The 72,089-nt window shown below is 38.4% G+C and overlaps 1 protein-coding gene across 1 annotated transcript; it reads left to right on the top strand.

Annotated features, from left to right (window-relative positions):
* Positions 1-23,517: 23,517 nt before the first annotated feature.
* CMAS (cytidine monophosphate N-acetylneuraminic acid synthetase) lies at positions 23,518-39,729 on the top strand. The gene is made up of 8 exons (XM_057557194.1): positions 23,518-23,874; positions 30,590-30,732; positions 30,892-31,047; positions 32,796-32,929; positions 34,673-34,767; positions 35,149-35,320; positions 36,087-36,240; positions 39,120-39,729. Exons 1-8 carry the CDS (start codon positions 23,615-23,617, stop codon positions 39,308-39,310), a joined length of 1,305 nt encoding a protein of 434 aa, XP_057413177.1. The 5' UTR covers positions 23,518-23,614; the 3' UTR covers positions 39,311-39,729.
* Positions 39,730-72,089: the final 32,360 nt, after the last annotated feature.

Here is a 72,089-nt window from a genome sequence, read left to right as displayed (position 1 = left end):
CACAAGAATTTGGGATCTTTCCCTGGCAGGTAGAATAAACAACCATTTTGGGAGTGATGGAATTATGGAGAAGGGTCTTGTGAAATAGTTGGGGGTTGGGGAGGGACAGATGAGCAAAGGAATCAGCAAGCAGGACCCTAAGGAGGACGTCCAGTGATGACTTCCACATGGCAGCAGTGGCTGGGAAATTTTGTGCTGAGTGCTCTAACAACTCAGTACTGTGCCAAATAGTCAGTGAAACTCAGCAAATCTACAACAACCTTGTGTTATTGCTGCTTTGGGAAATAAAGGGAGAGAGTACCTAACAAGTAATACTATGTCGTAGAGAAAGTACAGGAACCAACCCAACAAGTTAAGAATTTTAAAATCTGCTGATAGCCTGATCACCAGTAGAAATATACCCTACCATGCACATTTTTCAAGAAACTTGAATGGTAGATCTAGGAGCTTAAAAAAATTATTGTGAAATGAAAGTAGGAGAAATACTAAAAGATATTACATTAGTACCTCAAAATATGTGTTTAAATATGTATACTATGTATTATATAATATTATTATAATATAATATTTATAAATAAAAAATAATGTGTAATATATTGTGTGTCATATAATATTTAATACATTATTTAACATTACTACCTAAGAGATGGGATGCCCTTTCCCAAACCCCTCCCAAAGGCTTTGCTCCCCTGCCCTGCTTCCCCTCCGCCACCATTGTCTTCTCAGCCATGGAAACATTTTCCTAAGCCAGCTGCCCCAGAAGCCACAGTCCACCCTTGTGGAAATGGGGATTTCTTAGAACTAAAACCAGTTTACTGGGGACTTGGGAATGGGCTGAAGGTGCAACATTTTCTCCCTGGATTTTTACCAGTTTCACATGATTCCAACCATCACCTTGGCCACCAAGCCTTGATTGGTGTTGTCAATTGTCCTCCTTTCAGAGAGGGACTTTGCAGCTCTTTGGCTCAGTGGAAGCCTGAATGGAAGCTGTTCGTGTGTGTGTGTGTGTGCATGTGAGTGTGTGTGTGTGTGTGTGTGTGTGTGTGTGTGACAGAGACAGAGACAGAGAAAGAGAGAGAGAAAGAGAGATCTCCATCCATTAGAATATACTACAAATGTCTATTAGCATACCTTATTTAAATTCAAATCAAGGAACAATGTCCACTATGCAAGGAGAGAAGCCAGGGATAAAGATGAAAATTTAATTGTAATTCATTCAGATGAAACTGTGAGCACAGATCAACTACAAAAAAAGAAGAATGTAAAGTGAAGAAGGGGGAAAAAAAAGGCAAGTATAAAAAAGTGTCCAAATTTAAGATAGAAATATCTTGTTTCCAAAGCTGGCACTTCTGCCTTTTCTTTCTGGAAATCATCCAAAAACAATGAGGAAAAAGAGAAACACAAACACTGAAGTTGTTTTTGGCAAAACTAGAAGACAGTTGAAACTCCAAACCAGAAAATAGGTGGAAGGGCTTTCAAAAGCAATGAGAATCAAGCAGGCAATTGCACCCCCCCCCAAAAAAAAACCCACAGAGGGGAAAAAAAAATGCTGCAGCTGTAGAGCCTCGAAAGATCCAGAAAAAAAGTACAAACAGAGGTGCACATCCTAAGGTACAAAATCTTATATCCCTGGTCTACAACAGTAGGAAGAAGGAGCATGCTTCAACTGTTGGAATTCAGTTTGGTTCCAAATATTGGTGCAGGCAAAGCCAAATAAGGAATCACACAAAGGCGCCATTTTTAATGAAGCGGTTTGTCTCTGTAATAGTGGAAGAGAGACTTTCCCTTGTTAAACAAACAAACTTTGTGTTTGTCTATCCAACTATTCTGCCCCAAAACCTTGGTCCTTCCTCACTCTCCCAAATTTCTGTAAATAGCTAGAGGAAATGACCTGTTTCACTGATAAATTTTCAAAAGGAAATCTGTTTAGGAACCACATAAAGATACTAGAAGGAGAGGGAGAGGAGGGAGAAGAAGAAAGAAATGAGAAAAAATCAACTGACAAGTGAGGGACACTCACTAGAATAATATTACCCAGGAATAAATGTAAATTATCACCAGATATTTAATATAAATAAGAAAATCTTAAGTAAGCAGTTGCCTCATGAAACAAGAATAAGGAGCAGAGATCTAGCAGCTCAACAAAGATTTTGTGAGGAAATGGAAAGAGAAAACAAGCAGGGAGAAATCGGAAGGGAAAACATAAAATCAGTCACAGAACAAAAGCGAGCTGGAGGAAGTGCAAGGGAAAATAGGTACTGATGAAAATACAGTAAGGAGCATAGAAGATAAAAGTAAGGTGAGCCCGCAAAATGAAATAAAATGAAGAGTTAAAATGATGGGAGAACAATCATGGAAATGGACAGTAGTCAGACAGGCAACATACATACCACTGAAATTCCCATCTAAAACAGAACTTTGAGAACATAATATATAACTGAAGCTATATTATTCAAGAAAAAGGTCCTGAAATAACAGACATGAATCTTTTCAGGGAAATTTGATCCACAGCAGTCAACGTCATGAAATAGCCAGATAAAGTTTGCAGATTTCAAATAATCTTTAGGAATGCAGATATATATAAAAGAAGAATGAATACCAGTCCTGCAAAAATATTTCAAAAAAGTAGTATAAGAGGGAACACTCCCCAACTCATTCCATGTAGCCAGTTTTACTCTGATACCAAAGCCAGATAAAGATATCACAAGAAAAGAAAACTAAAGACCGCTATACCTTATGAATATAGAGTCACAACAGTCTTCAACAAAATACTAGTATGTTGGTTTTCTCTGGCTACTATAACAAATTACCCAAATTTGGTGCCTTAAAACAATAGAAATTTATTCTTTCAGAGTTCTGAAAGCCAAGGAATGTGGTCATTGTCACTCCAATCTCTTTCTCCATGGTCACATTGCTTTCTTTTATTCTGTCTTTAATTTCCTTCTGCCACCCTCTTAAAGGACACTTGTGATTGCATGTAGGGCCCACTTAGATAACCCAAGATAATCTCCCCATTTCAAGATCCTTAACTTAATCTCATCTGCAAAGTCTTTGCCATATAAGGTAACAATCACAGGTTCCACCCAGGAATTATGACAAGCGTATCTTTTGGAAAGCCATTATTTAGCCTACCACAACTAGGACCACAAGTCTAGCAACATGTAAAAAGGATTATACACCACAACCTAGTGAGATTTATCTTAGAAATGCAAGGTTGGTTTGACATTCCCCCCCAAAATCAATCAACATAATATGCCATATTTATAGTATAAGGGACAGAAAACACATGATCATCTCTATAGATGCAGAAAAGGTATTTGAGGAAAATCCAGCACACTTTCATGATAAAAACACACAACAAACTAGGAACAGAAGGGGTCTTCCTTAACCTGATAATGGGCATCTATGAAAAAGACACAGCTAACATCATACTTAATAATGAGAGAGTGAAATCGGGCTTCCCTGGTGGTGCAGTGGTTAAGAATCCATCTGCCAATGCAGGGGATGTGGGTTCAAGCCCTGGTCTGTGAAGATCCCACATGTCGCAGAGCAACTAAGCCCATGCGTCACAACTACTGTGCCTGCACTCTAGAGCCCGTGAGCCACAACTACTCAGCCCGCATGCCTAGAGACTGTGCTCTGCAACAAGAGAAGCCACTGCAATGAGAAGCCTGCACACCACAATGAAGAGTAGCCCCCACTCGCCACAACTAGAGAAGGCCCGCATGCAGCAACGAAGACCCAACACAGCCAAAAACAAAATAAATAAAATAAATAAATAAATTTATAAAAAAAAAAAGAAAAGAGAGAAAGAGTGAAATCTTTCCCACTAAGGTCAGAGAAGAATATTCACTCTCACCACTTCTATTCACTCTGGAAGTTCTAGCCAGGACAATTAGTCAAGTAAAGAAAAGAAAAGTCACCAGATTGGAAAGGAAGTAATAAAACTATTAGCAGATGACAGAATCATGTATTTAGAAAATCCAAAGGAATCCACTAAAAAACTATTAGAGCTAATAAATAACTTCAATAAGTTTGCTTGAGGGTAAAAACTATGACTTTACTCTGAAGTTTCGATGTAATTCTTCTTTCAGGTGCTATAATCCTGTGCTGCTCTTCAAAAGGGAGAGCTCAGATGCAATTCAAGGACATTTTCTTCTACTTGTTCCATCACACATGTTTTCATCACTGCTCACCAACCATCTCCTGCAGCTACAAAGTATAAAGAAGAAAATCTCAGTCCATTGCATGGCCTACTCCACCCCTGTAGTAAATGTCAACATTCTGGAGTGCTTATGCAATGTCAAAAAATAAGAGTGAAACATCTGGTCTTGGCCATTATTGTCAGTCTATTTTAGCAGCTGCTGCCATGATCTGCATTTCAATCGGTCTTTGGTGGTGCATCTATGCAGGTCACCACTGTATTCTCTTTGTCATGACGATAAGAACAATGGGCTGGAAGCCTGTCTAAGTCTGATACATACAAACTCTCTCTTTGCTACTTCTGTTCTTCCTCTCTAGAGACACAAAAGACTTGGTGACGTCAAAGTCCTTCCTCTCCAGTTTACTGTCCAGTACACAGAAGATCACTTGGCTGTGCCCCCTATTATGCTGGGAGTAAAACTCTATGTTGGTCTCTCAGGGTCCTCTGCCTAAACATACATCCTGTAGATGTTGTCTGTCCCTCCTATACCATGCAATGGCAGGGGCCAGCTGAGGGGGTCTTACCTTTTTCCCAGTCTCTGCCTAGGAAGAGGGCACTGGTCCTTTCTGTTTTATTTTATTTATTTATTTTTAATTTATTTTTAATTGAGATGTAATGGACATAAAACATTATGTAAGCTTAAGGCATAAAACATGTTGAATTGATACATTTATATATCACAATATGATCACCACCATAGCTTAGCCAGCACCTCTATCATGTCACATGATTATAATTTCTTTTTTATGGTTAGAATATTTAAGATCCAGTCCCTTAGCAATTTAAGCATATAATAGAGTATTATTAATTATAGTCACTGTGCTGGGCATTAGATCTCCAGAACTTACTCATTTTCTAGTTGCAAGTTTGTACCGTTTCATAGCATCTCCCCAATTCCCCCACCCAATCCTATCTGCTTTTAGAGTCTTCAAGCTTAGCTGGTGTTTTTGCTTCCCTCTCTGTTCTGGTAGAGCCATTCTGGATGAAATTAAGTAGGTGAAAAAAAGAAGAAACTCTTGGATGCAACTAGAGATTATCATACTAAGTGAAGTAAGTCAGAAAGAGAAAGACAAATACTGTATGATATCACTTATATGTGGAATCTAAAATATGACACAAATGAAACAGAAACAGAAACAGAATCAGGGACATAGAGAATACGCTGGTGGTTGCCAAGGGATGGGGGGTAGGAGAGGGATGGATTGGGAGTTTGGGATTAGCAGATGCAAACTAGTATATATAGAATGGATAAAAAACAAGGTCCTACTGTATAGCACAGGGAACTATATTCAATATCCTGTGATACACCAAAATGGAAAAGAATATGAAAAAGAATGTATATATATGTATAGCTGAGTCACTTTGCTGTACAGCAGTGATTAACGCAACATTGTAATTCAACTATACATCAATAAAAAATAAATTTAATAAAAAGAAGAAACTCTTTCACATAGCACATTTAAAATACATACACACAGGGCGGAGTCAAATTGGCAGACTAGGAGGATGCAGAATTTGCATCTCCGCACAACTAGAGCACATACCAGGCACCGGTGGGGGACCACTGACACTGAAAGGGATGGGAGGAACCCCCAGTGACTGGATAGGATGTGGGGTGTTGGGGGTAGTGAAGGGGGAGGAGAAGTGGAGGCGGGATGGGACTGGCATCCCTGAGGGGTGGCTGGGGGAGGGGAAGGGATCCCACGCCTGAAGGGGGAAATTGGGGGACCATTGGGAAGGCTGAGGATTAAAAGGGAGCATGGCCAGGTTTCCTCTGCCCACTAGGGCCCCCAGGAGCCTGCTGAGATCCCTGGCCTGATCTTCTGCCCACTGAGACCCCGTCCAGTGACACAGGTCCTGAGGGAGTGGGAGGGAGGGAAGGTGGAGCAAAAGTAAAGGCCGGACCTACAGGACTGGCACCCCTGAGGGGTGGCTGAGGGAGGGGAGGAGTTCCTACACCCAGCAGGACCCACCCACGGTTAGGGGTCCAGCAGGGACCAGGGAGACCCTGGCGGAGACCAGGGGGGGGTGAGGAAGAACAGAAGGGATCGAAGCCAGTGCTTTCCCTGTCCACTTAGGCATCAGGGAGCCTGTTGGTCTCTGGGGCCTAATCCTCTGCCCTCAGAGCCTCCCTCCTGCCATGCAGAGCCCAAGCCCCACCCCTACACCCCCAGCCAGGGCTCTACCTCTACACTTGGAGGCCCCCTCTGAGATCCGCTCCAACCTTGCTGGGCCTAAACCCCACCCACACACCCTCACCCAGAGCCTTATCTCCAGACTCTGGAACTCCACACTCCAGAGGACCCCCTTTGGACGTGCTGCCTCTCCCCGTCTGTGCAAGTCCTAAGCAAAGGCCCCACCCCATGCTTGAACGTCACCCTGCCTAGGCTCTGCCCCCAGGCCTTTTCTGGCTGTGGGGGTCCTGAGCCTGGGCCCTGTCCCACACTCAAAGATCACCCCCCACCTGACAAGGTCCTGCCCCACCCTAAACCCCACCCCTGCCTAAGTTCCACCCCCACATAAACTCCACCCCCCCATAGCCAAAGCTTTTTCTTTTTTTCCTGTTTTAGATTGGCGCTCTGTTTTACCTTGTTGGTTCATTGTTGTTGATTCATTTATATTTTTCTTTTTTTCTAATAAATCTTTTATTTTTCTAGTTTTATTTTATTCTTTATACTTTGTTATTGTTCTGCTCCTTTTGGCTTGTTCCCCTTTTCTTTTTCCTGTTGTGGTTTTATTTTACCTTGTTGCAGTTGTTTCAATTATATTTTTATTTTTCCTAATATATTTTTTATCTTTCTAACTTTATTTTGTTTTTTATTCTTTGTTATTGTACTGCTCCTTTTATTCTTTTTTTTTTTTTTGCCATGCCACATGACTTGCAGGATCTTGGTTCTGAGGCCGGAGGTCGAGCCCAAGCTCCTGTGGTGGGAGCTCCAAGTCCAAACTGCTGGACTAACAGAGAACATCAGACCCCAGGGAATATTAATCAGAGTGAGGCCTCCTGGAGGTTCTCATCTTGGTACCAAGACTTGGCACTATCCAACTGCCTGAAAACTCCAGTGCTGGTTGCCTCAGGCCAAACAACCAGTAAGACAGGAATACAGCCCCATCTATCAAAAAAAAGAAATGAAACAACAAAAAAATATGTTGCAGACAAAGGAGCAAGGTAAAAACCTGCAACACCAAATAAATGAAGATGAAATAGGAAACCTACCTGAAAAAGAATTCAGAATAATGATAGTAAAAATGATCCAAAATCTCAGAAACAGAATGGAGAAAAGACAAAAAAACATTTAACAAGGATCTAGAAGAACTAAAGAGCAAACAAACAGTGATAAACAACATAATAACTGAAATTAAAAATACTCTAGAAGGAATCAATAGCAGAATAACTGAGGCAGAAAAACAGATAAGTGAGCTGGAAGATAAAAAGTTGGAAATAACTGCCAGGGAGCAGAATAAAGAAAAAAGAATGAAAAGAATTGAGGACAGTCTCAGAGACTACTGGGACAACATTAAACATACCAACATGCAAAATATAGGGGTCCCAGAAGAACAGAAAAAGAAAGAGGATGAGAAAATATTTGAAGAGATTATAGTAAAAAACTTCCCTAACATGGGAAAGGAAATAGTCAGTCAATACCAGAAGTGCAGATAGTACCATACAGGATAAACCCAAAGAGAAACAGGCTGAGACACATATTAATCAAACTGTCAAAAATTAAATACAAAGAAAAAATATTAAAAGTAGCAAGAGAAAAGCAAAAAATAGCATACAAGGGAATCCCCATATGGTTAACAGCTGATATTTCAGCAGAAACTTTGCAAGCCAGAAGGGAGTGGCAGGACATATTTAAAGTGATGAAAGGGAAAAACCTACAACTAAGATTACTCTACCCAGCAAGGATCTCCTTCAGATTCAATGGAGAAATCAAAAGCTTTACAGACAACCAAAAGCTACAAGAATTCAGCACCACCAAACCAGCTTTACAACAAATGCTAAAGGAACTTCTCTAAGCGGGAAGCACAAGAGAAGAAAAAGACCCACAAGAACAAACCCAAATCAATTAAGAAAATGGTAATAGAAACATACATATTGATAATCACCTTGAATGTAAATGGATTAAATGCTGCAACCAAAAGACACAGACTGGCTGAATGGATACAAAAATAAGGCCCTTATGTACGCTGTCTACAAGAAACCCACTTCAGACCTAGGGACACATACAGACTGAAAGTGAGGGGATGGAAAAAGATATTCCATGCAAATGGAAATCACAAGAAAGCTGGAGTAGCAATACTCATATCAGATAAAGTAGACTTTAAAATAAAGACTGTTACAAGAGATAAGGAAGGACACTATATAATGATCAAGGGATCAATCCAAGAAGAAAACATAACAATTATAATTATTTATGCACCCAACATAGGAGCACCTCAATACATAAGGCAAATGCTAACAGCCATAAAAGTAGAAATAGACAGTAACACATTAATAGTAGGGGACTTTAACACCCCACTTGCACAAATAGACAGATCATCCAGACAGAAAATAAATAAGGAAACACAAGATTTAAATGACACAATAGACCAGATAGACTTAATTGATATTTTTAGGACATTCCACCCGAAAGTGGAAGAATACACCTTCTTCTCAAGTGCACACAGAACGTTCTCCAGAATAGATCACATCTTGGGCCAAAAATCAAACCTTGCAAATTTAAGAAAATTGAAATCATCTCAAGCATCTTTTCCGACCACAATGCTATGAGATTAGAAATCAATTACAGGAAAAAAATTGTAAAAAACACAAATACATGGAGGCTAAACAGTGCACTGCTAAATAACCAAGGGATCAGTGAAGAAATCAAAGGTGAAATCAAAAACTACCTAGAAAAAAATGACAATGAAAACACAACGTTCCAAAACCTATGGGATGCAGCAAAAGCAGTTCTAAGAGGGAAGTCCATAACAATTCAAGCTCACCTCAAAAAACAAGAAAAATTTCAAATAAACCATCTAACCTTACAACTAAAGCAACTAGAAAAAGAACAGAGAAAACCCAAAATTAGTAGAAGGAAAAATATCATAAACACCAGAGCAGAAATAAATGAAATAGAAACAAATAAAACAATAGCAAAGATCAATAAAACTAAAAGATGGTTCTTTGAGAAGACAAACAAAATTGATAAACATTTAACCAGACTCATCAAGAAAAAGAGGGAGAGGACTCAATTCAATAAAATTAGAAATGAAAGAGGAGAAATTACAACTGACACCGCAGAAATACAAAAGATCATAAGAGACTACTACAAGCAACTCTATGCCAATAAAATGGACAACCTGGAAGAAATGGATAAATTATTAGAAAAGCACAACCTTACGAGAGTGAACCAGGAAGAAATAGAAAATATAAACAGACCAATCACAGGTAATGAAATTAAAACTGTAATTAAAAATCTGCCAACAAACAAAAGTCCAGGACCAGATGGCTTCACAGGTGAATTCTGTCAAACATTTAGAGAAGAGTTAAGACCTATCCTTCTCAAACTCTTCCAAAAAATTGCAGAGGGAGGAACACTCCCAAACTCGTTCTACAAGGCCACCATCACCCTGATACCAAAACCAGACAAAGATATCACAAAAAAGAAAATTATAGACCAATATCACTGATGAACATAGATGCAAAAATCCTCAACAAAATACTAGCAAACAGAATCCAACAACACATTGAAAGGATCATACACCATGATCAAGTGGCATTTATCCCAGGGATGCAAGGATTCTACAATATACACAAAACAATCAATGTGATACACCATATTAACAAATTGAAGAAGAAAAACCATATGATCATCTGAATAGATGTAGAAAAAGCTTTTAACAAAATTCAATACCCATTTATGGTAAAACTCTCCAGAAAGTGGGCATAGAGGGAACCTACCTCAACATAATAAAAGTCATATATGACAAACCCAGAGCAAACATCATTCTTAATGGTGAAAAACTGAAAGCATTTCCTCTAAGATCAGGAACAAGACAAGGATGTCCACTTTTGCCACTATTATTCAACATAGTAGTATTGGAAGTCCTAGCCATGGCAATCAGAGAAAAAAAAGAAATAAAAGGAATACAAATTGGAAAACAAGAAGTAAAACTGTCACTGTTTGCAGAAGACATGCTACTATACATAGAAAATCCTAAAGATGCCACCAGAAAACTACTAGAACTAATCAAAGAATTTGGTAAGGTTGCAGGTTACAAAATTAATGCACAGAAATCTCTTGCATTCCTATACACTAACCACGAAAGATCAGGAAGAGAAATTAAGGAAACAATCCCATTCACCACTGCAACAAAAAGAATAAAATACCTAGGAATAAACCTACCTGAGGAGACAAAAGACCTGTACTCAGAAAACTATAAAACACTGATTAAAGAAATCAAAGGTAACATAAACAGATGGAGAGATATACCATGCTCCTGGATTGGAAGAATCAATATTGTGAAAATGAGTATACTACCTAAAGCAATCTACAAGTTCAAAGCATCCCTATCAAACTACCAATGGCATTTTTCACAGAACTAGAGCAAAAATTTTCACAATTTGTATGGAAACACAAAAGACCCTGAATAGCCAAATAAATCTTGAGAAAGAAAAACAGAGCTGGAGGAATCAGATTCCCTGACTTCAGACTATACTACAAAGCTACAGTAATCAAGACAGTATGGTACAGGCACAAAAACAGAAATATAGATCAATGGAACAGGATAGAAAGCCCAGAGATAAACCCATGCACATATGGTCAACTTCTCTTTGACAAAGGAAGCAAGAGAATACAATGGAGAAAAGACAGCCTCTTCAATAAATGGTGCTAGGAAAACTGGACAGCTACATGTAAAAGAATGAAATTAGAACACTCCCTAACACCATACACAAAAATAAACTCAAAATGGATTAAAGACCTAAATGTAAGGCCAGATACTGTAAAACTCTTAGAGGAAAACATAGGCAGAACACTCTATGACACAAAACAACAAGATCCTTTTTGACCTACCTCCTAGAGTAATGGAAATAAAAACAAAAATAAACAAATGGGACCTAATGAAACTTAAAAGCTTTTGCGCAGCAAAGGAAACCATAAACAAGACAAAAAGACAACCCTCAGAATGGGAGAAAATATTTGCAAATGAAGCAACTGACAAAGGATTAATCTCCAAAATATACAAGTAGCTCATGCAGCTCAATATCAAAAATACAAACAACCTAATCCAAAAATGGGCAGAAGACCTAAATAGACATTTCTCCAAAGAAGACATACAGATGGCCAACAAGTGCATGAAAAGATGCTCAACATCACTAATCATTAGAGAAATGCAAATCAAAACCACAGTGAGGTATCACCTCCCACCAGTCAGAATGGCCATCATCAAAAAATCTACAAACAATAAATGCTGGCAAGGGCGTGGTGAAAAGGGAACCCTCTTGCACTGCTGGTGGGAATGTAAATTGATACAGCCACTATGGAGAACAGTATGGAGTTTCCTTAAAAAACTAAAAACAGAGCTACCATATGACCTAGCAATCCCACTACTGGTCATATACCCTGAGAAAACCATAATTCAAAAAGAGACATGTACCACAATGTTCACTGCAGCACTATTTACGATAGCCAGGACATGGAAGCAACCTAAACGTCCATCAACAGATGAATGGATAAAGAAGATGTGGCACATATATACAAAGGAATATTACTCAGCCATAAAAAGTGCCGAAATTGAGTTATTTGTAGTGAGGTGGGTGGACCTAGAGTCTGTCATACAGAGTGAAATAAGTCAGAAAGAGAAAAACAAATATCATATGCTAACGCATATATATGGAATTTTAAAAAGTGGTACTGATGAACCTAGTGACAGAGCAGGAATAAAGACACAGGTGTAGAGAACGGACTTGAGGGCCCGGAAGGGGAAGGGGAAGCTGGGATGAAGTGAGAGAGTAGCATTGACGTATATACACTGCCAAATGTAAAATGGATGTCTAGTGGGAAGCTGCTGCATAGCACAGGGAGATCAGCTCTGTGCTTTGTGACGACCTAGAGGGATGTTATAGGGAGTGCGGGAGGGAAGCTCAAGAGGGAAGGGATATGGGGATATATGTATACATTTAGCTGATTCACTTTGTTGTATAGCAGAAACTAACACAACATTGTAAAGCAATTATACTCCAATAAAGATGTGAAAAATAAAATAAAATACATACGCAAAGGAAAGCTACATTTACACTTGCATACATAGCCAAGGACACGTATGAAACATATTAGAATAAGTGTCTGTGAGAAGGAAGAAGAGAGTGAATGGGGAAAAAATGAGAGAGGGGCATCTCATAGACCAACCATAATAGAAAATAATGAATAGAAGACATCTCAAATATCAACACCTGAATTTAGGAAACAAAATATCCTCTGCCCAAACGTGGTAAGGACAATCAACTAAAACGTGTCAGTATTTTTCAAATATTTCCAGTATTTTCAAAATAGTATCTTGCTCCAGAAATTTTAATTTATTTCCACATATTTTTTGTTGGGCTTTAAGAGAACACTGTACAATTTTCTGTTTTCCCCATTTCCTGGACTTTCCAATGTATTTCAGATCAATCTTATAGATACTTGTCATTCCTCTTTATGTTTGAAAATATGAATGCTGAGTTTAAAATGGCTGTGTTTCAAGATTTCATTTCTCTTCAGCTGTTAGAACTCAAAACACATTTTCCTAGTATAATAATATTATAAATACTGGTGAAAGGAAGTGGCAAGGTATTACGTGTGAAAATAAATGCACGAACATGATGACTGAATGCGTGAAGATAGATGATACTTTATGTTATATACTTTATTCCCCATATGTGATATTTAATAATTTACCTCTCTGTTCTCCTCCATAAAATGTTAAGGTTTTCTACAATTGGAGCCCTGTGGGTTTTTTAAAGTTATATAACCCACTGTGATGCTTAGGAAATTGATTCTGCTCAGAATACGCCCTCAGCAAATGTTTGTTGGGTGCAGAGATGGATGGCTCATGAATGTTGTGCTGCCCACAACATATAAAGTGAATAACTGAGTTAAGTCCTTGTAGAGTCTGTCCTCCCATCAAAAGGAAAAAGAAGCTAAATCTTCAAAAAAAAATGAATTTCAGTGCCATTCCCCTTTTCTTGTCCACATCTCAAGTCTACTGGGTAACACAGAAGTATTTGACTTCATAGGTAAGGAGACCGTGTTCGTTGGTGCAGGTGACAGAACATTTGTAAGTAAAAAAGGAGAGTGAAAAAAGAAGCTTCTGTATTAATATAACTCTGTAAACCAAAAAAAATAAAAAATAGTACCCAGAGTCTGTAGTACCCAAGTTACTGAACAGGCAAATCATTTTAATGTGTTTCAAGCCCTTGGGGTCAGAGGTCACTAAACAAATTCTCCAGTCCATGGAAATGGGGCCACCTAGTGGTCAGCGACCTTTAATTTTGTGGTGTCTGAAAGCATTTCACCGCCTGAAGCACAAGCCTTGCTTTCATCCCTGGGAGCAGTATAGATAAATCCTGGAAAGCAACTGGGCTATATGTATTAGGATTCCTAAAACTGCTGTCGTCTAAGTTTCTCCGGGCCGTATAGGTGAAGTAACAGAAATGATAGTAATTCAAACTGTCTGGCTTTCCCTGCTGATGTAACAGATCATCCTTCCATCAGTGTTCCCTTAAGTCTTTTGACGAGTCATCAGGGATATCTAATATTTCTCCAAACAAGTCCTAACCCATCAGTGACACTGCTGGTTCTCCTGGCACCGTCTCACCCAGCCCCTACACCGCCTCCCATCATGGATTCTGAAGCTTCTCTCTTCTCTGCCCAGAATAGCCCCTAACAAATCCACTGGAAGCCTCTCCGCCTAAGAACGGTGCTAGCCCGCACTTTCCCTGCTCTGTGTCATACTGTCTCACCCAGAGCCCTAAGCATTGCTGCTTCTGCCCTCATCCCTCAAACTCTCCACGAGGACAGCTCCTTCATTTTCTACCTATAACTCTTCCTTTTGTAGGACCCAGATGCCAACCCAGAGGGCCTGGCAGAGGACAGACCACTACACTGTCCTCTACTTTTCCACTCTTGCCCAAATAGTCAAATCTCCTCCTCTATATTAGTTTCCTTTGGGTACTGCAATAAATTACTTCAAATTTAGTGCCTGAAAACAATTGAATGTATTATCTTACAGTTCTAGAGGTCAGAAGTCCAAAATCAGTTTCACTGGGATAAAGTCAAGGCATCTGGAAGTCTTCAGTCCTTCTGGAGGCTCTAGGGGAGAACTCTTGTCTTGCCTTTTCCAGGTTCAAGAGGCTGTCTGCTTTCCTTGGCTCACGGACCCTTGGTCTTCAAAGACGACAATGAAGCATCTTTTCTCCTCTCTGACGTCGGCTTCTGTTCTTACATCTTCTCACTCTGACTCTGACATGCCTGTCTTCCTCTTGTAAGGACTCTCCTGGTTGCATTGGCACCACCTGAATAATCCAAGAGAATCTCCTCATTTCAAAATTCTTCACTTAATTGCACCTGCAAGTCCCCTTTTACCATGTAGCATGTTCACAGGATCTGGGGATGAGGATTGGGACATCTTTGCAGAGCAGCCACCTTTACCCTCCTTCAAAAAACATAAAAGATAATTGAGCCCTTTAAGACCCATCACCATTTTTGCCAACCATTCACCTAGATGATTAAGTTTGGAATCAAACCAGTAATAATTGTAACACAACTATCACTTGTTGCTTCTTGGCCTTTTGGCTGAGATCAAGTGAAGTATCATTTGTTTACAAGTTTCAAATTCCTTGTACTTCAAGAGTTCAATAAAATTTGCTCATACTCCCATACTACATATAGCTGGATATCAATTATCCCTCTGTGTTTCTCTGCAGGCTCCTGGGAGTCTTCCATTTTTCCTTCTCATCTCTACTTCTTCTTTTTTTTTTTTTTTTTGAAGTATAGTTGATTTGCAATGTTATGTTAGTTTCAGGTGTACAGCACAGTGATTCAGATATATATATATATATATATATATATATATATATATATATATGTATTCTTTTTCAGATTCTTTTCTCTTATAGGTTATTACAAAATATTGAGTATAGTTCCCTGTGCTATACAGTAGGCCCTTGCTGGTTTTCTATTTTATATATAGTAGTGTGTATATGTTAATCCCAACCTCCTAATTTATCCCTCCTCCAGCCCTTTCCCTTTTGGTAACCATAAGTTTGTTTTCTATGTCTGTGGGTCTATTTCTCTTTTGTAAATAATTTCATTTGTATCTGCTCATCCTTACTTCTGATTTCTTGCTTTTGCTGCATTCTCAATCCCACTCTACATCTCATCTCTTGGGCATTCTCTCCTGCTTTAAGGACTGCACTCCCCTAACCTTTGCCCTGAGCCTTGACAGAGGCTGTGAGGGAAGCCAACTCCAGCTGAAGACAGGAAGGCACAAAATGTGTTTACAGCACAGCATAGCACAGACAACATCTTTAGAATGCTCTAAATCCAGCATATCCAGGCCATGCTCTCCACTCTTCCACCCCAAATTTTACCTTTTCTACCCAAAGAGCCTCTCAAGGCATTAAAAAATAAAAGGCTCAGTTATCTTCTGATAAAATATGAAACATTGTGCCCACTCATAAACTAACATTTCTTTCTCTAATATGTAAATATTTCAATAACTCCATTTATTGGACCCTTATACGATATGCTATTCACTGTGCTAAATCTGAATATGTTGTCATTATGAGACAGATGAGAAAATTTAGACTCATAGAGGCTAAGTTATTTTTCAAGGTAAATCAACTAAAATGTGTTAAAAGGAAAATCTGAACACATAGACAGTTGAGTACAAGGCATTAGTAGGAGACAAACTTTGTCTTCTTTCAACCCCATGCAAAGATCTTCTTTGCATCACATTGTGGCAGTTGGATAAATGGGCAGCATGTTAACTGGGGTACTCTGGTACTTCTGGCTTCCTGCCTGGGTCACAGACTCCCATATGCTTAAAAGGAGCAGTGCATGTGATCAGGACACTGGACAACTTTGTGACATCCTCTGTAGATTACTCACCTCCATCCACAGCCTCCTTTTCCCCATCACAGACTCCTTCAAGAATGGGGCTGGAGCTTCGCGCTGGGCCCTGTTTATTTGGCACTGTGTGACCTGGGTCTAGGAACTGTCTTCTGCTCAAGACAATATCTGGGGACAAAGATCTGATCAGATGATCCACCCTTCTTATCCTCTGATCAAGGTGACACCCTTGTGTCTCTACTTGCTAGGTGGCTCTTTTCTGGATACCTCCTTCCTACCCTTTAACAGCCTTAAGGCCTCTATACAAGTGAACAGTGGGATTCTCTATTTGCCCCCTTTTGGGGAAGTAGTTTATGAGGGCACCTGATGTTATCAGCACTGCTCGCTCCTAAGGTCTCACGGTTTCCGTAGCTCTTCCACCATCTTGGCCAAGAACTCCATTTGTACCAGAGGACTGAGCACACTACAGAAACATGTTACCAGATCCGATTTATTCTGAATCTGGGTGTTCTCTCTGTTCTTTCTTCTCCTCATCAGATCAAAATATAACTACTAAATCATTCAAGACGGGTTCTCATAGCCTAAGGGTTCAGAACCCAGATTCTAGAGTTGGAGACTTTGCATTTGAATCTCACCTTGATCACTTGCCAGCTGTGGGATTTTGAACAGGAGTTAAAGTTCCTTAAAGAGCCAGGTGGGGCTCAGTTTTCTTATCTACCATTGGGGATGGTGTTAAGGGTTAGGGTTGTCATGAAAATGAAATGAGATAAAACATGTGAAGACTCAGCAGTCTGCATGGTACCAAGTTCTCAGGAAAGGTTAGCTGCAATTGTGAATACATCTTCTAGAAAGTGATCATTCTCCATTAACATCAACATAGTGGTGGGCATTTTTCATTCACCACATTGCAGAGTATTGTTCCAGAAATATTCTCCTTTGAGGGCTAGGCAGAATCTTCTCTGATTTTGTTGGTCTTAAATCTTGTCTTTGAGGGGTTGCTTCCATAGTTTTATGGAACACGAAGTCTTGGTGTCTTCCTGACTCTTCCTTGGCATCCTCAGTAACAGAGGATGGCTCTCTGTTTTACCATTTACCTGCTTCCCTCCACCTTTCAGTCTCCCAAACCTGTCACAGAACAATGGTTGTGTTTGCCTTAAAGACCTGATATTTTGCCCAGAAGTTCTCTAATTGCAGACAGTCCTTATCAGATGTTTTTAATACCAGGAGCAACTCCCCCACCTTCAGGCCTGGCTCTTATCAACATCTCCCATGGAGTTCAAAGTCTGAAATAGCTGGAGGCCAGACTGGCTCTGAGCTCAGTGGTTCTAAGGCAGGTCTCTTTCCTTCTCCTTCTAAATAAGGATCCAGGGAGTCCTTCAAGTCTTCCAAATAATCTGAGCTTCCACAGTACCATTTCTCTGCAGGTTAACCCTTCCTTCACTTGCTCCATGCAAGTTTTCAAGTTTATTTTCTATAGATTCTTTCCAACGTGCTTTTTGGAATAATTTCCCTAGCATTAATATATCCATGTTTTAAAAAACTCATGTATCTTGATAGAGATTGAAAAATTCATCTGTTCATCTCAGGTATATTAAATGCCAATTCAAATCTTAATAAATATAAGGTCACAAACACCAAACCATTAGCAACTTTGTGGCAGTGGAAGTCCTCTTAATCAGGAATCTTTCACTCCATTTATTATTTCTGCTTGAGGGATGTGCATCTTGAGTTAACCCCAGTAATAGGGTCTGGCCACATTTGAAATTTCTCCTGCACAGGTGCTGTCATCACACCTTCTGGGAATACCTATGATTTGGCAGCCATGTGGGCTCTGTCGTGGGCTGTAAAAAAAAAAAAATTCTACCTATCTAATGCCCATTTGGGATTATTAATCTAGTCTCCTGGGGATACTTCCCAGGAATCTGGGGTCAGGGTAGACCTCCTCCTTCCTTCTAAAGCTGATAAAAAAAGAAAGGAAGGGAAGGGAGGAAAGAGGAGGCCCAACTGCTAGGTTAGGGTGATTTTAAAAATATGCCCATAAATTCTTTGACGCTCTCCCCTTCAAAAGTAGAGCCAATTTCCCTTCCCTTGAGAGTGGGCTGGACTTAGTGACTCACTTGAAACAAATAGAATGAAACAAAAGCGACAGTGTGTGACTTTGGAGACTGGGCCTTTATATTTTGTGTGTTTTGGGGATTTGGGGTTTTTTTAACTTATTTTTAATTTTTAAAAAATTTTAAATTAAAACATTTTTTTGGAGACTGGGTCTTTAAAATATACTGTGGCTTCCATCTTGGTTGCTCTGTCTTTCACTCTTTCTTGAATCACTTGCTCGGGGGATGCAGCTTGCTATACTGTGAGCTGCCTCGTGGAAAGGCCCATGTGGCAAGGAGCTGAGGGAAGCTTCTGGACACACAAACAGCCAGCAAGGAACTGAGAACTGCCAACAGCCAGGTGGATGAGCCACCTTAGAAGTGGATTCTCTAGCTCGGTCAGGCCCTGAGGTGACCATGGCCCCTACTTGAGAGCCTGACTGAAACCACATGAGAAACCCTGAGCTAGAATCACTCCTCTAAGTGCCTCTCTGCCCCTCAGAAACTGTGAGATGGAAATGTCTGTTGGTTTAAGTCGCTAAGTTTTAGGGTAATTTATTATGTGGCAAGAGATAACTTATACGTGACTAGTAACCGTTGCCAACATACCCAGATAGCACTGAATCTTAATTTGGATTCAAAGGAAGATAATCACTACATTTTAATCGGGTAATTTCATTTATAGAAATCTGTTTCAGGAACCATCACCTACATCATTACAAATTTATACACAAAGTTATTAGGGATTATTACCTTACATAAAAATGTTCAGCAATAAGGAATTGCTGAATAAAGTATGGTCTGTCCATTGAAAGTAATTTTAAACAACTTTTACCAGTAAGTTTAAAGACTTTATAATGATACAAACAACAAAAAAAGAATATAAAATTGTGTGTATGTGTATATGTATATATATATACATACAATATACATATGTATATACATATATATAGTACTTCAACTCAGTAAATATGTATATACATATATATACAGTACTTACAAATCAGTAATATATATATATATATATACATATATATATACACATATATGTAGTACTTACAACTCAGTAAAAATCTATGTGTTAAAAAACCAATAAGAAAGTCTTAGCTTAGCTCCAGAGAGAGAAATAGGTCTGTGGTGCTCTAGCAACTGCAGCCACTATAAGTCACAGCCAGGACGTTCATTTTCATGGGCACATGTAAGACACCCTTGAGAACTCCCAGAAATACTCAAGGAAAGGGGGCTTTCTCCAGAGCTGGGATTCTTGCATCACCAGAGACTGACTGATCCTTAGATTCAGATGTTGGTATGGCTTCATTCCCATCCACTTGTTGGTGAGAGTCACCAACATTAAAAAATTATAATGGTCAGGCCAAAGATCCTGCCACCACTCTTATCTCCCTCTTTCTCTCACACCCCTCATCTGGCTTGTCAGCAAATCCTGTTAGCTATACTTCTAAGATACATCCAGAAATTGAGCACTTTCTAGCACCTACTATGTATTTCCAGGGGCCAGCAAAAAGTACCTAACACACAGTAGTCATGCAATAATGATTTGCTGAAAGAATGAAGTGAATTGTGTCCTATCCCTGCTCTTCATAACTTCCTTGACAAGGCTTGGCTCCTAATACCTTTATGTGCTGTAATCTGGCCCACATGTTCCCCTCTATTCTCATCTTTTGCCACGAACCCACAAGTATCATATGCTCCAATTATAGTGACCTCCTTCAAGTTTCCCAGTTTCTCTTTGGAAAGCTATTTCATTCTTCTGTGCCTTCCCCAATGTTGTTCCCTCAGCAGAGAAGATTCTCATACTTGAACAGTATTGCAAGAGTCATCTCAGCCAATAAAAATCTCACTCTAACCTAAATACTTCTCCCCCATTCTTGCCCACCCCAGAACACACATTTCTATCAAAGCACAAACGACACTCTACTGAGGTTTGCCTGTCTCCCCATCAGAATGCTAAGCTCTGGGTCTAGGCCATCTTGCTTTGGCATTCCTGAAGTTTCACACAAGGCCTGGCTTGTGGAATGCAATAAATGTGAGCAAATCAATGAATGAAAGGACTCCTCTGTGTATTGAGTGTGTTCATATACAGAATCATAAAACAAGAGGTCCTACAAAGATATATTCTCTCACTATGGATACAAATGAATTATTCTTTGGCAGCAATACTTCACATGCATCTTTAAAGAAAGGATGAGTCCGAATATTTGTTTTGAGAGCAGTTTATTTTTAACTCCTTCAGAGTAACCCAAAGACAAGCTAACATTTCCTCTTCCTGGCACGGTTATCGTCTCTCTCTTTTTTTCAAAATTTTATTTACTGTGATATGAACATGTAACATGAGATCTGCCATCTCAGATTTTAAGTGTGCAATACATTATTGTTGACGATAGGTACAATGTTGTACAGCAAATCTCTAGAGTTTATCCATCTTGTTTACTGGAAACTTTATGCCCATTGACCACACATAAGAATAATCTATTAAATGATTATATTCTAATTTCATTGAAAAAAAATTATCAAACTTCCATGTGTCATATATTGAATTAGATGAATCACCTTCCACTTTTTCTAACCTTTCCCCCACCTCTCTCTCTTTCTTGCTCAGGACTGGAATCAGCCAGTTGTCAAGTCTAACCAAAACTGTACTGTAAAAATACAAAGAATACAAGATACTTTATTATTGTAAGACTGCAACCATATAAAAAAGTATGTGTGGCAGTATACCACTTTGTGGTTGGTTTGGGGGAGAGAGTTTTCATCAGCTAAAAGTATGATTCTTGGTTTGTTTGTTTTGTTTTTGTGTTCTTATAGTTGCTTTGTATGGAGTTGGTTTAATTTTGTGCTATTCCTGGGCATTTCACACATCATATGAATGCCCAATTCAGCCAGGATATGGATGTACAGTTTCTTTTAAATAAATGAGTTTATGGTAATGTTGGAGAGTCAAAAGAAAAAAAGAAAAAAGTATGTGTGGGCAGAGACTGGAAAAGTAACATCAGACGTAGTTCACTGCCGTTTACTAAGCAGATGCTGTGACCCACATATTGTTCTGAATGTGATTACAAAGAAGGAACAGTCCCTCTCCTGGAGGAGTCCAGAGTCTCACAGCTGTTACGCAAATTGCTATAATCTCCTTTGATAAGAAACAGTGGCGCCACTTGCTGTGTCCCCAGCTTGGAGGACACCAATGCCAGAGAAGTTAAACTACTCAGATGTCAGTGGCCCACTAGGGTTTGTGGGTCCCTAGGGAATTACTGTGGAGAATGGTAACTATCTTATTAGTGGGAACTAAGATTGTTATTGGGGTGGAAAGGAGAAAAGAGGTTTTGGTGTGTGAGAAGCAGTAGATGTCCTCCTCACATGGTTGCCAAAAAATCAGTGCTGCTCTCTGTCAAGCAAAATAACGGTGAAGGTGCCAGTCAAAGAGCCAGTACGTTGGGGGCAAAGTGGTCACTTGGCCTGGAGTGCTGGGATGGTTCTTGGGGTCTGGCCCCCTTCTTCAGGCACTGCACTGATGTCTGTTTACAGCCACACTGACCCACATCCAACACCTTCTCCCAGAACCAGTCCCAGTAAGGGCTGAGCTGCTTCACAGGCAAACAGATGAGACGTGAAGTTTCCAGTGCCTGCCCAGGATCCAAAACACTAAAGGCTTACTCTGTCTCCTTCAGAAAGAGCCAAGACCTGAGAAGCACAAAGGCTTTCTGTCACTTCTTGAGAAGAAGAGGCAGTACTACTATCTTTCATCCGTTCTGGATGTACTAGCCTTTACCCAGGACAGACAAGGAGACTCTCTACTTCCAGATACAGGCTTGCAAAAGTGGTAAAAAACAAAATGCGTGCTAGGTAGGAGATTCCTTCCTAAAAAACCACCCCAAAAAAGACATATATGTATGCATGTGTGTGCCTGTGTGTGTGCGCACGCGCACCTTTGAACCTCTTGGCTGGATCAAGAGGTTTAAATGATGCCATCGGGGTTCTTTCTCTCTTCTCCCTGCATGTCTTGGCCCTGTGTGAACATCAGCCTCCCAGCCAATTTCAGAACAGAAACTCCCACCACCCCCCTTCCCTCATCCTGCCCTCAGGATTCAGGTTTACAGGGTCCTTAGCACCCAAATATTCCGCAAGAAAAAGATCCTTTCTTTCCCAGAGTCTCTGGAAAGGACGCCAAGAGGCTCTGCTTGGTCATATGCCTGTCCCTAGACCACAACTGTGTTCAGGAAGATGAGGTACTTAGATTGATCAGCTTGGGTCACACACCCACCGCTACACTGCTGAGGATTTGCGTGAAACGCCCACCAGGTAAAAGAGGTTAACAATTCCTGAAAGGGAAAGGTTTTCAGTAGTCCAAAAACAAAAAACAAGGAAACTAACAGGTGTCTACTACACTTAGAAGGGAGTAGACAAGGTTGACTTCCAAGTTTTTCCACCAGACGGATGGTGATATTTGTTAGAAAATGCAGACAAATATGTTGAAAGGTTAACTAAACCTATTGTGGTGATCATTTCCCAATACATACAAATATCGAATCATTACATTGTACACCTGAAACTAACATGTTATATGTCAGTTACACCTCAATTAAAAAAGAAAAAGAAAATGCAGAGGTAGAAGCAGTTTGAGCTTCTCCTCACATGGTTACCAAAAACACAGGGTTGCTCTGGTAGAGTTGTTCTTAAAATGTTGAATTTAAGGTGCTTGGAGGACATTCGAATGAGGTCATCTCTTGGAAACGAGTCAGAAGCATAGCAGAAAGACGGACGCTTAAAATATAAATTTTAAAATATAAAATTGATTAGAGTTCGGGTGCACCAGGGTGTGCCTTGGAAAACCCACCACAATTCCTAAATGGGGAAGTTCTTCAGCAAAAGATCGGTAACCTGTGTTGCCTATTTTATTAATCTCCATACAATATCAAGCCCCCCAGAAGCTACACTTCCTTCCAGGCATTTCTGGCCTTTCCGTGCCGGGCTTGGACTTGGGGGTCGCCCGGGCAGAACCTACTGGGCCTCCGGGACCCTGCGAGCGACCCGTGGACTACAATTCCCGGCGCGCCCCGCGAGGGCGCGGGGACGTGGCGGTGGGCGGGGCCGGGAACAGCCACCCCCGCGAGCGGTCGGGCGGGGAGATCGGGCGGCGCCGAGCTGAGGTGGCGAGACAAGAGCTCCCGGATGTGGAGAAGCTGGGGAGAAGGCGTGGGAGGAAGATGGACTCGGTGGAGAAGGGGGCAGCCACCTCCGTCTCCAGCCCGCGGGGGCGGCCCTCCCGGGGTCGGCCGCCAAAGCTGCAGCGCAACTCCCGCGGCGGCCAGGGCCGAGGTGTGGAGAAGCCCCCGCACCTGGCGGCCCTAATCCTGGCCCGCGGCGGCAGCAAGGGCATCCCCCTGAAGAACATTAAGCACCTGGCGGGGGTCCCGCTCATTGGCTGGGTCCTGCGTGCGGCCCTGGACTCGGGGGTCTTCCAGAGGTGCGCATGTGCGAGAGTGGGCGGTGCGGCCTGGGCGGGGGTCGTGAGGGGGAGCGGGGCCGCCGGAGGGGCAGGGGCTCCGGGGGGCAATCGCCCCCGGAAGGGGTGTGCAAGATCCGGGGTGTCTGGGCCCCGGCTGGCAGCCGGGGGAGGAGGGGCTCCAGCTTCTTCCTTGTTCCGTAGCTGCTAATAGCCATGAACTTGGGACCGTTCCTGTCTCCGCCCTTGAGAATAACATCCGTAAAGGGGGAGATTTCCTCTTCTCTACCGTCTGCGCTGCCCGGGTTGACGTCGCAGGGTAAAGGAAAGGAGTCCACCCCTGTGAAACGTCTGCGATAATCTGTGAACTCCTTTAGGCAGTGGCCGTTGGCTTTCCCCTGTTGCCCGGCGTCTGACACCCACCTGGTGCTGAACGATTAAGGAGGCATCGGGTTCATGAATGGAGTGGGCTGTCAAGGCTTTTCTCATTTCAAGTTCAGCTTGGAGATCCTTTCCTGACCTTTGGAAAATACTCTAAGCTATCTGCCTGTGAGTCAGCACAATCTAGAAAGCTCCCCACATTTGTATCTAGGTGCGAGAGAGTGGAAAACCGCACCGCTGGACTGTTTGATGAAATGCTTATAAATGGTTTGATCATACCTTTGGAACCTCGTTTGTCCTAAGGACAGTTTTAATTGTGCATCACTTAGAGACATGGCCATATGCCGTATTGGTCGGGAGTTACAAGCTTATGTCGTTCATAAAAGAAGGGAGGTAGAATTCTGTGTCAAGAATGCATTTACACATGGTAATTTCAACCTAATTATGCTTGAATTTGTTACCGTGGAAAGTAAATTATTTTCACCTTTTGATGTTTGGGTTTTGGTTTTTAAAGAGATGGCTGGTTTTGGAGCATATTAATTACCTACATTAATATATGGATAAATGATTTTCATTTAACTGTTCTTGTTTACAAAGGAGGTACCAAAAAAGTATAAATTTACTAATTTTCTTAATGTTTTAATCTAAAGGAAGTCCTGGGTGGTGCAAGGTAAATAAGAGCTGGCGCACAGAATATAACAGTAATGTAACAGGAAGTGTGCAAAGGAGTGATAAAGAAAGACTGGGGGAATTGGTTCCGTTCAGTAAACACTGAGCCCTAATTTCTGCCATACGCATCCAAGGGAACAGCAAGATGTGTGTGACATGGTTCTTTCCGTGTTAAGCTCACAGACTTTTGGACATTTTTACCTCCTTACAAAGGGTACACACTGGGAAAAAAAAAAAAAGGACCGAGAGAAGGTGCATCCAGTTAGTAGTGATGTAGTAAAATCCTATGTTTGTGACATAAACTAGAGAGGAAAATCACATTCATAATAGATTGAGAGCAGAACCCATTTACAACTCCAGTTGCATATGTCAAGAAACCCCTTTCAAACTGGCTAAACAAAAAAAGGTAGGGCTTGTTTGAGATACAGATTCAAGGGCAAAAATGATTGATTCATTCAGCAAACATTTATTGACTACCTACTATGTGACAGGCACTGTTATGTGTCCTTAACCAAGGGTTATAGCAGTAGGGTCCATCCCTAGGCTGGTGGAGCTTGCATTATAATAGGGAGAAGACAGTTAGTATATAAGCAGTGTGTACTGTATCAGGTGATAATACATATTTTTAAGAAAAAGAAAGTAAGGGGATAGTGCACTTGGTCACCATAATCCTCTATTTCTTGGTTCCTCTAGATAGGCTCTCCCTTTATGGTATGGGGGTAGTTTTGCTGAGAACTGCAAAACTTTCCACACATAACAAACAACTCCATCCAAACCTCTGTGTTCAACCAAACTGTCATGGTTTCTAGCAGCTTAAGGCCTTGTTCTTAGGATGATCCCAGCCCCCGAAAATGCGTGCTCAATGCTGCCGGGAGAATTTACCTGTGTTCTGGCAGATAGCCCCTGATGCCCTCTTAAAACAGTTAATTTAGAAAGCTTGCAATTATACATCCCTCTCTGCCCTTTGAGTTCTAATCTACCACCCAAAAGGGGTAGATTTGAATTTAATTGACTTATTCTGAAGCTGCAGTCAGTTTGGAGCAGGCTTCCTGCTTCTCCCCTTCTGCCTCCTTCAACAAATATGTACCCTATGAAGGAATTGGAGAAGACTGTAGCTTGCCTGATTTGTGTTTTTCAGGCCTGGAGATTATTCTGTTCAAAATCATTTTGACTTAATTGAGTTTCTGGCCTGCTTAGAATCAAAGCTAACAACACTTTCAAGGTTGCTAACTTCGCACACTAACTTGAAGAGTTAACAGTCAAGAAAAATGCTGAGATAATATTTTCATTTAGTAAAAAGCTATTGTTTGAGCTGAGTTTTTAAGAGCTTGGTTTCAACAGTGGTTGAGTGCTGTGTAAGTGAATCTCAGAGTAAATTGATTTTTTAAAATGTTGCCTAACGTGAAAAATACAAGTTTTGGTTTCATTTCTAGGGTGTGGATTTATGATTAATGAAAGGCCATGCTATGTTGTCCTTGAAATGGCAGTTTATGATTTGAAGTTTCTGTCGTAGGGATCGTGGTTGATACTCCTGTTCATCCTGTTAGATGTGGTATGACTTCATCTGAGGCTAAAGCCATTGGCGTTGAACTTGGACATTTACTTTATACTTGATTTAAAATTTTATTAGCCCTGTTTGTTCATTTGCTCATTCTTTCTCTTTTGCCCTCCCTCATCTGATGCCCCTAAACCAAGGGAGAATGATTGACTGACTTAGTCCTTCTAATAAATGATGATCATTGTATTTTAAGTGTACCTATAAGATGCTATTTTCATATTCATGATGCCATAGCCTTACATAATACATACAAATTAGACATTTGGACCTTTGAAGGTCTAAACTTCAGTTTTCCTTGCAACAAACTCTGTGTGAGGATTAAATGAGACTGTGTAGCTGTTCCTTTATTACCATTGCTATTTTATTATTTTCAATAGCTAACACTTATTAAACGTTTATTCTGTATTGTGGTTTATGTTGAATTCTCATAACAATCATATTAGGTAATTACTACTATTATTACCTCCGTTTTACTGACAATTGAGGCTTAGGGAGATTTGACCTAGAGTCATATAGCTAGCTTGTGGTAGAGCCGGGATTTGAAGCCCTTCCTTCAGAGCCCATGCTCTTAACCATCTACTGTTTCATTCATTCAACAAACTGAGCACCTGTTATGTAGCAGGCACTATAAAAATACCTTGTAAAAAGTAAAGCATTGTAGAAAGGTTAGTTATTGCTTCCTGACCTCTCGCTGTCTCTACCAATCGGCTGAGAGTTTCTCAAGAAAATGGATTATATATCCCGGTGTCCAGAGTAGGGCCTGAAACAGAATAGGCAGTCAGGAATCATTTCATGAATGAAGGAATGAATGAATAATAAAAGGGAGGAAAGAAGAAACACAGGCAAACCTCTTCCCAACCTCTATTATTTCTTATTTACTGTTTAGCATTTCCAAAAGATCACTGAATCCTGAGGTGTTGAATATTTATTACAGTAAAGATCAGGCTAATAAAGTAAATGGCTTCAGTAATTTATTTCAATTAGTGATGGAAAACAGATGTCAAAAGACTCATCTCTTTCTTTTACTGTTTACTTTTTACTGTGTTACTATCACCACCCTCCTTTTATCCTCTCTTTAAAAAATTCACTACATTTTTGTTGATACTTCACTTTGTTGTATAACTTTGTGACATTTTCCAGTGAAAAACTTATCCCAAAATTATTTCAGATTTTGAGCTGGAGGAAAATGAGGGCTCCTATGTTCTGCCGTACGCAGAATGACATGAGTAGATATGACACACTTGACGCCTAGCCAATGGCTCATCTTGTTTACTAGGTTTTCTCTGAAAAAAAAATTGGGGGCACTATGGGGGTTTATTGACTTTATCTCTAAATTAAATCATCTGCCAATAGTAAAGGCAATAAATGAAATTAAATTCATAAATGAAAGCCAGAGATGTTAGAAATTTTTCTTTAGTTTCTCTCTTTTCACTCTTGACAATTGAGCATAGACGTTTGAAACATGCAGGTTCTCATTCGTTCAGTAGATATGGAATGAAAGGGGTAAAAGAAATACAGTTGACCCTTGAACAATGTGGGGTCAGGGGTGTTGACTCCCCTCCCCACCCTGGGCAGTCAAAAATCCCAGGTTAGCTTTTGATACACCAAAACTTAACTACTAATAAGCCTACTGTTGACTAAAGCCTTACCAGTAACATAAACACATTATGTTTTTGTTTGTTTGTTTGTTTTTAATTATTTAATTATTTATTTATTTATGGCTGTGTTGGGTCTTCGTTTCTGTGCGAGGGCTTTTCTTTCTAGTTGCGGCAAGTGGGGGCCACTCTTCATCGCGGTGCGCGGGCCTCTCACTATTGTGGCCTCTCTTGTTGCGGAGCACAGGCTCCAGACGTGCAGGCTCAGTAGTTGTGGCTCACGGGCCTAGTTGCTCCGCAGCATGTGGGATCCTCCCAGACCAGGGCTCGAACCCGTGTCCCCTGCATTGGCAGGCAGACTCTCAACCACTGCGCCACCAAGGAAAACCCCTAAACACATTATGTTTTTAAAATTTAATTGATTTCTTTAATTGAAGGAAAGATTCTTTAAATTCTGTAGTGCTTTACAATTTTCAGAAGTTTCACACATGATTTTATGTAATCCCATAATAACCCTTTTTTTTCCCCTACCCCTAATTGGCCCTCCCCCTTTCCCTCTCCCCACGGGTAACCATGAGTTTTCTATATCTGAAACACATTATGTTTTATTTAGTTTTATGTTTTATTTTATGTTTTATTTATTTTTTATTATTGATTAACACATTTTATAATATATATGTATTGTATAGTATATTACAATAAAGTAAGCTAGAGAAAAGAAAATCATAAGACAAAATACATTTACAGTACTGCACTATATCAATATCATAAGTTTACTTTGTTTACAAGGTGAATCACCTGTCAGTATCAATATTGTCTTATATGATACAAAACACTGTAGATGTTACACATATTACTAACACTGAACATCAAAAATGAAAAGATAATGTGAAAAAGAAATTCATATTTATTTACAGGTATAATGATTCAGGCATTGGTAACAAAGAAGCAACAGTATGATTGCTTTATGGTAGCCTATTGTAATCAGTATGATTGCTTCACGGTAGCCTAGCCTATACACTAATTAATGAATCATTATAAAATTTTTATGGTATACAGTATTACAGTCATATTCATAATACAGTGTCAGAAACATTGTTCCATTTTTTAAAAAAACCACTTACCTGTGATGATGGGCAGAGTTAAAAAACAGAAAAGTAAAACATTATTAACTTTATATTAAATATCACTCATGTCTGTGTAAGGATAGACTATTATCTACATATGTTGTATGTGTTCATGGCATACCTTTTTTTTTTTTTTGCATTTTTGTGGTATTATACTTAGTCATCTTGGCTGGTTTAATCACATCGTTGTTGTTTATTTTTTGGCCATACCTCACAGCATGTGTGATCTTAGTTCCCCAACCAGGGATCGAACCCACACCCCCTGCGTTGGAAGCACGGAGTCGTAACCACTGGACGGCCAGGGAAGTCCCACCTAACTTTTTCTTATTTTTTCCAATATTACTAGGCTACACAGTTTGCAATTTTTTTCAAATTGTAGCAGACCTTCTAAAATTTTTCCAGTGCATTTATTGAAAAACATTCACACAGTTCAAACCAGTGCTGTTCAAGGGTCAACTGTATATGCATATACCAAAGAAGTCATTCAGATTTCTTTGTGTAATGTCACTATAAAAACATTGTGGCTAGAGTAATACTCACATCTTCTGTTTCTAGCAGTGGGGATTTGTAAAGGTCAAGGAAACAATTCAGTACAGACTAGTACACGCCCCCAAAATAATGTTTTATATTTTACTCTTAGTTGTCGTCTTATAAAGTCCAAATGGTCAGCTCTGTAAGCTGTGGTTAATAGAGCTGTTCAACTAAGCTCTCCTGAGCCAATCAAGTCATGTTCTCCACCTCTTTAATTGTTATCGGTGGCTTTACCCACTTGATTCTGTGTTCAGATATTTATGTACCCATTGTTAGTTGGCAAAAAAAAAACACAAAAAACAGTTGGCTTGTCTGATTGTTTTGGGCATTTAATCTCTACTAAGCTTGAAACTCTTTCAGTGTTGTGGTTTGGCTAAGCCAAATCCATTTTTTTCTTAGCAAGTATATTAAATACACAATATTTTGGATTTTGATGGGGAATGAGAAGCAGTATCTTCTTTATTTCCTTTAGATTTGAACTTCTAGTGTTACTAGTGTCTTTAATATACCAGTAGCTTTAAAAATACCAATTATCATTTTTTTCTAATTTTATAAAACTATATCTAGGGCTATGTAAATAATATGTATATAAATAATATGTTATATATAATATAAATATATATGTAAATATAAATATTACATCTAGGACCACATTTTTGATTCAGACATTTTAAAATGTGGTTTACATAGAAAATACTTTATTTTTCTTTAAATTTCATATTACTTTCTATCTGTAACATTATTTTGCTGGTACAGAAACTATTCTAACATTATGTAAGCTGTATTTTTGGGGTTGCAGAGCTCCTTTTTATCTTTAATGATTTTTTTTTTAGTGATTTGGCTTTTTATTTTTTTATTTTTTAATATCTGTACAGTGTTTGGGTTTCAACAGACCATGATGAAATTGAGAATGTGGCCAAACAATTTGGTGCACAAGTTCATCGAAGAAGTTCTGAAGCTTCAAAAGACAGTTCTACCTCACTAGATGCCATCATAGAATTTCTTAATTATCACAATGGTATGAGTTTGACTAATAGTTTATTCAAAATTTTACATAATTTCCAACTTGCCTATCATTTCACAAGACTTGTTTTAACATTTGAATTTAGATCTTAGTATTACTTGCTTGCAAAGAACTTTATTTTGATGTTCTTTTCATTTGTTTTGTCTTTTTAAGAGGTTGACATTGTAGGAAATATTCAAGCTACTTCTCCGTGTTTACATCCTACTGATCTTCAAAAAGTTGCAGAAATGATTCGAGAAGAAGGATATGATTCTGTTTTCTCTGTTGTGAGACGCCATCAGTTTCGATGGGGTGAAATTCAGAAAGGAGGTAATATGTTGTATCAATCTTTATTTTAGCTCATTTTATGGAGAATTAATTTTTCATATGTAAATATTCTTTAGGAGTGGGGAGAGTAAAAAGGGAGCAGTAAAATAGAACATGGGATTCTTAACTCTAGTAGGTAATAACATAATGTGTTCTAAATCTTGTGATTATTGAGGCAAAACAATGAGACCAAATTAATTCTCTACCAAATTACTTTTTACAAAGGATTATTTTAACCCTCTATTTGTATTTTGAGGAAGACATGTCATTTTTCTAGAGCAAATACTTTTATGTTGTTCTAGACTTGTTTGATAAACTCCCTATAAATCATAGAATTGTGGGACTAGAAATCTTCTACCAAAAAGTTTTGGAGAACCTCAAGAATTAATTTGTGGAATTGCTTCCCAAAATTTGTAACTTCTTGTGCAAAAAGAGTTCCATAATGTTTAGCTAGAGCCTGATTTCTAGCCAGATAAAGTAGCAAAATCTGTAATAAAGAATAGAATCACCAACAAATAGGTAAACGTAACATACGTGAAGAAAGGCAGTGTGATTACTCTTCAGTGCCCTGACATTTGTTGAATGTAGGAAAGCTGGCCCATTTGTCTCTAACCTATGTTTGACTTAAAGGAGAGGGGAAGATGCAGTGAAAATGGAAAAGGTCCACAAAAGAGCAATTAAGATAAGAAGATAAAGTTATAGACAGAAAATGATGATTTTTCAGCCTCTAAATATGAATGCTATCAAAATCAATGCAGTATATCAATGACTACATTTATTGATTTCATTCAGTAAGCATTTATTGTCTTCTCTGTAGCTAGTTCTATGTTAAGTTTTATATATATAATATTTTGAACTTATTCACTAAATATCAGAAATAAGATATAGGAAGGATTAAAGCTTGAAAAACACATTTTTGAACAAATCAAGGAAGCCCAGTGTTAAACTGAATATTGAGCTTTATATGATATATGATTAAGTTAAAAAAGTTCAAAAAGTATCTATACACATCCACAAACACAAATTTGGCAAAAATTTAGTGGAAAGCCAAGGGAATTCCTATATATCAATACTGAAGGCTTCATTTATTATATCATGTTATAATCATTAATGTTGGTATTGCTCAGCCTTCATTATTACCAACAATAATAATAAGTAAACATAATTTATTTATTGTTATGTATATTTTATATTAGTATTTTTTTTAACTACTGGTAAGAATGTATCATACATTATATAAGCAGTTCTATCAATATGAAAGTTTCAATAATTTAATGGGGAAGTATTCATTTTTCTGTAATAATTCCATGAAAGTAATTTCTCAACCACATTAGATAAATAACACATACATTGTATTTCTATAGAAGCACATAGTGAGCAGTAGATTTAAAGGGCTCAAATATTGAATTATGGGTACTTTATAACAAATTCAGTTCTTTTGAAACTATTTTAAGGTTGCCTTTATGTCCTCCCAAAGCATCATATTTGTATAAATAGCTTAAAACTTTAATTACTCAGAATTTCTCTATAAGATACTTTATTTTTCTCTTATTATTGTTATTGAAAAACAAAGATAAATCATCAGAATTATTAGAGGTTTTGTTTCTTTAAAAAATCTTTTAAATTGTTTATTTAGATACAGAAATATTCTACCTTCTGAGTTCATTTTTATTTGCTTTTTAAAAAAATTACTGAATGAACATTTTCAGTGTTGAAAGCACCTGGGACTTACTGTAGCTTTTTGCTTTTAGTTCGTGAAATGACTGAGCCTCTGAATTTGAATCCAGCTAAACGACCTCGTCGACAAGACTGGGATGGAGAATTATATGAAAATGGCTCGTTTTATTTTGCTAAAAGACATTTGATAGAGATGGGTTACTTACAGGTTTGTGCCCTCATTTTGCAAAATCCTTTCAAACCCTTTTATCTGTATACTTTGAGTTCTAAGAAAGAAGTATGGCATGTAAAGGAAAGTATTAACCCCTAGGGGAAAAGCAGTAACTGACAAGATTTATCATCTGAGGCATTTATCCTGCACACTTACCCCAAAATGATCTTTGGGGTTCATTCAGTGAGTATGGGAAGGATTCTGCTACAATTGTAACATTAAGATAAGAAATGAAACAAGTATTGAATGTTCTATATGTGTCCTGGTATTCATATTATTTCATTCAAAACTCTGTTTTTAATCCATAGTTGTATTACTGTCAAGTTGTGGTTGTACAGTTGAATAACCTTTATTACTTTGAAAAGAGACAAAAAAACACAACAGTATAGTAGAGGTGGAAGAGCACCAACCTGGGCATCAGGAAAACCGGAATATATTGTAGTAAAATCTCTATCTATAACTATTTAACCTTGAATGTATCATTTTATCTGTTCTGAGTCTTAATGCTCTCATTTTACAATAAGGGAGTTGGATGTCTCTCTCATCTTTAGAGCCTGTGTGGTTACATCATATACTATTTGTTCATTTTGGTTATAACTATTCTTTATTCAGCACTTACTATGGACCCAAGACTATATGAAATACTACATAGGTTATCTTATATAACGGAATAAAATGGATGTTCCTAGTTCTGTTTCAGAGGAGGAAACGGCAGCTCTGAAAAATGAAGCAATTGGCTCAAAGCAAAAACAAGTTGTAAATGGCACTGTTAGGATTTGGATTCAAGTCCTTATGTTACTCAAAAAATAGCATTTAAGAACCCCTGAACTCCACTCTTTATAGTAAAAATTCTAATGTGACTCATTCTCTAAGGGGAAGGAATTTTTCCAATCTTCTGGTCAGTAGGCAAACTGTAGGCTGGCTGTTCAGTTAAGTTTGAGTATTCAGGAAAATTAGATTTGACATCTACAGATACCACCCTCCATAAGCTCTTTGCTAAGGGGAACTGTGATTTGACCCTTTCCTAAAGTGCGGAGAAAAATAGCTTTCTCCTTGTAACAAGATTTGTAAAGAGACTGACAATTCTGAAAAATGAAAATTTCTAGTGATTGATATTGACCTTCAAATGATTACAATCAGGAAAGGCCTCACTCCTCTTGCGCCATACCCCAGGATCATGACACTGTTCCTACCTTTGCCCACGTATGACCCAGACAATTATTGTCCACTCCCATCTGTGGCTCAGGGATCTAAGACAATTCTGTACCGTAGATACTACAGTTCCTTTTCCTCCCCAATCTTACCCCTACTGCAAATAGGAACAGAAGTTCCAAAAACATTTATACTACTGCTTTTGGATGATGATGGGAGAGACTACCAGAACAAAGGGGATACAATTAGGGATTCCCAGAAAATTCCTTGTGGTCAGAATACTGGAGGATGCGTATTATTTCTACTCTGTTTCAATCTTAAAAATCTATTTAAAGAAAGATGGGAACTTGCACTGTGTAGACAGAATTTGGAAAATGTCAAGGTTATTTGTTTTATGTGGTTTGAATATATGGAAAACAATAAGCTCTCCCCTCCAAAAAAAATTATTTGTTGTATGTCTGGTATTACTGCTTATTCATTTTTCTTAGTACTGTAGAAATGGATTCATTGTTCTGTATTGTAATAAACTTTTTGATACGTGTGAATGCATGTTGACAACAGTCCTCATGGCACCTGTGCTATCTTTAGGGTGGGAAAATGGCGTACTACGAGATGCGAGCCGAGCACAGTGTGGACATAGATGTGGACATTGACTGGCCTATTGCAGAACAAAGAGTATTAAGGTAAAAACAAGATTGTATAGCCTTTGCACTACACCATAATGAATGATTTTTAGTAGATACATTTAAATTCACTTGTGGACAACTGATTTTTGATCCTCCAATCTTAGGATCTTTTGTAATTATTTTGCTTATGTGAGGAAGACATATACATAAAATATGCCTATAGATGGCTTATTCAATAACTTGAGAAGCACATAATCTGGTTAGACCACACTTAAAATCCTTGCATTGTAAGTTGAAGTGTATATGTGAGGTTACTTGGAAAGGTAATGTTTGAGTAATTAAATGGAAACGGGTTATCAAGTTTACTGGTGTTAGCTAGATGAGAGGGAGTGATTAGTATCACACTTGGATTCAAAAGTCTATTTTGGTTTCTTTTAGATTTGGCTATTTTGGCAAAGAGAAGCTGAAGGAGATAAAACTTTTCGTTTGCAATATTGATGGATGTCTAACCAATGGCCACATTTATGTATCAGGAGACCAAAAAGAAATAATATCTTATGATGTAAAAGATGCTATTGGGATAAGTTTATTAAAGAAAAGTGGTATTGAGGTATGTGCCCCCCGAACATAGCAATGCTTTTTAAGATTGTGATTTAAGGTCAAGGAACATGTGAGGGAAATAAGAGATATACATTTTTAGTATTATCAATTAAAATATCTGAAGTTTGGCTTTCACATGCCTAGAAAATTGTGCTGTTTACTTCTGGATGAGTAGAATTAGTAATTTGTCTATCAATAAATAATATTTCTTATTTATTTAATGAGTATGGTAGTAGGTGCTATCTAGTATTTCCGATAGGATCTTGCAACCCGAAAGATTTCACAGAAAATAGGTGTCAGCATTTGGAAAAAAGCAAATCTCAGGTGGATTTTTAAAATGTAGCTTATTCTTATGATTGAAAATTTTAATTCAAAATAACAATACTTATGTGTATTTTCAAAAATGAAGTTTAAGATGATTTCGTAGAATTCACTAGAAATCTTAAATACGTGTTTCTGAGCAGCATGAGAGACAAGTTAGACTTTCCTCTGAATAAATTGAATTACTGGAGAATCTTAGATTGTTATCAGACAATGTATATTTTATTTTTTACCTGTAGATAGACTCCTTTCCACTGTAGAAAACAGTCTTTCGCCTTTATTGGACTACTAGCAATCAAATGTGTTAAAGCTTCCTCATTTTAAAATAAATTAGTTGATTTTACTGAATTAGTCCTTCAGACTACTCACTTGTGATTTGTATTATTTAAAAGGTGTTATTTTATTACGAGAGATTTCTGTTTTCTCATTTTGCCCTTTGTTTTTTGTTTCTTAAGGTGAGGTTAATCTCAGAAAGGGCCTGTTCAAAGCAGACTCTCTCTTCCTTAAAACTGGATTGCAAAATGGAAGTCAGTGTACCAGACAAGCTTGCAGTTGTAGATGAATGGAGAAAAGAAATGGGCCTGTGCTGGAAAGAAGTGGCATATCTTGGTTGGTATCCTTCTATTCAGCCATAATAATGGATTGAAGATGTCTGATATATAGGAAGTACATTCTGAATATTTTTTGCTATTATTAAAATGTACATAGATTTGACTCCCCAGATTCCATTTCCAGGAAAGAAATTGAACAAATATGCCAATAATGGAGGGATAAAAAGAACCCACCTAAATATCCTGCAAAAATATATTTATGCAATCATTAAAAACAATGCTGTAATATGTATTCCTTGACATGGTCACATGTCATAAGTTTTTCACTTTAGCATTAAGCAAATATATTTATCAGGTGTCTCCTCTATGCATACTTGGAACTGGTTGCTGGGACTTATTGCTTACAGAGTTTACAGTCTAATGATGTCAACATTTTTGAATATCAGTAATGAAAAGTTATTAAAATACATAATAACTATAAACGTGTATGAGATAAATATTTACAAGGACAATATGGGCCTCAAAAGAAGAAGCACAGGGATGCTTTGGGAGCACGTGATCTGGGGACTTCAGGAATAGCCTTTGAATCACATGTGAAGATTCAGTGGAGAAAAATACTATAGAACCTTTGATAGAAAATGATCCAATTTTTGTAAGAAGAAAACAATTTTAATGGAACATATAACAAATCCCAGCTGTACTTATTATTACCTGTGCAACCTTAAGCAGCTTCTCTAAGCCTTAGTTTTCCTATTCATAGTATAAACACAAATCAAACTTCATAAGGCTATTGGGAAAGAAATTGAAGATAATATAAGATTCCTTAAAATTGTGTATGCATTTAGTAATAAGTGTATATCATTTATATAAGTAAAACTGTAAAATATATATGCCAAAGTGTAGTGATTATCCATAAATAATGATAATTAGGCTAATTTTGATTTTTTTTGCCTTCGTTTATTTTTTTAAAAAGTTTCTACCAAGAATATGCATTACTTATATCACATAAGGAAAAAACTATAAAAAGTAGAGGTTAGAAAAGCAAGAAAATAGAGAATAAACTCCAAATTTTTATTTTAAAAATCAGAGCAGTATTTTGTATCAGCCACATAAATGTATGAAAGTGTATTCCTTTAAAATGTTGACACTATTTTTTTCTTCCAATTTTACTGAGATATAACTGACTTACAGAACTGTATAAGTTTAAGGTCTACAGCACAGTGATTTAACTTACATACATCATGCAGTGATTATCACAGTAAATTTAGTGAATATCCATCATCTCATATAGATACATATGAGATAATAAAAATATGTTTTCCCTGCGATGAGAACTCTTAGGATTAATCTCTTAACATACTGCTTTAATGAGTATAGCTTTTGAAAACAGGGAACATGATTCCTTCAGCTCTGTTCTTCTTTCTCAAGATTGTTTTGGCTACTTGGGGTCTTTTGTTTCCATACAAATTTTAGATTTATTCTAGTTCTGTGAAAAATGCCTTTGGTATTTTGGTAGGGATTGCATTGACTCTGCAGATTGCCTTTGGTGTAGTTATGATCATTTTAACAACATTAATTCTTCTAATCCACGAGCACAGTATATCTTTCCATCTGTTTGTGTCATCTTCAGTTTCTTTTGCCAGTGTCTTAAAGAGTTTTCTGAGTACAGGTCTTTTACCTCCTTAGATTTATTCCTAGGTATTTTATTCTTTTTGATGAAATAGTAAATGGGATTGTTTTCTTAATTTCTCATTCTGAGAGTTCATTATTAGTATGTATAGAAATGCAGACTTCTATGTATTAATTTTGTATCCTGCAACTTTACTGAATTCATTTATTAGTTCTAATAAACACTTTTATAAATAAAATTTAATAAAGTTTAGTCTCAGGGGTGGGTTATACAAAGAAATACTTTAATTTTTATCATCTTTCATTGAAAACAATTCAAATTTCAATACATTTAATAATAAAAGAAAAATTTCAGTAGATAAATGTAGAACAGATTTAAAACAAACACTCTTAACCAACATTTATTAGTAGTATTTGGTCTATATTATAGTAATAGTTATATGCAGAATGGTGAATGTTAGATCCTGGGAGCTTCTGAAATTCATCCTACCAAAAAAATAAATAAATAAATAAGAGGGGGAGGTGGAGAAACTGATAAGCAAGGCAGGGAGAGAAAGGATGTAGTTATGTCAGTGTGATGGTAATTTTTCAACAAGCAGCATACAAATCAGAGAGAACTGTTAGAGACTTAAGATGTATAGCAACAAAATGCAGTATGTGGACCTTTTTTGGTTTCTGATTCAAATGAATCAACTATAAAAAGACAATTTTGAGACAGCTGAGGATATTTGAGCATGTACTAGGTTATTAGATGATATTAAGGAATTAGTGTTGATTTTGTTGGTTGGGTGATATTGTGTCAGTTTCTTAAAAATATATGTATTATAGACAGATGGCAAAGAGTTTATGGGTACAGTATGTCGTCTGGGAATTCCTTCTTCTCCCTTTCCTCCAAAAAACTTGAGGGCAGGGAATGGACAAAAATATTGATAAATAATGCAAAACATTAATAATTACTTTATATAAATTTGGGATTCTTGCATGTTTGAAATTTTCCTTAATAAAAAGTTTAAATAATTATAGTTTATATTAGATTTCTAGTAATTGTAATATGCATGGCAAGCAGAAAGTACACTCCATTCTCCTCTAATTGATAAGCGTTTATTATGAATTACTTAGGAGAAACCCTAGACCTTAAGTATTTATTATACTTGGAAATACTTTTATTTTTGTTCCATCTAATCTGTAGTATTCTAATATACAGTGTCTGAGGTTGCCAGAATTACTTACTGATTGCTGTTTGCATTATTCAGGAAGAAAATTCCTTCTCTCTTTAAATATTCAACCAGTGTTTCTTTAACTTGATAGGAAATGAAGTGTCTGATGAGGAATGCTTGAAGAAAGTGGGCCTCAGTGGCGTTCCTGCTGATGCCTGTGCCGCTGCCCAGAAGGCTGTTGGATATATTTGCAAAAGCAATGGTGGCCGTGGTGCCCTCCGAGAGTTTGCAGAGCACGTTTTCCTACTAATGGAAAAGGTTATTAATTCATGCCAAAAATAGAAATTAGTGTTATGTTGGAAAAGAAAGTATACAGCCTTCTTCAGCCACTTTACTTTTATTTTTGATTAAGTACAATTCCATGCTGTAATGTTAACAGAGAGTGTGATTGGATTTGTGATATATCTTAATATCTTTTAAAGCAGAGTCTTCTCAAACTGTCACTCCAAAACCTTCTATGAAATAACTGTGCTGTACTTTTCTCTTTATGCAGGATCATTATTTAGAGATTGATTACAGTCTCTCTCAGATTTTTAGTAAATGCAAGTAAGAGCACCGTCAAAATTGACTTTGTATTTTACCCTGTAAAATTGTGTGTTTGTGTGCTTTTAATGATGCTGAAACTTTATTTATTTTGGGACAGTTTGTCTGGTAAGACATGCCCTTCTATTAATTAATAAAATTACATTTCACAAACTTGATGCAAACTGTCTTGTTGCTGTAGAAGAGATGTACCAAACGTTGCCTGATTTCCTTTCAACACTGACCACGCGGTCAGCGTGAGAAACAAGCCACTAAATACCAGCTGTGGAGCATCCGCTTGCACTCCATATATGGATACATACAGCACATTAATACAAATACAGATGTCTGAAGAAATTCATGTATTGTGAAGGTTGTATATTGGTTTGTAGTAAATCGTTTGCAGTTACCTCGGAGATCATGGTAATTCTGTGTACTAAATTTGGGTATTAGAATTTTACAGCCAGCACAAATCTCTCTCCTACCTGGTTAGATTCCAAGAATGGGACATTAGCTCATAAATGTGGGTGCTTACCTAATAAAAACACTAACCATTTCCTGTGGAACATTTTCATCTATTTCCACTATAAAAAGAGTTCATGTAAAACTCTAGCAAGAAACAAGCCATTCACGCCGTGCTATATAGGAAGCTGTTTTCCAGTCAAGACTGGGTGGATCTGTACAGTTCAGAGTCTGCCCCTATAGGCCAGACATAAGTTGGAAGAAAAAAGGATCATCTACCTTAATTTCCTTTACATCTTGTCCTGGTTTTACTCCCATCTTTCTTGCTTTTCCACTGCTAACTCTATGTTCTCCCATCCCCTTAAATTTACACATTCCCAAAGGTTCTAAACGCAGCTCTTGTTCTTCCCGAAGACCACATCTCTATTCAGTATTTCAGCTCTAACCTCCATGCGGATGACTCCAAAATCTAATGACTCCAAAATCTAATCTCTGTTGTGAGATCTGGTTGCATTTCAAGTTCTTTGTATTATAGGCCAGACTCCTGTACCTCATCTCTCAAATGTCTGATTTTATCATTGGGACATCACAGCCTTCCTCAGTTTCTCCTTTTCATTTCCAGTCAGACACTAAATCTTGAGTTTGACACTACTAGCCCAGTGTCCCTTCAGTTTATCTAATACTATTGCTATATTAATTATGTATTTGCTGTTATCCTTTACAAAATCTGTAGTGACTCCATGCTGACCACAGAATGTAATCAAACATTTCCCAGTCTAAATGTACTCTGGACACAATACTTCCAGCTTCGGTTCCTACTGATTCTTGTGCGGTTCTCCACCCCAATCAAGCTATTCTGTGTAATTCTCCAACCATGACTCTATTAGCCTATTCTCAAGTCTTATATTTAATCAGCACATGAGTCACTCATTCCTAAAAAACGTCCTGACAAAATACCTCCTGTAATTACCATGCGTAAGTATAGATTATACTGGAGTCCTTGTTTCATTCCCCTCACCCAAAACCAAATACAAAGAGACAGTTCAGACCGCCTTGTGACTCCTAGTTCCTGTGTGCCCAATAGTAGGGAAACGTAGCCAAGAAAATATATGTTCGGCTCTGACATGTAAAGAACTTAGAAGTTGCCAACCCCTTCCTTACAAGACAAACTGGCCAAAATCCATGACAATCACATCCAGAGATACAGCACCTGATATTGGTTTGCCTAGAGCAAAACCTGCTGGATGCCATAAACTGATGGGAACATTTAGTAATTTTGCAAATTGCCAGAAGTTGTGTGGAACTAATGTGAGAGTGAGAAACTCCTAGAAACTGCAGTCATGGGAGGTGGGAGTGGGACACACTTTCCCTCCAGAAATGCCAGCAGGTTATCACAGAATGGGTATAAGGATTCAAGAAAAATCCCCTTATGGTCCTGATAGGAGAAACCCTATCATCTCCCTAAGAAAGGACTACTCCAGTAGGAAGGACATCTCCCCAGCGGGCAATACAGAAGACTTACCCCAACAGGGAGACGGGAACTCTGCTCCACTCCAACCTCTCTGTCTCACCTAAGGTGGGGAAATTCCCCCTTATTCAGCAGGGGAGATGACATAAAGGAAATAGAGAATGCTGCAGGCAGGAAAAACAGTAGCAGCAGGAAGAAGAAAGCTATACGTTGTAGGAGAGACAGAAACAAACACTTGTGAAGGCATATTCCCAAGACAAGCCCACTAAGAGACCAAGTCTTAGAAGATTTTAGAATGCTCCCCATCTTCTACATCCTATGCTACACCAATATGTTGCTAGTATGATAACAGTGGATTACAGCTTAAAAGACTACAAGACACAAACTTTCTCTGAGGAGAAATAAAAAAGGAAGTCCCAAAATCAAAAACAAGGACATTGGAGGAATTTGAAGTCTCTGGTCCCTATAGCTACAGGAAACAGTAAATACAGCCCAACTCCTAGCAAGATTAACATAAATCTTCATACTAGAGACTTTGTGTCTTGGTACCCATTACCCAATAACATACATGGCTTTCAACAACAAAATTATAAAGCATACAAAAGGCAAGAAAAAGCAGAATCTGAAGAGAAAAAGCAATCATCAGATCCAGACTCAGATATGACACACTTGTTAGTATTATCAAATAGGCAATTTAAATAGCTATGATTAATATCTAAAAGGATGTAATGAGAAAAGTACTCAACATGAAAGACCAGATAGGTAACATCAGTAGAGAGATGAAAACTATAAGAAAGAATCAGAAGGAAATGCTAGAAATCAGACACAGGAACAGAAATGAAGAATGCCTTTGAGAGTGGGTGAGTAGACTTGAAACAGCTGAGGAAAGAATGGGTGAACTTAAATATTAGCCGATTTTATTTTGTTTTTCTCTATACATCTGAATTACATGTTTATTTTATTACATTTCTTTTTTTCCAGATTTATTGAGCTATACTTGACATATAACATTTTGTAAGTTTAAGGTGTACAATGTGATGATTTGAAATATGTATATATTGCAAATGATTATCACAATAATGTTAGTCAGCACATCCATTACCTCACACAGCTACCATTCCGTGTGTGTGTGTGTGTGTGTGTGTGTGTGTGTGTGTGTGTGTGGTGAGAACATTTAAGATCTACTCTCTTAGCAGCTTTCAAGTGTACAACACAGTATTGTTAACTACAGTCACCATACTGGACATTAGTTCCCAGAAACTTACATATCTTATAACTGGAACTTTGGACACTTTGACCAACATCATCTGTTCCCCTTACTCCCCAGACCCTGGCAACCACCAGTGCACTCTCTATTAATTCATTTGGTTTTTTGTTTGGTTTTTTTTTAGATTCTGCATATAAGTGAAATCACGTGGCATTTGTCTTTCTCTGTCTGGCTTATTTCACTTAGCATAAGTGCCCTTAAGTTTCATTAATGTTGGGCAAATAGCAGGATTTCCTCCTTTTTATGGCTGAATAATATTCCACTGTATATATCTATATACCACATTTTCTTCATTCATCATTGACGGACACTTAGGTTGTTTCCATGTGTTATGAACTTGTCAAGTTAACACTTAATAAGTGGATCACATAGATATGTGGTCAACCAAGGTGGTGACACAGGAGACTCCTGAACTCCTCACACCAACACAACAAATGTACAGCTACATACAGAGCAATTTCCTTTAAAAGAAATCCAGAAGTTAGCTGAGTGATTTCTAAACATCAGACAAATGAGAAAATACACACATTGAAACTGGTAAAAAAAGGCTGAGACAAACTCTTGCTATAAACCCTACTCCCAGCACAGTAGGGGACAATCAGGAGGGAACTCCAACTACCAGCTTCTCCCCGAAAAGTGAAGAGTTTGGACATTACATTTAGCACCCAAACTTTTAAGTCTCCCACACAATAGATGGGACCCCAAAACACTTAACTCTGAGAGCCAATGAGGCTTACATACATGAGACCCAAAAGACTAATGCAAAAGAAGAAGCAATAGTTAATGGGCATATGAGCACTTGCCAAAGCTATCCCACCAGGGCTCAGTGCAGAGGAAGCAGGCAAAAACACCCATCTCACACTTTTTCCCTGGAAGCACCTTAACTACATTCTTTACCAGCTGCTGCCTGAGAGTCCAGTCTTGGTAAGATATATGTTTCTAGGAATTTATCCACTTCTTCTAGGTTATCCAATTTGTTGGAATATAATTTTTCATAGTAACCTTTATAATCCTTTGTATTTCTGTAGTGTCAGTTGTAATGTCTCCTCTTCCATTTATAATTTTATTTGAGTCCTCTCTTTTTTTTTTGCTTAGCTAAAAGTTTGTCAGTTTTGTTTGTTTTAAAACAACCAACTCTTAAAGTTTCATTGATTTTTTTTCTATTGTCTTTCTAGTTTCTATTTCATTTATTTCCAATCTTTATTATTTCCTTCTTTCTGTTAACTTAAGGCTTAGTTTGTTCTTTTCTAATTCCTTGAAATTAGGTGGTTTATTTGAGATCTTTCTCTTAATGTATGTGTTTATCACTATAAACTTCCCTCTCAGAACTGCTTTTGCTGCATTCCATAAGTTTTGGTATCTTGTATTTCCATTTTCATTTGTCTTGACATATTCTTTTATTTCCTTTGTGACATCTTTTTTGACCCATTGGTTGATGAGGAGTGTGTTAATTTCCACATATTTGTGAGTTTTCCAACTTTCCTCCTGTTATTGACTTCTAGTTTTATACCATTGTGAACAGAACAAATGCTTGACATAATTTCAATATTCTTAAATTTGTTAAGGCTTGCTTTATGACCCAATGTATGATCTCTCCTGGAGAATGTTCCATGTGTGCTTGAGAAGAATGTTTATTTTGGTGGTATTGGGTGGAATATTCTATATATTTTGTTAGGTGCATTTGGTCTACAGTGTTATTCAGGTCTGCTGTTTTCTTATTGATTTTCTGTCTGGTTGATCTATCCAGGGTGATCATAGCATATGGATAAATGAAATGATTGACAGCAGTGTCTCAAGGGATGGGAAGGATGACTTGGGAATACACACATAAAGTGGAGCAGTATAGTGTTATTTGAAGGTGGACTTAGAATATTTTAAAATGTATATTGTAAACCCTAGGGCAACAACTGAAAATGTTTTTTTAAAATGTTGAGAGGAAGTAAAATGGAATAATACAAAATTCTCAATAACACATGGAAGTCAGAAAAAGAGGGGTGGGAGAAAAATGAACAAATGTAATGAATAGAAAACAGTTACAAAGATGGTAAATTTTAATCCAACTGTATCAATAATCACTTTAAATGTGAATGGTCTAAACACACTAGTTAAAAGACAGAGATCTTCAGAGCAGATTTAAAAAACTAGACCCAATTTTATGCTGTCTACCACAAACCTACTTTACATATAATGACTCAGAAAAAATTAAAAGTAATGAGATGGAAAAAGAAACACCATGCTAACACTAATCAAATGATAATATAATACACTGTACCAGTTATCTATTGCTATATAATGAACTACTTCAAAATATGTTTGCTTAAAACAACCACCATTTAATTTTTCACAGTTCTTTGGGTCAGCAACTTGAGTAGAACGCAGTAGGGTTGTCCTTCTGGTCTCACCTGGGTTTACTCTTGTGGTCGCAGTCACCTAGTGGCTAGAATGACTGAATGATCTGAATTTTACTCACATGCTGGTTGTTGTCTGGGTCTTTCTCTTCTTGTAATCTTTCAACTTTAAGGAGAGCAGCCTAGGCTTCTTAACATGGCAATCTCAGAGCAGCTAGAAGGTGAGATTGGAAGCTGCAACACCTCTTGAGGGCTTCCTTAGAAGTCACCCAATGTCACTTCAGTCCCATTTCTACTGGTCAAAGTGAGGCAAGTTGCTGACTATCCAGCCCAGATCAAGAAGTCAGGAGACAGAGTCTATTTCCTAATGGAAGGAGTTTTATTTTTAATCCACTATGTATGTTGATATGTTCAGCTTTGGGAATTAAAGAAGCTGGGAAAAGAGATATGTTTGAGGGCTTTTATTGGAATTATTATGCATCATGCACTTTGGGCAAGTTAGTCAACTTCTCTGTGCCTTACCTTCCTTACTCTAATTGAAGCTAATAATATTACAGTATCACCTCAGAGGATTGTGAAGATTAAATGAGATAATATATAAGTAGCATCTTTAGAGGAGTATCTGCCTCATGTAGGTCCTCTAAGCATTGATGGTGATGATGATGATGATGATGATGAGTGATGAATTGATTTAGCAATTACTACTTCTAGATTCTAGCTTCAACTTTGTCACTAATTAGCTAGGTGGCATTTTTCAAATCATTTAACACCCTCAAGTTAGTTTATTGGACTATGAACTGAGGGGCTTAGATAATAGACTACCTCTATGATCCCTTCTCATTCTACAGTTGCAACTGTACTGATGTTTAACTGAGAAGAAATATTTCACATAGAAGAAATATATGCCAAATTTATGGTAAATATAGGTATTTAGGGCACTGGAGATGACTGGCCACAGAATTACAGTGCAGAAGTCTTTTAAATTTCTTATTACAAAAATAAACTTGAAAAGGAAATAATCTTGATTAGATTCTGTGGTTCTTTGAGGGAGAGCAGCTATCAACAAAATAATCTGTGAGGACTATTTACTTTTCTTCAATTCAGCAATAAAGCATTTAGCATGTTAAAGGTATTGTAATAGTCCCTGAAGACAAAAAGATAAATAAGACACCAGTTCACCACCTAGGCTGGCCAACAAATGTAGAGGAATGGGATGAGAGATAGAGGAATGGGATGAGAGATGAGTGTGGAGCGGTAAATAAACAAAGCCAAATCATACAGGGTCTTGTGAGTTACATTAAGGAATTTTTATTTTATTCTAAGACCAAGGGTAGAGAGAGGCCCTTAAAAATCTTGAAGCAGGAAAATCTTTTCAGGTGAAGGTGCAATTCGAGGTGGCCTTAAAGATGACAGAAAATTTACTACCAGCTAGATTGTCTACTTAGTGCTTGCTGTTCTCTTTGTAAAAACTTACAGTGACTCCAAACTGCCCACAGAATAAGGTAAACACTTCTCAGTCCAAGTGTTATAGTTCTTTGTATCCTTCCTGCCCTTCTACTCTGATGCAGAAATCAGCAGAGACAAAATTAGCCTTCCTCTCCTTACCTCACCCGTGCCCATTATTCTCTTAAAGTTCACTGTTCCTTCATAGCCTGGAGTATTTATATGGGTGTTCATTTGTTTAAGTTCCAAAAGGTCAGAAGGCCGGTCTGTCTTATTGGCATCGTATGGCTTCAGTGTGGTGATTCAGAGGATGTTGAGATGGGCTAGGCCGATCACCCTTGATACTGGAGGACTTACTCTTCCAACTGCTGAGAGTATTGTCAGCAGATGAGCCTCAGCTGTCAGCCCTCTTCAGCGCTGCTTCAGCTAAAAGAGAGCTACTTCACCAAAAGTCACCACTTCCTGGGGGTAGCCAACATCCAATGACTGGATGGACCCAGAGGATAAAAGTTCTCCCCACTTTCCCCAATAAGAGGCAACACTAAGGGGTCAGGCTAGCTTCAGAGCTCCCTGTGGGGTCAGCTGAAGCCGTTGTTGAGACTGCATAGCAGCCCATCTTCTCCCTCTGCCCAATCCTCCCAAGATCACTTCCCTATAAACCTCCTGGACATTAATCTCCCTCTCAGAGTCTGCTTCTCAAATAGGACATTTGGAAATATTTCCTGAATGAGCAAAAGAATGAATATACCGAAGGATAGATCCTATACCAATTTGGGAGGGGAACTAGATAGAGGAATCACTGTTACCCGAATTGTTAATTATTTCCTCATCATTTAAAGGGCCATATGTGAAGTCTTAAGTCTCTGTTACAATTCTCCTGTGTCTGCTCTTTTGTTTGTTTTCTACATACTGATACAAATTGCTTTCTCCAAGTGGAAAAGTTTTTATTATGAATGTCACCTTTGATGACCTTGTGCTCTTGTCTGCCTGAACTGGCTGGGAAAGTTTTACTACTAAAAATATACTAAAGAATGTTAGTTTGTCCACATTTCATTGATGATATTCTTTTTTTATACTGGGTAAAATTTTATTTTTTAAAAATTCTTATTGGAGTAGAGTTGATTTGCAATGTTGTGTTAGTTTCAGGTGTACTGTAAAGTGAATCAGTTATACATATACATATATCTGCTCTTTTTTAGATTCTTTTCCCAAATAGGCCATTACAGAGTATTAAGTAGAGTTCCCTGTGCTATACCATAGGTCCCTATTAGTTATCTATTTTATATATAGTAGTGTGTGTATGTCAGTCCCAATCTCCCAATTTATGCCGCCTCACCCCCTGCCCCCCTGGTAACCATAAGATTATTTTCTACATCTGTGACTCTATTTCTGTTTTGTAAATAAGTTCATTTGTACCATTTTTTTAGATTCCACATATAAGTGATGCCATTGCTGATATTCTTAATGCAGGACTGTTTCATACTTTATTATTAAATTGGTCTCAAAATATAAAGATAAAATAGATGCAATATTAAGTATCTGTATGCCGAGGAAAATATATGTATTTTAAAAATCTCAGTGGTTAACATTTTGGCCACTGGGTGTCACCACAGTTCTAGCGTTTCTTTTTGTTTTTTTGTTTTATATTGGAGCATAGTTGATTAACAACGTTGTGTTAGTTTCAAGTGTACAGCAAAGTGATTCAGTTATACATATACATGTATCTATTCTTTTTCAAATTCTTTTCCTATTTAGGTTATTACAGAATACTCAGCAGAATTCCCTGTGCTATACAGTAGGTCCTTGTTGGTTATCTGTTTTAAATATAGTAGTGTGTATATGTCAATCCCAACCTCCCACTCTCTCCCTCCCCCTTCCCCCCCCCCGTAACCATAAGTTCGTTCTCTAAGTCTGTGAATTGGTTTCTCTTTTGTAAATAAGTTCATTTGTATCATTTTTTTTTTTTAGATTCTGCATATAAGCGATACCATATGATATTTGTCTTTCTCTGTCTGACTTACTTCACTTAGTATGATAATCTCCAGGTCCATCCATGTTGCTGTAAATGGCATTATTTCATTCTTTTTGATGGCTGAGTAATATTCCATTGTATATATATGTACCACATCTTCTTTATCCATTCATCTGTTGATGGACATTTAGGTTGCTTCCATGTCTTGGCTATTGTAAACAGCACTGCAATGAACATTGGGACACATATGTCCTTTCGAACCATGTTTTTCTCTGGATATATGCCCTATTTTTAGTTTTTTAAGGAACCTCCATAATGTTCCCCATAGTGGCTATAACAATTTACATTCCCACCAACAGTGTAGCAGGGTTCCCTTTTCTCCACACCCTCTTCACCATTAATTGTTTGTAGATTTTTTGATGATGGTCATTCTGATGGGTGTGAGGTGATATCTCATTGTAGTTTTGATTTGCATTTCTCTAATAATTAGCGATGTTGAGCATCTTTTCATGTGTTTGTTGGCCATCTGTACACCCTCTTTGGAGAAATGTCTATTTAGGTCTTCTACCCATTTTTTGATTGGGTTGTTTGTTTTCCTGATATTGAGACACATGAGCTCTTTGTAAATTTTGGAGACTAATGCCTTGTCGGTTTCTTCATTTGTAAATATTTTCTCCCAGTCTGTGGGTTGTCTTTTCATTTTGTCTGTAGTTTCCTTTGCTGTGCAAAAGCTGTTGAGTTTAATTAGGTCCCATTTGTTTATTTTTGTTTTCATTTCCATTACTCTAAGAGACAGCTCAAAAAAGATATTGCTGTGATTTATGTCAAAGAGTGTTCTGTCTCTGTTTTCCTCTAAGAGTTTTATAGTATCCAGTCTTACATTTAGGTCTTTAATCTATTTTGAGTTTATTTTTGTGTATAGTGTTAAAGAATGTTCTAATTTTATTTTTTTAAATGTAACTGTCCAGTTTTCCCAGCACTATTTATTAAAGAGAGTGTCTTTTCTCCATTGTATAGTCTTCCCTCCTTTGTCATAGATTAATTGACCATAGGTGCATGGGTTTATTTCTGGGCTTTCTATCCTGTTCCATTGATCTATATTTCTGTTACTGTGCCAGTACCATACTGATTTAATGACTGTAGCTTTGTAGCATAGTCTGAAGACAGGGAGCCTGATTCCTCCAGCTCCGTTTTTCTTTCTCAAAATTGCTTTGGCTATTTGGGGTCTTTTGTGTTTCCATGCAAATTTTAAGATTTTTTGTTCTAGTTCCATGAAAAATGCCATTGGTAATTTGATAGGGAAGGCATTGAATCTGTAGATTGCCTTGGGTAGTACAGTCATTTTGACAATATTGATTCTTCCTATCCAAGAACATGGTATATCTTTCCATCTGTGTCAATTTTGATTTCTTTCATCAGTATCTTATAGTATTCCATGTACAGGTCTTTTGCTGCCTGGGTAGGTTTATTCCTAGGTATTTTATTCTTTTTGAAGCAATGATAATGGAATTGTTTCCTTAATTTCTCTTTCTGATGTTTCATTTTTAGCGTATAGAAATGCAAGAGATTTACCTGTATTAATTATGTAACCTGCAACTTTATCAGATTCATTGATGAGCTCTAGTAGTTTTCTGGTAGCATCTTTAGGATTTTCTATGTATAGTATCATGTCATCTGCAAACAGTGACAGTTTTACTTCTTTTTTTCCAATTTGGATTCCTTTTATTTATTTTTCTTCTCTGATTGCTGTGGCTAGGACTTCCAAAACTGTGTTGAATAAAAGTGGCAAGAGTAGACATACTGTCTTATTCCTGATCTTAGAGGAAATGCTTTCAGCTTTTCACAGTTGAGTATGATGTTAGCTGTAGGTTTGTCATATATGGTCTTAGTATGGTTGAGGTAGGTTCCCTCTATGCCCACTTTCTGGAGAGTTTTTCATTTTTTCAAATGAATGTTGAATTTTGTCAAAAGCTTTTTCTGCATCTATTGGGATGATCATATGGTTTTTATTCTTCAATTTGTTGATGCAGTGTATCACACTGATTGATTTGTGGATACTGAAAAATCCTTGCATCCCTGGGATAAATCTCACTTGATCATGCTGTATGATCTTTTTCATGTTTTTTTTTAATTTTTTTAATTTTTATTTTTGGCTGTGTTGGATCTTCATTGCTGTGCGTGGGCTTTCTCTAGTTGTGGTGAGTGGAATCTACTCTTCGTTGCAGTGCACGGGCTTCTAATTGCGGTGGCTTCTCTTGTTGTGGAGCACGGGCTCTAGGCATGCAGGCTTCAGTAGTTGCAGCACATAGGCTCAGTAGTTGCGGCACGTGGGCCCTAGAGCACACCGGCTTCAGTAGTTGTGGCACACAGGCTCAGTAGCTGTGGCTCACAGGCTCTAGAGCACAGGGTCAGTAGTTGTGGCACATGGGCTTAGTTGCTCCGTAGCATGTGGAATCTTTCCAGACCAGGGATTGAACCTGTGTCCCCTGCATTGGCAGGTGGGTTCTTAACCACTGTGCCACCAGGGAAGCCCCCCTTTTCATGTATTGTTGGATTCAGAGTGCTAGTATTTTGTTGAGGATTTTTGCGTCTATGTTAATCAGTGATATTGGCCTGTAATTTTTGTGGTATCTTTGTCGAGTTTTGGTATCAGGATGATGGTGGCCTCATAGAATGAGTTTGGGAGTATTCCTTTATATGAAATTCTTTGGAATAGCTTCAGAAGGATGGGTGCTAACTCTTCTCTAAATGTTTGATAGAATTTGCCTTTGAAGTCTTCTGGTCCTGGACTTCTTTTTGTTGGGAGTTTTTTTATCACAGTTTCAATTTCAGTACTTTGGATTGTTCTGTTCATATTTTCTATTTCTTCCTGGTTTAGTCTTAGGAGATTGTACCTTTCTAAGAATTTGTCCATTTTTTCTAGGTTGTCCATTTTATTGGCATATAGTTGCTTGTAGTAGTCTCTTATGATCCTTTGTATTTCTGTGGTGTCCATTGTAACTTCTCCTTTTTCATATCTAATTTTACTGATTTGAGCCCTCTCCCTTTTTTCCTTGATGAGTCTGGCTAAAGGTTTATCAATTTTCTTTATCTTTTCAAAGATATACTGGGTATCATCACAGTTCTAGCTTTTAAAAAAAATAAAGTTTTAATCAATTGATTGGAAGTAACTAATAAATTATTTATTAATTAATAAGAAATTACTTAATATGTTATTAAATCTCATGATTATTAATCTCATTAGAGATTTAATAACATATTTTCATTGTTCAACCATTAAACATTGAACATTAATATCCACAAGAGGAAATTCTTTGTAAAATACAATTTTAGCATGTTTTGTTTTTCTTCACAGCAAATCACATAGAGAGAAAATTTCTTCTAACCATGATTGGAGTATCTCATGTGAGTGGGCAAGTGGAATGGGAAGGCTGAGGCTGAAGGAGGACACGGAAACAGTTGAATCACTGCCTTATCAGAGAACCAGAGCCAACTAAATAGAGAGAGATTCCCAAAATAAAAACGACCTCTTTCTGTCTTAACTTCTTTTAATCCTTACAACCTCTGTAAAGTAAGTCCTTTTATTTCCTCCATTTTACAGATGGAGAAACTGAAGCACAGAGAGGTTAATAACTACCCAAGATCAGACACAAGTTGGTGGAACCAGAATTCAAGACAGAGAACATTCCTAAGGGTAGCAGATTATACCCCTGGTGAAGGCCTAGACAGTGTTTTCAAAATGTCATGGTACCTCAACCACCCTCATCAAAGTTGAATATAAGCATTGGTAAAGGGCTTCCCTGGTGGCACAATGGGTAAGAATCTGCCTGCCAATGCAGGGGACACGGGTTTGAGCCCTGGTCCGGGAAGATCCCACATGCCATGGAGCAACTAAGCCCGTGTGCCACATCTACTGAGCCTGCGCTCTAGAGCTTGCGAGCCACAACTACTGAGCCCACACACAACAACTACTGAAGCCCGCGCGCCTAGAGCCCGTGCTCCACAACAAAGAGAATCCACCGCAATGAGAAGCCTGCGCACCACAACAACGAGTAGCCTCTACTAGCCGCACCTAGAGAAAGCCCATGTGCAGCAACAAAGACCCAACACAGCCAAAAATAAATAAAATAAAAATAAATTAAAAAAAAATCATTGACAAGTATATTAATTGTTAACATATATATTCCAGTTGCATCCCTGACTACTGAATCAGAAATAACCCAGCCCTATCAAATGAGAAGCTCTGGGTATGGGGCCCAGAGAATTGGTATTTTAAAAAGGTTTTTTTCCAGGTGATTCTTTTGTGCAGCCAGAGTTGATGTCATGTTTTTGAGCAATAGTTCTCAAATGAAATCTTGAACAAGTACCTTAGAGGTGATTCTCATGCAAATTCTGCAAAATACACTTTGAGAAACTGTCATAAAGAACAAAAAGACAGGGACTTCCCTGGAGGTCCAGTGATTAAGACTCCACTTCCACTGCAGGGGGCACGGGTTCGATCCCTGGTCGGGGAACTAAGATCCCACGTGTCTCATGACCAAAAAAAAAAAAAAAGAATAAAAAGACGGGGCAGAGAAAAGAATGCCAAAGAGGAGAGAAGTGTTAGACTAAGACTCTTCCATGTGGTATTAAACTATGGCTGATTTTCCAGATCCAGAGACCAGGCTGTCTGGAAGCTCACGTCACAGACTGAGCAAGAGGAGTCTGTCAAGGGGCCAGCAAGTCCACCCGTAGTCTCTCCTCATGCCTGACCCACTTGGCTAGGGGGTTGTGTTTTGCAAAATGTGAGACCTGGTTGGCCATGTGGGCATTCCGGGTCCCCCAGCACAGCTGCACCTTAGGGGTCCATCATGAGTGGGGGACCACTGCCTGCCAATGGCAGTCCATGGGACTCCTTTAAGGACCCCATTCCTGAGCCCACACACAGTGATTCAGGCCTGCAGAGCTCTGTCACTGGACTTTTTAGTCATCACCCTCCACTTCTGGCTGTAAGGGCTAAAGAAATAACATCTTCTGGCTTAATCACCAGTATTTTCATGGTCTAGTACAGCACCTGGAGTCCATTCTAAGGGATTCCAGATCCTTCTTCCATCACCTGTAAAAATAGCAAAGCCTGAAGTACTGGCAGGAAAAGAGCAACACAGGCAGAAATAGGAGTCAAGACAGGACCACTGGATGTGGCTGAGGAAATGACAACACGTTGCTGTCCTCTTCCTTCCATCCTCTACCCGCACCTGGTACCTACATTCTTCATCATTCTCGCTTCTCGGGGAGAAGAGTCCCTGAGCAAGGCAATTCAGGGCATGGGAAAGGTGCTGAGCTGGATGGGCCCTCAGGGGTCTTTTTGTACAGTCTCCTCATTTTACAGAAATAAATATCACTGCCCAAGTTCTCTTTCTTTGAATTTCAGATCTCTCATTTCATAGCAGAGACCCAGGCCTGGGTCAGACTTTAAGAGCCAACAGCTCTGATTGAAGGCAGGACCTTACTTGAACCATCAGATGACTGTCCTCAATAGTCTAGGTATCAAACCAGCCCTGGCCAGGGCACTTATTAGCTGTCCTTCCTGCGACCCAGGGCCCTTTTGTTTAATTGGCATCATAGAAAGAGTACCGTGACGAGTCCTGTCACTGCAGCCTCATCCCCCTCAGGCCTTAGTTCTGTTTGCACTCTACAGAGGGCTCAAGGAATTCCTACTTAGGTTTTATGACCCTAAGGGCGGAAATGTTACTTCACCCCTGGCTACAGAAGCCTTATGACCTTAGTTATAAATCAGAAACTGAACTCTCACAAAACAGGATATAGTTGACCTTTACTATGCGAGCAAAAGAAGAATGAAATGAGATATTTATTGGACTGGCTAGAACTGCCTTTTGGAGCAAATGTAATATTAACATTATTAATTTGTATATTTACCTGATGACTTTTAAATATTTGTCAGGATTGAATAAGCTTCTCTGTCATTTTCCAACTCAGTTGTCTACTACTTGGCAGGATTTCGTTGGCCACATTTATTTTAAAATTTCCTTTGTGTCAATTACTTAGAAATATACCCTCTCTCCCTAAGCAGGCTGCTTATCACAAGGATGCTCTCTCCCTCCGTGCCTGCCCGTACCTCCCTCAGGTGTCCTTTGCACAGATCCTGGTAGACTATGAAACTTTCACAAAATGAAGGCATAATCCAAATAACTGAGAGCATCCAAAGACCTATATTTTCTCATTTCTATTAAAGCAAATTTGATAATGTAAATTAATATAAGCCATTGAAATAAATAGCAAATTTGAATTGACCAAAATCATACTTTTAGAAATATATATATATAAATTCAAAGACATAGATTGGCTCAGATTTCTACTCCTATTATTAACTGTAGTTTGAGATTTTCCTTTTCATCCCAGGGATAATGATCACACAGCCAGTTAACAATTAAAGATTAGTAAACCCTCACAGTTATATACCAATTGTGGTGAAGATTTTAAACTACTAAATGATTATATTGCAAATAACCTGAAAAAAAATGCCCAAATTTATTTACCCAAATCTGTTAGAGTTTGAGATTACAAGTGTGAGATTACCTCACACTTCAGATGGGTAATAATCCAAACTGTCCTTATCCAAATGGGGCACACACCCCATGTAACCCTGCAGGCTCTAATTAGTTTCCCTGTAATTGATGGGCAGCTGGTGGGAGGAGGGGTGGCTAGGTGGGCTGATGACACCTTAGTTACTCATGTTTTGTGTAGCTTTTCATCCAAAGTAACCACAGGGCCATTCCTATTTCCTCCTCTGCTAAGTCCTTAGAAAATTCCATTTAGGTCTGTAGATGTACATTCAGAAAAAGAATCAAGAATTCTTTTATTAGAGTAAACATTAACAAAATCACTGTGAATGTTATTTAAAGGCTACAGGATTCCTCTTTGACACTGATTTTCAATTACCTGACTTTAATTGATATTTTATTAATGCGTGAAAGAGCTGCTTAAAGACAAAAAGTACTTCTATTTTATAGTCTTACACATGACAAGGAGAAATTGCAAAAAACCAAGAAAAGGCTAAAAGCACACACACATTGTGTGAATCACCACAAACTTCTCCACGAGACTTAGTTACCCTGTAGGTGGTAGGCTGTTCTTATCATTTATAACTGATCTTGGCTTACTTTATGTTTGAAGGAAGATTGACAAAGTCTTTCATTACACACAGAATGGATTAAGAGAGATTGAAAAGCAAGAATCGATAGTATTTTGTGACTGGTTTGAATTGGAAAGTGGAGGAAAAGCAAAGAATTAAATATGACTCTAAGCATTCATGCCTACAGCTGAGCAGGTAGATGGGAATGTGTTTTCATTCCTTAAATCATTCATTCACTAATTCATTCTTCCAGTCAACCCACCATTATTGAATAATTTCTGAGGGCAACACGCTGCATGTGTCACTGAAGAAGCTTCTGACAAGCTCTTTGTAAGTCTACAATAAAATTGGGAAGAAAAGACTTGCCTCATGTGAAATAGTTAAGTAATAATAGAAGGGAATATATGATTAAGTTTAAAAAAACTGACTAATACAAGCATGAAGTAATAGGAGAATACAAAAATAGAACCAAAGTGGATAACAGTATTGGAACTGAGTCTCCTGGAAGACGTAAAATTAAACTGGTCCAGGAACTCAATTGACAACCTACATTAGTTACACATCTATGATGAGTGCTGTCGCCAGCTAGGTGTGGTGGAGGATACAAAAATGAACATGCCATGGACTCTTACTGGTAAGAACCTTACAAAGTAGAATAGGAGGCAGACATTTACCTAGTAATACAAAGCCCGAATGGTTAAGTGTGGGAAATAAAATATAAGCGAAGGGTCACTGAAGAACCAATGAGGGAGAAATGAAAAACAATGGGGCAGGGAAAGGGGGGTACCAGAGAAGGTTTTCTTAGAGCTGGTGTTAAACCAATAATGGGGTGAAATGCCTTTAAGGCACAAACAAATACATGGAAGTGAGACAGTGCCTCCTAATGAAACCTGAGAAGAATCATTAGGACCTGGCAGTGATGTATTAACTACAATAGAGGAGGGCGTAGGGCAGAGAAATGATAGAAGAGCGAAAATTTTAAAAACAAGACAGGGGAATCGATAGGGGAGTAGTAGGAAGCCATTTAGATGAGGAAATGGATATAAGTTGTTTGGTCAGATCCAAGGAAGTGAAAAAAGCAGTGTGGTGGGTCAGAGTTCATGGGGAGAGATTCAGAACTTACCTTTGAAAAGGTGAACCCCTCAGTGGGTATCAGGGCAATTAGTCTGCAGCCCGTCCCCAGCAACAGCCATCATCATGCAGACTCTCGTTTCCGAGGTGCTCTATAACTCTTCTAAACTGGCCCAGCTTCCCAAGTCTCCCCACCTTCTTCAACCTCCCCTTTGGCCCCAGGGGACAGCACCACCGTCATCAGAGAGACTCTCCTATCCTACCAATTACCTGGTGTCTAAATGACGTTTCAAACAGCATGGCCAAAGCGGTCTTCTTTTTTTCTTTTCTTTTTTTTTTAAATTGGAGTATAGTCGCTTTACAATGTTGTGTTAGTTTCTGCTCTACAGCAAAGTGAATCAGCTATACATATGCATATATCCCCTCTTTTTTGGATTTCCTTCCCATTTAGGTCACCACAGAGCATTGAGTAGAGTTTCCTGTGCTATACAGCAGGTTCTCATTAGCTATCTATATTATACATAGTATCAGTAGCATATACATGTCAATCCCAATCTCCCAGTTCGTCCCAACGCCCCCTCCCCACCTTGGTAACCGTAAGTTTGTTCTCTACGTCTGTGTCTCTACTTCTCAAAGCAGAGGTCTTGATCCATAGCTCCTCCCCCCCGCCCCTCCACCACCAAAATCATGCTGCTAACAAGCCTTCATATCTAACTAAATGGTACCTCAGCTAGTCAGTTGATTAGCTAAAAATCTAGGCTTCATCTTCTACTCCTTTCTGTCTTTCATTCCTATAATAGGTGAGCTAGCTCGATATCCATGTTATATCCTGAAACTGGCCATTTCTCACCGTTCCCACTCCTATATTATTCCCTCACCTACACAGTACTAGCCGTTTGTCCATGCCTCTTCTCCTTGACCCTACGTCCCTTCTCCGTCTCGTCATCAGAGTGATCTTGTGAAAGTGTCCAGCAGAATGTCTCACTCCCCCGTGGGAAATCCCCCACCTAGCATGAAATCCAAACTCCTTGCCACGCCCCCAAGCCAGGGAGCCCCATTCATCATTCGCATTGGATCTCCTACGTCCCTTCCTCAGGGTCCTCAGCCCAACACCCAGCTGAGGCAGCTCTGCAGTCACTGTTTGCCACATGACCTCATTTTATCTCCTTTAGAGCACCTATTGGTACCTGGCGTATCTCAAATGTTTACTTCGTAAAAAATTATATATTTATCCCTACTAGAATGTAAGCATCTTGAGAACTTTGTCAAGTTCATCATGTGTCCCTATGGTCTACAATAAGGCCTGGCATATAGAAGATGCTCAAAAAATTATTTTTTGCCTGATGATAATGATGTGGGAATTAAGGCTCTTAGTTGTAAATACCTTTAGATTATTGACCTTAAGGAATTTCCTATCAAAATTGGATTACGATGATCCCCAACGTACCTTACAGATTTAAAATACTATCATGTCATCAAATAAAGTCCTATGTCAGTTCATTCCACCTCAATGATCATCTTAATGTGAGAAGATGATATAGCCTCATGGAATTTGGTAACTCGAACACCACGGTCAATGTCTTCTCCCCTCGCCTGTCTCATCAGACCCCCTTTGCCATATTCCAACAGCTTAGTCATTCTCTGCACATCAGCATCACGGGAAGTTAACTACGATTTTAGCTCCAAAATGAAGATAAGGACTTGACCAAAATCACACCTGATTGCCTCTCTCATTCACTAACCTCATTTATTTGGGGAAGGGAGATGTCGAAGTAGATCTCTGTGAGTGTTAATTCTGAAGAAAAAACAAAACCCTGAATTGCATGAAGTCCACAGGAATACGTTTTATTCAGAACAAATATGTATATATAGAAGACTGATCAAAATCTAATACTTCCTGAATTGTGATAAACTTGATACAAAATGCTGCAACAGATTCGTTACTAAAAATTAGATTCCCAAGACATTGAGGTACAGAATCAAAGTGTTTGGCTGAATTAACTAACTCAACCCACTGCTTTGGGTTTATAGCTCAGTCATATACAATATACAATCTCGATTTTCCATTTAGCCTTGAATAAGATATTATGGCCAAGATGTAAACAATATGACATAGATGCTCATAACTTGTGTATTGTCATTTAGGCAATAATCCTAAAATAAGTTCACTGAAATTTCATTACAATGTCCTCTAGGCTAAAGCTACAGAATCATATTCATTACAGGAGAGAGAGAATTATAGAGATTGGATTAATGTTAGAAATGCTTCTGGGAGAAAGCATACATATTCAAAATACTGTAAAAAATCATATGTAATTCAAGGAAACTTATACCTTTAAAATTGTAATTTGACTATATTAATGATAAAGAAAATACTGGAATGCCAAGCCACTGTCAATTTATAGGTAAAGAGTATTTTTTTCATTCTTCATTCTCACTAATACACCAGACTGTGATCATTTAATATAATCTATCTATTACATGTTCCCACCTTAGCAAAATGATATCTGTCATTGTACTGCACTGGAGAATATTTCTACACAGACACTGGGGAATGTTGAAGTAAAATGTTTGTTTAGAAGTCATGATTGTCCAAATAGGCAGAAAATAATTTCTTCTCAGACATTTGTTATTTTAGATAATCCCTCACCTCTTTTGTTGTACATTAATGCAGCTTATAGAACACACACAGTAATATGCTGTTTCTGAATAGAAGTAATCTCCTTGCCTTACAAATATTCTGAAAGCAGATATATAATTCAGCCATTCAAAAATTGTATACTTCCTTTTATTAGTAATTATCTATCACCAAACATGCTAATAATAGTCTCTCACACATGACACTTTTTCATAAGGTGTCTGTTTCTCACTGCAGGAAATATCTGCTTTCCACATTTGTGAAAAATATTTATGTATTCCCCAAGCACTGCACTGCATAAAATGGAAATTGGTTTCATTTGCCATTTATATTAAGAGTAATCTCCAAAGTGTTTTGCTAGTTCACTATGTTTCATTTTCTCTGTGAATAGTTCATCAAATACTCTCTTCTGCTTTGAAGTAGTTTGTCCAATCACCCATTGCACCTGAAAAAAAACTGGAAAGAAATCAGACAAGAACCAATTTAAATGTACAGTATGCACAAAAGAAATCTGCTAGATTTATAAGAAAATGTGAATAATTTTATCTCTTGATGGTAAGATGATGGGGAATTATTCTTTTCTTCATTTGCTTATCTGTTGCTTCTAATTTCTTCAGTAGTTGCATATTAATTTGTATAGTTTAAAAAGTTATTTCTTAAAAAGAAAGGAAGATGAAAAATATATAAATATCCTAGGTTTTACCATAGGAGGCAAAGAAGGATCTCACCTAAACGTAATATAAACATAAAGCAGACAAAGTGGATGCAATGATGCTTCATTTATTTTCCTGCCTCTGCACCTCTGCAGCCATAGCTGTGCTGATAACATACCATAGGAGTGGGTCATTGGTCTCATTTAAGGAAATTTCTTTTACAAAATCGATAATGGAGAGTTGAAAACATAAACACCAAGTTACTTGTATGACATCCTCATCTTTAATATAAGGCATTCTGAAATTGAAATAGGACGTACACTTCACACGGTCCATTGGCTTCTCCTGATCGTTAGAGTCACACTCTCGGCCTTGGCCACTGCATCAACCCCGCAGGTCTGCCCTTCTCACCTCCATAACGCACACTATGTCAAACCCCAATCCTCGACCTGGCCCGCCATGGTCCTTTACCACTTCTGGCCCCAGGCTTCATCCCTGGAGTCTAGTCTAGTGGAACTGGAGTCCATAATATTGGGCTGTAATATCAATACACCATTTTATCCCTCCATACAGACTGTCTTACCTTGTTCTCTATTATCTTTTCTTTCCAATTAGCTATAAACTCTTTCAAGTTAAGGACAGTGATGTATTGTTCATGTGTAATCCAGTAGTACTGAATCAGGTACCGACCATATAGTGGGTGCTCAAAACCCATGACAATGTCACCTACAGCAAAGAAGTATGCTACAAGCTAAGAAATTTTGGTGTTGTTGATTCCTGGTTCAAAAGATTGAGTTTAAGAAGTAAAGTGGAGGAGCTTCAAGATGGAGGAAGAGTAAGAAGTGGAGATCACCTTCCTCTCCACAAATATATCAGAAATACATCTACATGTGGAACAGCTCCTATAGAACACCTACTGAACGCTGGCAGAAGACCTCAGACCTCCCAAAAGGTAAGAAACTCCCCACATACCTGGGTAGGGCATAAGAAAAAAGAAAAAACAGAGGAAAAAGAATAGGGACGGGACCTACACCAGTGGGAGGCAGCTGTGAAGGAGGAAAGGTTTCCACACACTAGGAAGCCCCTTCACGGGCGGAGACTGCGGGTGGCGGAGGAGGAAAGCTTCGGAGCCACGGAGGAGAGCGCAGCCAGAGGGGTGCGGAGGGCAAAGCGGAGAGATTCCCGCACAGAGGACTGGCGCCGACCTGCACTCACCAGCCCCAGAGGCTTGTCTGCTCACCCGCCAGGGCGGGCGGGGGCTGGGAGCTGAGGCTCGGGCTTCGGTCGGATCGCAGGGAGAGGACTGGGATTGGCGGCATGAACACAGCCTGAAGGGGGCTAGTGCGCCACAGCTAGCCGGGAGGGAGTCCGGGAAAAGGTCTGGAGCTGCCGAAGAGGCAAGAGACTTTTTCTTGCCTCTTTGTTTCCTGGTGCGTGAGGAGAGGGGATTCAGAGAGCCGCCTAAACAAGCTCCAGAGACAGGCGCGAGCCGCGGCTATCAGCGCGGACCCCAGAGACAGGCATGAGACGCTAAGGCCGCTGCTGCCGCCACCAAGAAGCCTGTGTGCAAGCACAGGTCACTCTCCACACCGCCCCTCCTGGGGGCCTGTGCAGCCCGCCACTGCCAGGGTCCCAGGATCCAGGGACAACTTCCCCGGGAGAATGCACGGCGCGCCTCAGGCTGCTGCAACGTCACGCCGGCCTCTGCCGCCGCAGGCTCGCCCCGCATCCGTACCCCTCCCTCCCCCAGCCTGAGTGAGCCAGAGCCCCCGAAGCAGCTGCTCCTTTAACCCCGTCCTGTCTGAGCGCAGAACAGACGCCCTCAGGTGACCTACACGCAGAGGTGGGGCCAAATCCAAAGCTGAATCCCAGGAGCTGTGTGAAAAAAGAAGAGAAAGGGAAATCTCTCCCAGCAGCCTCAGGAGCAGTGGATTAAATCTCCACAATCAACTTGATGTACCTGCATCTGTGGAATACCTGAATAGACAACGAATCATCCCAAATCGAGGAGGTGTACTTTGGGAGCAACGATATATATATATTTTTCCTTTTTCTCTTTTTGTGAGTGTGTATGTGTATGCTTCTGTGTGTGATTTTGTCTGTATAGCTTTGCTTTTACCATTTGTCCTAGGGTTCAGTCTGTCTGTTTTTTTGGTTTTTTGTTTTTAGTATAGTTTTTATCATTGGTGGATTTGTTTTTTGGCTTGGTTGCTCTCTTCTTTCTTTCTTTCTTTTTTTTTAAATTTTTAATAATTATTTTTTATTTTACTAACTTTATTTTATTTTATTTTTTCTTTCATTCTTTCTTTTTTTCTCCCTTTTCTTCTGAGCCGTGTGGCTGACAGGGTCTTGGTGCTCCACCGGGTGTCAGGCCTGTGCCTCTGAGGTGGAAGAACTGAGTTCAGGACATTGGTCCACCAGAGACCTCCCAGATCCACGTAATATCAAATGGCAAAAATCTCCCAGAGATCGCCATCTCAATGCCAAGACCCAGCTTCACCCAATGACCGCAAGCTACAGGGCTGGAAACCCTATGCCAAACAACTGGCAAGACAGGAACACAACCCCACCCATTAGCAGAGAGGCTGCCTAAAATCATAATAAGGTCACAGACACCCCAAAAAACACCATTGGATGCGGACCTGCCCACCAGAAAGTCAAGATCCAGCCTCATCCACCAGAACACAGGCACTAGTCCACTCCACCAGGAAGCCTACACAACCCACTGAACCAACCTTAGCCACTGGTGGCAGACACCAAGACAATGGGAACTACGAACCTGCAGCCTGCAAAAAGGAGACCCCAAACACAGTAAGTTAATCAAAATGAGAAGACAGAGAAACACACAGCAGATGAAGGAGCAAGGTAAAAACCCACTAGACCAAACAAATGAAGAGGAAATAGGCAGTCTACCTGAAACAGAATTCAGAATAATGATAGTAAAGATGATCCAAAATCTTGTAAACAACACAATAAATGAAATTAAAAATTCTCTAGAAGGAATCAATAGCAGCATAACTGAGGCAGAAGAACGGATAAGTGAGCTGGAAGATAAAATACTGGAAATAACTACTGCAGAGCAGAATAAAGAAAAAAGAATGAAAAGAATTGAGGACAGTCTCAGAGAACTCTGGGACAACATTAAACACACCAACATTCGAATTATAGGGGTCCCGGAAGAAGAAGAGAAAAAGAAAGGGACTGAGAAAATTTTTGAAGAGATTATAGTTGAAAATTTCCCTAATATGGGAAACGAAATAGTTAGTCAAGTCCAGGAAGCGCAGAGAGTTCCATACAGGATAAATCCAAAGAGAAACACGCCAAGACACATATTAATCAAACTATCAAAAATTAAATACAAAGAAAAAATATTAAAAGCAGCAAGGGAAAAACAACAAAAAAACATACAAGGGAATCACCATAACATAAACAGCTGATCTTTCAGCAGAAACTCTGCAAGCTAGAAGGGAGTGGCAGGACATATTTAAAGTGATAAAAGGGAAAAACCTACAACCAAGATTCTCTGTCCAGCAAGGATCTCATTCAGATTTGATGGAGAAATTAAAACCTTTACAGGCAAGCAAAAGCTAAGAGAATTCAGCACCACCAAACCAGCTTTACAACAAATGCTAAAGGAACTTACCTAGGCAAAAACACAAGAGAAGGAAAAGACCTAGAGTAACAAACCCCAAACAATTAAGAAAATGCTAATAGGAACATACATATTGATAACTACCTTAAATGTAAATGGATTAAATGCTCCAACCAGAAGACATAGGCTGGCTGAATAGACACAAAAACAAGACCCGTATATATGCTGTGTACAAGGACCCACTTCAGACCTAGGGACACATACAGACTGAAAGTGAGGGGACGGGAAAGATATTCCATGCAAATGGAAATCAAAAGAAAGCTGGAGTGGCAATTCTCGTATCAGACAAAATAGACTTTAAAATAAAGACTATTACAAGAGACAAAGAAGGACACTACATAATGATCAAGGGATCAATCCAAGAAGGAGATATAATGATTGTAAATATTTATGCACCCAACATAGCACCTCAATATGTAAGGCAAATGCTAACAGGCATAAAAGGGGAAATTGACAGTAACACAATCATAGTAGGGGACTTTATTTAACACACCACTTTCACCAATGGACAGATCATCCAAAATGAAAATAAATAAGGAAACACAAGCGTTAAATGATACATTAAACAAGATGGACTTAATTGATATTTATAAGACATTCCATCCAAAAACAACAAAATTCACTTTCTTCTCAAGTGCTCATGGAACATTCTCCAGGATAGATCATACCTTGGGTCACAAATCAAGCCTTGGTAAAGTTAAGAAAATTGAAATCATATCAAGTATCTTTTCTGACCACAACGCTATGAGACTAGATATCAATTACAGGAAAAAATCTATAAAAAATACAAACACATGGAAGTTAAACAATTCACTACTTAATAAGCAAGAGATCACTGAAGAGATCAAAGAGGAAATCAAAAAATACCTAGAAACAAATGACAATGAAAACTCGATGACCCAAAACCTATGGGATGCAGCAAAAGCAGTTCTAAGAGGAAAGTTTATAGCAATAAAATCCTACCTCAAGAAACAAGAATCATCTCAAATAAACAACCTAACCTTACACCTAAAGCAATTAGAGAAAGAAGAACCAAAAAACCCCAAAGTTAGCAGAAGGACAGAAGTAATAAAGATCAGATCAGAAATAAATGAAAAAGAAATGAAGGAAACAATAGCAAAGATCAATAAAACTAAAAGCTGGTATTTTGAGAAGATAAACAAAATTGATAAACCATTAGCCAGACTTATCAAGAAAGAAAGGGAGAAGACTCAAATTAATAGAACTAGAAATGAAAAACGAGAGGTAACAACTGACACTGCAGAAATACAAAGGATCATGAGCGATTACTACAAGCAACTATATGCCAATACAATGGACAACCTGGAAGAAATGGACACATTCTTAGAAAAGCAAAACCTTCCGAGACTGAACTAGGAAGAAATAGAAAATATAAACAGACCAATCACACGCACTGAAATTGAAACTGTGATTTAAAATCTTCCAACAAACAAAAGCCCAGGACCAGATGGCTTCACAGGCGAATTCTATCAAACATTTAGGGAATAGCTAACACCTATCCTTCTCAAACTCATCCAAAATATGGCAGAAGGGGGAATACTTCCAAACTCATTTTACACGGCCACCATCACCCTGATACCAAAACCAGACAAAGATGTCACAAAGAAAGAAAACTACAGGCCAATATCACTGATGAACACAGATGCAAAAATCCTCAACGAAATACTAGCAAACAGAATCCAACAGCACATTAAAAGGATCATACATCATGATCAAGTGGGGTTTATCCCAGGAATGCAAGGATTCTTCAATATACGCAAATCAATGAATGTGATACACCAATTTAAGAAATTGAAAAATGAAAACCATATGATCATCTCAATAGATGCAGAAAAAGCTTTCGACAAAATTCAACATGCATTTATGATAAAAACCCTCCAAAAGTAGGCATAGAGGGAACTTACCTCAACATAATAAAGGCCATATATAACAAACCCACAGCCAACATCATCCTCAATGGTGAAAAACTGAAACCATTTCCTCTAAGATCAGGTACAAGACAAGGTTGCCCACTCTCACCACTATTATTCAACATTGTTTTGGAAGTTTTAGCCACAGCAATCAGAGAAGAAAAAGAAATAAAAGGAATCCAAATCGGAAAAGAAGAAGTAAAGCTGTCACTGTTTGCAGATGACATGACACTATACATAGCGAATCCTAAAGATGCTACCAGGAAACTACTAGAGCTAATCAATTAATTTGGTAAAGTAGCAGGATACAAAACTAATGCCCAGAAATCTCTTGCATTCCTATACACTAATGATGAAAAATCTGAAAGAGAAATTAAGGAAACACTCCCATTTACAGTTGCAACAAAAAGAATAAAATACAGAGGCATAAACCTACCTAAGGAGACAAAACACCTGTATGCAGAAAACCCTAAGACACTGATGAAAGAAATTAAAGATGATACAAACAGATGGAGAGATATACCATGTTCTTGGATTGGAAGAATCAACATTGTGAAAATGACTATACTACCCAAAGCAATCTACAGATTCAGTGCAATCCCTATCAAATTACCACTGGCATTTTTCACAGAACTAGAACAAAAAAATTCACAATTTGTATGGAAACCCAAAAGACCCCGAATAGCCAAAGCAATCTTGAGAAAGAAAAACGGAAATGGAGGAATCAGGCTCCCTGACTTCAGACTAGGGTACAAAGTGACAGTAATCAAGACAGTATGGTACTGGCACAAAAACAGAAATATAGATCAACGGAACAGGATAGAAAGCCCAGAGATAAGCCCATGCACGTACGGTCACCTTATTTTTGATAAAGGAGGCAAGAAGATACAATGGAGAAATGACAGCCTCTTCAATAAGTGGTGCTGGGAAAACTGGACAGCTACATGTAAAAGAATGAAATTAGAACACTCCCTAACACCATACACAAAAATAAACTCAAAATGGATTAAAGACCTAAATGTAAGGCCAGACAGTATCAAACTCTTAGAGGAAAACATAGGCAGAGCACTCTATGACATAAGTCACAGCAAAATCCTTTTTGACCCATGACCTAGAGAAATGGAAATAAAAACAAAAATAAACAAATGGGACCTAATGAAACTTAAAAGCTTTTGCACAGCAAAGGAAACCATAAACAAGATGAAAAGACCACCCTCAGAATGGGAGAAAATATTTGCAAATGAAGCAACTGACAAAGGATTAATCTCCAAAATTTACAAGCAGCTCATGCAGCTCAATATCAAAAAAACAAACAACCCAATCCAAAAATGGGCAGAAGACCTAAACAGACATTTCTCCTAGAAGATATACAGATTGCCAACAAACACATGAATGAATGCCCAACATCATTAATCATTAGAGAAATGCAAATCAAAACTACACTGAATATCACCTCACACCAATCAGAATGGCCATCATCAAAAAATCCACAAACAATAAATGCTGGAGAGGGTGTGGAGAAAAGGGAACCCTCTTGCACTGTTGGTGGGAATGTAAATTGATACAGCCACTATGGGGAACAGTATGGAGGTTCCTTAAAAAACTAAGAATAGAACTACCATACGACCCAGCAATCCCACTTCTGGGCATATACCCTGAGAAAACCATAATTCAAAAAGAGTCATGTACCAAAATGTTAATTGCAGCTCTATTTACAATAGCCAGGACATGGAAGCAACCTAAGTGTCCATCGACAGATGAATGGATAAAGAAGATGTGGCACATATATACAATGGAATATTACTCAGCCATAAAAGGAAATGAAACTGAGCTATTTGTAGTGAGGTGGATGGACCTAGAATCTGTCATACAGAGTAAAGTAAGTCAGAAAGAGAAAAACTAATACCATATGGTAACACATATATATGGAATCTAAAAAAAAAAAAAAATGGTCATGAAGAACCTAGGGGCAGGACAGGAATAAAGATGCAGACCTACTAGAGAATGGACTTGAGGACACGGAGAGTTTTGTTTTTGTTTTTGTTTTTTACAAAGTAAACTGTGATTTTATTGTGAAATTCTCATAGATGGAAAATTAAATTGAATATTTATTCTGTCCATTTCATTTTACAATAATCTTACCACTTATTTTTGTACCATGTATTTCAATTGCCTGTTTAGTGAAAATAAAGAAAGCTATAGTTTTTGGCTTGTTTTAGCTTAAATTTTACTATTGAATTAAAGACCCCACCATGAAATGCATTGCCAACAGCCACATCCCAAGCCCCTAAGTAAAGAATTTTTTGGCTGCTAGTTCAACCCCAAGGAAACAATCTTTGACTTCTATCACCTTAAATTGCTAGTGTTATTAGCAAAAGATTTTTGTTCCCCACAATAAAAACCAACCCTAGGATCTTTAAGGTCCTAGTTAACAAAATTTTCACGTGTGCAAAGTTCGACTGAAATAAATGTATTTCTCTCACTTATCATTCCCACCCAGCATTCCTGTTTCAGCTAATTTTAAGGGATATAATTTCTAAAATGACGGCAAAGAGTAAATTTCCTGCTTCCTACTTCAATGCTTTAACTCTCCTCCAACCTACACAGTTGTGGAGGATAAAAGAGCTGACATCTGACTCCAAGCATGGAAGAAACAATATTAGCACACGTTAGTCTAATCATCTGCCAATTAGGGAAGGGTAAGCTGGGACAAAGTGAGAGAGTGGCATGGACATATATACACTACCAAATGTAAAACGAATAGCTAGTGGGAAGCAGCCGCATAGCACAGGGAGATCAGCTCGGTGCTTTGTGACCACCTAGAGGGGTGGGATAGGGAGTGTGGGAGGGAAGGAGACGCAAGAGGGAAGAGATATGGGGATATATGTATATGTATAGCTGATTCACTTTGTTATAAAGCAGAAACCTACATACCCTTGTAAAGCAATTATCCTCCAATAAAGATGTTTAATAAATAAATAAATAAATAAAAAGAAGAAGTAAAGTGGAATTCTTCCACTTGGGGGAGAAGAAAAAGGAAAGAAAATAGTATCAGAGGGAAGATCCCAGAATCAGGAAATGGCATTGCTTCTACAACACACCAACTGGGGCACAAGGTCAATTTCATGAGGTCAAAATGCCTGGCCCTTAGAAGGGCAATGTTAATGTTATTAATTTACTTAATATTTTTCCGCCCTTCTTAGTTTTCCCTCCCAGTCTCTTATATCAATTCGCCTGAACCACTGTTGTCTTCTTCCATTTGACCTGACTTTTGTTTGCTTGGTTTCTGATTTATTCTTTCACTCTAACTTTCTTTTACTTTTTTTAAGAAAGAAATACTTAAAAAATAATATTTATATATGTAGGTTACAGAAAATACATACATAGATGCAAAAGAAGATAAAAATCAAGGAAATGTACCCAGCTCACATGGCTAATAAATTGGTTAGCATGCATTCTTCTGGATGTTCTTCTTTGTAAACATATATAAGCATATAAACTGCATTTAAAAGTCACACAATTATAACCTACTTTTTTCACTTTTTATACTTTGATCATCTTTCCATATTACTATTTATACACCTACAATGAAAATTACACTAAGTAGAGTAAGATTGTTTGGATTCAAATCTTGACTGTACCAGCTACTAGCTGTGTGATATTAGACAAGTTATTGCTTGGTGTCTCAGTAAAACCACATAAATGGCATCCTCAAAAGTCTGTTGCCAAGTTTTAGATAAATCAAGTAATGTGCCTGGCACAGAGTAAGCACTCAGTAAATGTTAGCTGTTCTTCATCTATAGTTTTCGTGACTCCATAGTAAACCCCTGTATGGATGTAACTTAGTATGTTTAAATTTCTGATTAGTAGCCATTTAAGTGCATCTGAGGTTTTCATTGTTATAAGCAGTATTGCAACATGCATCCTGTCCATACATCTTTCCATACTCCTGTAATATTCCCCATAAATTTTAGTTTGTATGGGCCCTTGGACTTCTGACACTTACGTGGACTACTCTCTATCCTCTCTTGTCACCTTATCTCCATGGCCACCATAGTCACTTTCTAGAATATCAACTCCATTTATGACTTTAAAGTAAGGACAACTGCAAGCACAAATTCTCCTCTGAAAAGTGAGGAATAGCTCCGTGTGCCAAGGAGTCTGAATCACCAACTTCAGTCATTTATTTGAAATGATTATTTTCAGAGGATGGATTCCCCACTCCCACTCCATCCAGCCAATGGAAGGAATGAAGTAAGTGGTCTCTATTGACCCTCCTTGTGTATAATTCCTCATACAGTCCTAATTTACCAACTGGCACTCATGGGAACTAGTATCAGAGAAGCTATTCCCACTGTTAACCTGTGTTTTGTTAGATCTAATATAAGGAAATCACTTTTAGGTAGAATTTAAATGCATTAGAATTAAGGTTGGTGGCTACAATTATGTTGACATGATTTCACCTGGTGCTATTTGCTAGGGTCACTAGTTGGCAGGTCAGAGATGAACTCTTCTCATTAGAGTGAAATTTCTCAAGTTTGTAGAATAAGCTGTGTGAATACTGAGTATTGCTAATCAGATCTCAAAGGGAGGTGGTAAAAGATGTCAACAGAAGTATGGACTCCACTAAGGATTAGAACTTCCTCATTTCTCAGCATCCTCTTTACCATGGTCCCTCCCAATATCTTCCTGTTTCTCTCCTCTTTGCTCATTTCTTTTCTTCATGCATCCTTTTCCGCATTCTGTCTTCCCTTTATCATCCCTCCCCCACCCCTTCTAACCTTTCTCTTCACCCTGCCTTTCTCTAGCTCCCATACCGTTTCAATACAGTCCTCCATTCTCATGCTTCTTAACAGTGGTCCTTCATTTCTACTCCTCTCCTTAACCCCCTCCTGAATGTGGCTTCCATCCCCAATACTATAGAAACTGCATTCCCAGAATTCACAAATGGTAAATAAATGGTCATGTTTGACCCTAGTTTTCTTCCTAATTCTGGCTGATTTCTTTTCTTGGCTTGTCTTGGGCTGTTGATGTCAGGGTCCCTAGGGCTCTCCCTTCTATCCCTTTCTTCACTAGCCCTTCCCACTCACCCTGAACAATTTTACCTAATTCCACAGTCTGCTGATGCTTCCTAAGCTGACCTCTCAGCCGAGCTGCACCCAACAGTGGCTTGCTGCCCCTGCCCAAATTATGAACCTCAGTGTTTCTTTACTTGTACTATTACAGCAACATTTTAACTGCACTTTTTGCCTCTGTTTTCACCCTCTTCTAATCAATTTTCCACTCTGCCTCTATTATTTTCTAGCACACAGGTCTGACCATGTCAGGTCCCTTCTTAAAACAGCAAACAGACCTCATGATGTCCATCAAAGCTTTTGCTCTCGGTCCACAGTCTTTCTCTCTCTCATTCTGCTTCACATATCATATACTACTTTAGCACATGAGATGACCTGCTCCTTCTAGAAAATACCTCCTAGTTCCATGGTGGTTCTGAGATTTTCTTCTTGCTCTTAGCTCTGGCTGTAACATATTTCTTCCTTGTCATTTTCCTAGTAAAATCTTGCTCAGGCTTCCAGTCCCAGATCTGATCTCCTCACCTACTTTGCTCGGCAAATATTTTCTCTCCCTTATTCATGCTGCTATTCACATTTGCTCATACTATTAGTATAGTTGTTATGACCTTGTATTACCATCTAGATTACGATCTTCTGAATGACAGGTCTGTATTTTATTCAATTTTTGAAACTTAGTTTTTAGAAAATAGTTTATTAGTAAACATTTGGCAAATTGAATTCTCTCCTCTCTCTTAGCCCTGGGTTTCCAACTATAAGGAAATAAAAAATGAACCACAAAAAAGGACAAAAGTAATTGGCAAAGTTAAGATAATATCTGATTTACATGAGTTGGCCAGTATTTGCTTTGGGAGTAATTATATTCAGTTGAGGCAAAGAACAGAAATAAATGTGTTTTTAGTAAGAAACCTGAGTACATAAGTACAAAGAGTTTTGTCTTCGTAAGTTACGAAAAATTTGAAAAATGTTAAAACATTTTCTCCCCAGACGTGGATTAAAATTCACATGGATTTCAAAACAATTCTATATCCAGATGTACCCAACCTGCTTCTAAGTAAAACGTCAGGAATTAGTGGAGAAGATTTATTTTCTTCTCTCTGTGTTTCCATGTAGAGGAACATCCTTAGATAACAATCCCAGCTTCTCTCTCCACCCCTTCCTTACTTCTGCAGGGTGAGTTATTTGATTGGTGAGGTTAGGAAAATGCACTGGTCACACTCATCAGCTCTTTTTTCTCTCCTGGAGAACACATGAGTCATGGACCACTCTATGCCATGCTCTAAGTGTCCTGCCCCGGCGGGGGTCAGGACTGCATTTGAGCGGCTGTGACTAAGTGAGTATGTTTGTAAAATTCAGGGTTAGTTATGCGCAGTCACACTAGGCTGCAGACCTGAGGCACATTCTTCACGTAGCTTTATCATTTCCATCTG

This window comes from Balaenoptera acutorostrata, chromosome 11, assembly GCF_949987535.1.
Source record: "Balaenoptera acutorostrata chromosome 11, mBalAcu1.1, whole genome shotgun sequence".
Taxonomy (NCBI): domain Eukaryota; kingdom Metazoa; phylum Chordata; class Mammalia; order Artiodactyla; family Balaenopteridae; genus Balaenoptera; species Balaenoptera acutorostrata.
This window is presented reverse-complemented; position numbering and strand designations above follow the sequence as displayed.

Coding starts and splice junctions, on each gene's coding strand:
- CMAS (XM_057557194.1), top strand. CDS start 23,615: ATGGACTCGGTGGAGAAGGGGGCAGCCACCTCCGTCTCCAGCCCGCGG. Junction 35,321..36,086: donor TAAAGAAAAGTGGTATTGAG/GTATGTGCCCCC, acceptor TTGTTTCTTAAG/GTGAGGTTAATCTCAGAAAG. Junction 36,241..39,119: donor GAAAGAAGTGGCATATCTTG/GTTGGTATCCTT, acceptor TTAACTTGATAG/GAAATGAAGTGTCTGATGAG.